The following is a 71,179-nucleotide window of genomic DNA, read 5'->3' on the forward strand; positions in this document are numbered from 1 at the left end:
AGGAATGGGGAAGGAAGAATAGAAGAAGATACCCTGCTCAAACCCTTATATGAGCATTAGGCCAATGTTTTTAAGCCCTCTACTCTTAAGGCTAGTAGTACTGCTAACGCCAACAATCAGCAACTGAGAGTCAGATCCCAGACTTACATCCCTATACCTGCTGAAGATGATTCTAGTGTTTAAAACATCACAGTTCACCTTTCCTTCACAATCAGGAGGGTGAAAATTTGAACATAATCAAACTAAGTCAGCACTTACAAAATTACGACTCCGTAGCACGGATTTAGAGGAGGAATAAACCTCTCCAGGTTCTTCATAGAAACAATATGGTAGAAAAACATGGTTCTTGAAAAGAGGACCTTGCTATGAAAACACACACATACAGAGTCACATCTGGAAATGCTTTGTTCCCTTTGCATGGGTATTCTGCAGCATGGTTGCGTTTGGTTTGGTTTGTTTTTAAACAGAATACTCCCTCATTATGATGGCTCTTTAAAAACCAGGCCACTTCCCATTAAAATGTTCCTAGGCATACCCCAGCAGAGAACAAAGGCTGGCACCCGGCAGTCAGTCAGACAGGTGGCAGGGCACTTGCATAAAAGCTTCCATTAGCATAAGCGCTCCTTTTGTGGTTCTGCTAGTGCTTTTTGCACTTAACTCTTTTCCATCCTCCTTTGAAAGGATGGCTGCATCAGGCCCCTAACCTGGGAGCGGAGCTGTCTGGGGGTGAGTCCGTGTTTGTACAGGTGATGCGAGAGAGATTGCAGGGTTTTGGTTACTGCAGATCACCATTTGAGAAGTGCACAATGTAACAAACTACTGAATCACTGTGTCAACAAAAGAAATAAATTAGTGAAGATACCATTTTGCAGTCCTTGTGGTGTTAATGAGGCACCAATGCATGCGGACACACAAAACTGACTGCAACCTAACTATGTTACACCGAGCTCTACTGCCAGGAAGGGACTTGAGGTTATTAACTCAGTCAAAGTTGTCTATGCTTTTGGAGTACTCTGTAAGGTCGTTCTTAACTATGCAGCGTTACTATCTTAGGGGAAGGTGGCCTACATTACATTCCTCTGGTGTCTTTACTATGCACTGTTATTTCTGCCAATGCGTATGTTCTGAGTTCCTGTCTGGCTCTTTGGGTTTCTCGTGGTCAGTAAGATACTAGAGATCCACACACAGGAAGCAGCAACTTCTTCATCTTTTGCACTTAGAGGACAACACAGAGTGCAGTTCCCTGTCTGAAAACGTTAAGCAGAATTTTCCACTGGCTTTTCGGATAATGTGAAGCAGGATGACCAGCACGGGAACTGGGATTTGTCTGAAGCCAACAGACAAATCTAGAACAACTCATCACGCCCCAAACTGAAAAGATTTACGACCATTACTCCCAGCATTTTGGCAGTCATTCCAGTGAATCAATGATCGTATTACGTGTTCCCGGGAAGGGAAGGGGCACAAACTGGGACACGTGAGAAGAAGTCCAGTTGCCTTTAAGGATTTGGGAATTCAAAAACCAAGCCCATTTTGACACGGGAAATGGCACTCTGAAAATATTTTGCCTGGCTCCAATCACACTTAATCACTGGTTGCCACAGAAATCTCGCTCAGGGGAACGCTGGAGTTGTCTGTGCCTGAAATCCTTTTGTTCCTCTCCTGCACTGCTCAACAGCACAAAGGCCATGTCAAATTTATTAATAAAGCAAGGCCTGCTTTGTTTGGATTTACCCACTGACCAAATTCAGACATCGCAGAAGCTGATGCGACTGGGCTGACTCATGCCGCCACCGAATCCTTGTCAAAGCCTATTACTATAAGGTAAAGCCTACATCCGTTTTATCTCCTTGAGCTCTTGCTATTGTGCAGCATCAACTGCCACTTTCCCATGATGGTTTAATGGGTGTAAGGAGCAGTGAATTTGGTAGCAGTGCACTCCATGCATATTCACGAATAGGTGAACTGCGGAGGTGATTTGTCATTCCGGAGTTGGCATGATACCAGTTTTCCAATTGAAAACCTTTCTTTGTGTTATCCTTTAAAATTTTATTGCTTGAATTGACCTTAAAAATAACTTTTCTTTGCCCTCATTACCACAGCTTTTCCCAGCCATCCTAGGAGGAGGGTTTTCAGGATATGGAACTGGAAGGTCAGGAAGGTTGCAGCCACCTTTAAGAGACAGCTGTGGTTTACAGGTGATGGAGGTGAGGTGTGCATCCCCTATTTCCACTGACACACTGATCCTTCACCCCTATTATCCTGTCAACATTACTGACGTCCACAGCACTTCCATCCTATTTTAGAGATGTAGAATTGAAAAAGCAAGTGATGAGTTCATGGCTGAGTTTTGGCAGATCGTGGACTAAAGGGTTAGATTGCCTGTAATCCTAGGTCAAAACTTCAGCTTCACTCTGTCTTTCATGCATATGCAGCTGGGATCAGAGTTTTAAAAGGTAGTCATGTACCACACAAAAAGCCCACTCGGGTACTCCTGAAAATCCAGTTGTAAAATGTGCCAGTGAGATCCACTGAGTATTTTGGGATAACTACCTTTTTTTTTCCCCCCCAAACAATAGGAGCTGAGCTCTGCTGAAAAACTGATGCAGTGTCTGCAGCTTCCAACAGTTGTATACACATTTTAAACAGCTGGTTTCTTTATATATACCTGCTTAAGTAGCCTGCTCATCCTTGTCTCAGTGCTTCCCGACTGCCATTAAAAACAGAACCTGGGAAAGGAAAACAGAAAACAGCAAACCAGTGGTGAATCCCATCGAGCCAGTCAGCAGGAAAATATTCAAACCCAAACCATCCCAATACCCCAGCGAAACAAAGCACCTACCATTCCCTCATGCACCTGGTCCTTACTAAAAACTTCAGGACTCCACTAACGTCAGGGTTTTTAACTCATCCTGAACCAGCACATAGCAAAGATGCTTTCTCAAGACATATTTTGATGATCGAGGAAAGAGTGAATTTCAGGTCCTTAAAGCATCTTTCCTTGTTACTGACTGACAAAACCCCTTAATTAATGCAGAGTTGGGATTTCCTGGCAGTGGCTGAGCCCATATAAAATACTGGCTTCAGCAAAATTCAGACTTTTGGAAGCCAGGAAATACAGTAGCAACATTCAGGCAACCTTTATTTTTCCCTTGGGAGAGCTGGCAGTAGGAAGAGGGAACTGCAGTTCTGAGTATTGTTCTGTCAAATGGTACAAGACTTCAGTAAACTATGACCGTAAGGAAGATGGGAGGCCATACCTCTCAGGTGGGACCTCAGCCCCACAGCCCCCAGTATAGATACATATATATTTTTGTATTCATATACCCTGAGATAGCTGCATACCTCTTTTCATCACTGCATTCTGTGCATTGAATCAGTGCTGGGAGACATGATTTAGCCACTGGCACTTGTGCAAAGTGAAGTAGGGAAAATATTCAGTGGTCTTAATAATATATCTATGACTAAATATTGGTGAGTAGTGGGAAAGATACTGTTTACTTATTATGGAATTGTTTCTAGGAAATTGGGTCAGAGTATGCATGTAAAGGAAGCATCACTGTAAATACAGCCCACTTTTCCACAGAGAATATGTGCCTGTGCTGTAGTGGTTCCATACTATGTTCTCTGAAAGACACTCACTGAAAAGGTGAATTATTTCCATTACAGACATACAGAGGCATTGCTATAAAGGTTGGAGTTAATATTGCTTCATTCTCCCCTGTATTTCCTGGTTTCTCAGTGGTTTGAATTATGCTGAGCTCAACTTTCAGGAAGCAAGTGAGCAATCTTAACCATATGTTAGCAAATCTTTTCAGCAAAGTAATGTTTTCAATAGGGATGTTTTTTTCTGTAGATCTTAGAAGTTCCTTAAGTGCTTGTAGTTACTACTGCAACAACAGCACTACTGAAATGAAGGGAGCCCTGTGACTCTGAAGCCCTGCATTCTCCATTGTTTTGTGGAAGGGGGTTGTCACCACTCACTGAAGCATTTGGAAGATGAAGTTATCAAGAGTGAGATGAGAGAATCCTCAGAAATTATGGTTCTATGTCAATTACAAGAAATGCCTGAGAACAAAATGATGGGTCTGTCCTCTTCTCCCTGCTCTTCACTTCCTATCAGGACATCCATAACCCTGCCTGAGAAAATGTCAAGCACACTCTTCTCTTCCAGCCCTGTGAAGCCATTAGCTTTTTAGAAGCTATTAGCACTTAAGGAGTTTCTCATGCTTCACAGCAAGCTGCTTACAGCCCATCCTCCCCTGCAGATGCTAGATTCCCCAGGTCTGGATTTCTGTCCTCAGGTCTGGTTTTGAATCCCTTCCAGCATTCCCCACATCCCGGATTTACAGACAATGTACTGAAGAGGACAGCCAAAGAAGGACTTACCCTTTTCTTCCTAGTGCAGGGTGGGTTCAGGTCCTACAGTGTGAGTGAGTGGTGTGTGTGTGTGTGTGTGTGCTGCAGGGCTCCCCACATTCACTTCTGTTCTCTGCTATCCACCTGCGTTTCCCAGTATCCCATCCATCACCATTCTTTCCCTCCCATAACACTAGACTTTACTTCACTAGGAAGCTGATTACTGACATGGGTTTAAAAATGGCTCTATTTCCCTGAGTGGAATGTCCTCAAATCAAGAAAGAAGTTTGTTTCAGCATTTGGCTTTACAAATGAATGAAGTTTAGGGGTTTCCTTCTCTCCATCAAGGAGATCAAGAATCAGCTTCAAAGAAGCTGATGAAAGAAGTCCAGACTACATGAAAATTCAAACCCAAATCCAGCCTTCATCAAAGGCAGTTTTCTCACTCTTCTGTCTCCTTCTATTTCGTGCAGCGTCCTTCTCCCTGCTTTGGCTTTCCCTTTCTTTTTTCCTTCCTGTCTCCCTAAGGAATCTTCTTTTCCAGCTGTAGTGCAATAGTGTTATATTTGATTTCTTCCTTACTTTCCGAAGAGGAGCTGCTAAATAGCATGCTCACGAATTCATCAGCAAATACTAGTTTGAGAGGTATTACAGGTGTCAGCATGAGATAGATAAACTGGAGAAATCAAGAGAAAGATTAGGTAAGATCTTAAGAGATGGATTTTGGGAAAACCAATCAAACTCACAGCTATTCCTTAGGGCAGAGAAACCTGCAAAGCACAGCATGTACCCATGGCTTGTATCAGCCTGATCCTGTCACTTTTAACCCTGACTTCACTCATTTGCTCTCCTTTGTAGTCATTCACAGGAGAGAAACTGTTTCGCACTCTGTAATTGAGCAGTTCCTATTCAATTCAAACAGTTAAGGACATGAGACTCCATTGTGATACACTAGAATAATTATTAATGATAGTGTGGCAATATAGCATCGTTGCAAAATCTGATGTATTCTAAATGAATCACAGCTCCCTGTTGAGCACTTGGTTATACTTGGGCCATGATGTTGGAAACTGGGCACTTCCTTAATGAAAACACTGTCAAAGAGATTTCAAGTTAAAAAAGGTACTCTGAGTAAGAAGGGAACATGCTCTCTGAATGCACTTGAGCATGCCATGAGCATGAGGGAGTGCATCAGCTGTGCAGAGGATAACACTTCACTTTCACGATCGTTTTAGGGATTTCTGATCAGGAATGCAACCTGAACACTTTGAAATTCCTTAAAAAAAATCAACTGGACAAAACAATTCTAACAGAAAAACAAAGTGAACTGAAATGTTTGAGGCTACCATCTTTTAGTTTATGTAACGCTGTACTCTAACATTAGGCGAACTTAAATCGAAACCAGAGAGATTTAGAAATAAAAATGTTTTACTCTAAAAATATAAAAAAACCTGGATGCTTGGAAGCTTCCAGAACTTTTGGGCTTTTTGCTTTTTTGAAAATATTTTCATGGAATTCACATGGATTCAAAAAGTAATCACCCCAAAGCAGCTGCCTTTTCAGAGCCAATGGGCCCACTGGTGTGTGACCATCTTTAACGCTCCTGCACTGCAGGTATTAAGAAGCAGCACCCAGAGGAGTGATTGTGACACTTCCCAGTGGCTAGTGCCAACCTTGTTTTAAAAACAGTGTCCCTCATTCTCAGCAACGGGCTCCAGTTTTGGTCCTGGGGCCACGGTTTTGCTTCGGCCAACAAAACACTCCCATCTCAAGTTACATCCATGTGAAAAGGAAGGAGATTGTTTAGGGTGGTTAATAGAGGGCCACAAGCTGTAATAGCATTAACAGAATAAGATGAGGCAGTTCAAGAGACCTGTGCAGGAGCTTCGTGTATAGCAGACCATACTAGGTTGCTCCCTGAAGAGAACAAGTGATGCTTCACCTGCTCACGACTTTCAGCCCCATTCCAAGAAAAGAACCACTACAGGTACAGTAATTGCTCTCGCAATCAGAAGACTACAGCAGATGACCTAAAATGGGTCATCCTGGTTTATTCTGATTTCATATACTGTTTGCCTTTGCTTGGAGACACCACTGTGCTCTTGAAACACATTATGGGGGAAGTAAGCAAGCAGCCAGAACCCTTTAAACGGGGAGGAAATTGGTACCAGTGCTCTTTTAAATGATTAAACAAAATCTGGGGATAGAGTAGAAACTGACAATCAGAAGGAATTGGATCCGCAGCTATTGAACTGCCTATCCATTTCTGGCACATTAGAAATGTGTGATTTGTTTCCTTTACGTTAGCTGGGATACAGAAACATTCTCTGCCTTACATAATCTCGGGCAGAGAAGCAAAACTGTAACCATCAGATTCCTTGGTTGTAAAAATGGTGTTCTCACCATTTGTGACAACAGTAAATCATTCTGACTGAAAGCAGGCTTCCATTGTGCCCATTCGAGTGCTACCTTCTGCTGCTTGGGGACAGCTCTGCTCTTGTACTCGCAAGAGATTGATTGGTCTGAAAGACAATATGCTGCAAACAGGGCATTCAGATGACATTGCCCTTCTCATTGACTTTCCTAAAGACTCAGTATGCCTCCCAAGTCTAAAAGTTGTTTCAGAAAATCATAAGCCATGGCTCCAATCTTCCACAAACACGGATGCCTAAAAAAGGAATCCTCTGATGGACTTTGTGGGACTAATTTGAGTGTCTTTCACTCATCACTTTGACCTTTGCCTGGGACATGGCATTTTTAGGGCTGTTTCTTCAAATATTGGCTATTGCCATGAAGCTATTTCACCCAACATGGGAAGATGTCCACCACTGTAGTTAGATGCATGGCCACTCTCTAGCAGTGCACATCAGTCCGGTGACAAAGTGACCAGCTTATTTGGTAGGGTGATCAAGAGGATTTGGAGAATGAAACACCGGAGTGTAGTCACAACACACAGCAGCACACCTGATGAAAATAACCACATTGTGTAAACTTAACCTCAGAGACATGTTAGTAACTGACATGGACAGATTTATCTTCTTCAAATGTGCTGAATTTAGATGATTAACAACACTTATTCCCTTGTTCCATAGACCAAACAGGTCTTTTGGTGCTTACTGAAGCCTGGCTCCATCATTTTCCCTTCTATTTTCCCATGGCTGGTAACTCAGATAAAGGACTTTGGGATTCTACTTCATGGTCCTGCTCTCACTTTCAGAAGCCTGTCTACCCCAGAAACTGCTTCCCAGAAATGTTTATCTTCTGTTGTCTAGCTGCATGGTCATCTGCGGGGTTTCACTACATTTGTGTCCTACTTGCGCCCACCATTCATTAGACATGCTTTGCTCCATTACTGACCTCAATTATCTGGAACAGAGCTTATTTCTAAGGGCAGTCCAGCTGCATTACTGTGAGTGCTGAGCCTCCTATCAGAGAACCATTGAACGGCTTGGGTTGGAAGGGACCTTAAATATCATCCAGTTCCAACCCCCTGCCATGGGTAGGGACATCTTCCACTAGAGCAGGTTGCTCCAAGCCCGGTCCGCAACCTCTTCCAGCGTCTCAGCACCCTCACAGGGAAGAACTTCCTAAGAAAAAAGGACTGTTTAGCACTCATATGTGATACTAAAGTCACTGTTCAGTGCATAAGCTAGAAATAGTCACAAACTGCTCTTAGGAATTAATTTTGTGTGTAAATTAGATTAAGCTGGTTTTCATTTTGTGACAACTTTATAGTAAGCAATGGGAACTAAAAATACATTTTAAACATCACTAAGCTGAAAAGTTTCCTTTTAACATTTCACACTGGTTTATTTTACTATAGAAGAAGTTAGAGAAAAATGGTTCAATTTAGTGTCTTTAATAAAGATAGTTACAATTATATTTGTCATAGGTAGGTAATTATTTTAACACTTTACATTTGCCCTGCCGACAAATGGAAGTGTATTACACAGAACAGCTTGTTCATCTACCTGAAAGATAGATGTGATTCCTGGTAAGGTATTCATTGTACCAAGATACAGCTGAGTTGATTTCCTCCGCTGAGCCATGTCAGTTGATGCCAGCAGAGCCTCTAACACATTTGTAGGGAGCTGCTGAAATGCAGAAGAGTTCAAGAGAAGAAATCAGTTTCCAGGACCACCCGGTGACCGTTTCACTCCTTACACCACTCCTTATCACACTGCTGGGGGTGCCTGCTGGAAAACAACATCTGCAAAGGGTGAAAACAGGCAGTGAGAAATACACTGTGGCTTAAGAGTGCTGAGCCCCTGTGGGTGATTCCATGGAGCTGTGGGGCTTTTGTGAGGTTCTACGAGGTCCCGCAGCTACGTGATTCCCTGTGGCTGTGCAATCAGCCAGGCGACTGTTTCAGTTTACCAGTTCCCCATCTTCATTCAGTCTAAATACTTACTGCAGACTAATTGGCCATCTATTGTCTGAGAGAAACTGGATGAGAAGCATTTGGCTGAGATTGTGCAAGTTCAAAATGATGATTACAGGATTGGAGAAGCAACGCTAGCAATTAAGCAAGCAGCAGACCGGAGGAAGTACTCCCCATTGACTGCGCAGGCGATGGCCTGGGACGCTGCTCTCCAGGGATGCAGGTGTTGGGTGCTCCTCAATGTGTAATTGGTGGGTTGCCAAAAAAATCTGTGGCTGCCCCGTCCCTGGCAGTGCTCAAAGCCAGGTTGGACAGGGCTTGGAGCAACTTGCTCTAGTGCAAGGTGCCCCTGCCCATGCTACGGGGTTGGAACTGGATGAGCTTGAAGGTCCCTTCCAACCCAAACCAGTCTGGGATTCTACGAAAGGTGAGTGGATAACCTGGGCCAGTGAACATATGCATGCTTTCAACTCCCACAGGGTACCTGGGAACTTCTAACCTCAGGTAGCATCAGTAAGGTTGCTGTAAAGCAATTCTCCTGTATCTAGTCCCAAACTCCCCTCCCTGAAATAGCTGCTCATGCAGCACAGACCTGCTCATGAGGAGAAGTTGCTCTCTGGGAGACCTGTGCACCAAGCCCTGTGCTGGCTGCCAGAAGATTTCTTGGTAAATCAGCTTTCTTCTAGAGCTGGTGCCTTCCAAAGGGCTGAGGAAAAATCTCCTGGGGCAGCCTCTGTCTGCTCATGAGTCTGGGTGGATGCTCTCAGGATGAATCAGTAGGAAATCACAGAACAGCCTTGGATGTCCCGCTTTCCCCCTCTGTGGTCTGAAGGCATGAAAGTTTGGTTGTCTAAAGCTGAAAAACAGGCAAAGTAATAACTTTTCTATTCTGTCCTGATTTGAAAACGTGTTTTATGGGATATTCGGGTAAGGTTTGTGCAGTGTAGGGTCTGCATTTACTTTCCCCCTCAATCATGTCAGGTCGAACAGAAACACAAACCACACAACAAAGAGGTCTCCTCGTGGCTCACGCTGCTGCGTGCTGCCTTTAGTCGTGATCTGTAGCCTAAACACACAAAAAATACAGGCTAGGAAAGGCAACTGTGTTCTGTCTGACAGGCTCCACACCATTTGACAATGTGAAGCTGGAAACCCCTGCACGGAATGGTGGGGGGTTTGCCACTGACATTAGTGGGAGCACGATGTCACCCCGTTTTCAGGCAGTACTCACGCTTTAGATCTCGTCCTCTGGTCCTTTTGCCTTTCAAATGAGTGCCGAAGACTCTTTAAACCATTTAAACATACGCCCCCTCCTGAATTTCAGACCCAGATACGATAAGCTGAGCTCAGAAAATGAAACATCCTTCATCTCCGCGCTGGCTGTTTCCATACTCACGGACACACCGCGGGGGTACCGCCGGAGGATGCGACCGAAGTTTCCTTTGTACGTACAGGGCGACGGTGGGCGGACAGGACGGGACGGGAGGGTAACGAGCCCGGAATCAACCCTCCTCCCGCTGCCTCGGCGGGGCAGGAGCTGCGCGCAGGGCACCCGCGGAGCGCTCCTGCTCCGTGCGTCTGCGGGCAGCGGGCTCAGCGCGCAGCGCGGCCCCGCCGCCAGCGCGCACAGAGCGCGGGGCCGCTCCCCGCCTCCGGCCGGCCCCGCTCTCCCTGCGCGGCCGGGGGGAAGGCGGCTCCCGCCGGGCCCAGCGCGGCGGCGGATGGCGGGGGGGCCGCGCCCGGCGGGGGCCGGCGGGGGCGCCCGCTGAGCGGCGGCGGCGGCGCCGATGCCGGGGGGCCCTGCGCGGCGGGGCGCGCCCGCGGGGCCATGAGGGCGGTGTCCGGCCATGGCCCATGGCAGCGCGGCGGTCATGCTCAAGTGCGTGGTGGTGGGGGACGGCGCCGTGGGCAAGACGTGCCTGCTGATGAGCTACGCCAACGACGCCTTCCCCGAGGAGTACGTGCCCACCGTCTTCGACCACTACGCAGGTGAGCGGCGGTGGGGGGGGGACCCGGCGGCTCTGCCGCCCTCTCTCCCTTCCTCCGTCTCCGGCCTTACCCTGCCGGGAGGCGACGCTGCGGCGGTGGGACTCGGCCGGGGTTTGCCCCCCTCACCCGCTGTGTTTCTCCCCCCTCGCAGTCAGCGTTACCGTCGGGGGCAAGCAGTACCTGCTGGGGCTGTACGACACCGCCGGACAGGTGAGTGCCGAGCGCTGCCGCGGACCCCCGGCCCCGCCGCCATCCCCCGCTGAAGTTACTCGCAGGGCTGCGGTCCGGGCTGGGTGATTCAGAGGCGGAGGTGCGGGCTTGGGGGCTGGGGTTGGCGTTTTATGCAAACCGGGTTTAGAACAAACCCATCGATCCAGCGCCGTGTTCCGAGGGCGGGCACCCGCCTTATTGTTAGCGGTGGGTGCCCGGCTCCGTGGGGGGGGTGCGGCCGGGGGCAGCGGCTGGCGCTAGGGGAGGCGACGCAACCGGCCCGGGACCGGCATCACCCCCGGCCTCGGTGCCGGCGTTCGGAGGAGGGAACTCGCTGTTCCAACGCGTCAGGCCGGGTAGAGCCCCGAGTGCTGCCGCTCGCCTTGCTGGCACTTCCCAGCTCTTCAATAGCCGAACAGAGTTGTTCAGTTTAGAGGTAGAAAATCATAACATGTAACTGTCAGCCACCGCCGTTGAGATAACCCCGGTTTCTTTTGCTGTGCCAGACAGTGGGAGTGATTCAGGTTGAGATCATTACAGCCTGTTTTGAAAGGTGCCGTGTCTGCATGTATCTTAAGTTACTTCAGTGACTGATCAGCTGCTTGGTGTTCGGGGGGTCGCCGGTGTAGCGGTTTCTAAAGGGCTCCGTTACTCAGCTTAACTTGCGCGGCACGGGGCCCCTGGGTTCAAGAATGAGAGCCCGGAGATGCCTCGTTGGAAACGAAATAGTTTGTGCCTGGGAGGTGCAGGGCTCGGGCAGAAACGCTGCGTGGGTTTGGGTAAAGTTGTGTATCCCTTGTGTTTAAACTTCTCCTTGCAGCGTGAGCATGTGTTCTGCTCTCACATGACCTCAGACGCGCTTCCTTCTTGTATAGAGCCACTGGTAACATGATGGCACCGGACTCGCATAGGCTGGGGCCATTTCTTTAAACCATGTTACTCCTGTGCTTAATTAAACAGCTGCTGCCTAAGTGAGTGAGGCCTTTTAGGTCTGCAAACAGCCTGGAGTAAGGGAAGAAGCATTTAACCAGCCCTTGATACCTTGGTTAGGCCTGAAATCAGCAACAAAGTTAATTCCATGAGAATTACAGCAAACAGCCCTATTTCCAGGCTGAGACTTCCCAAACAGTCTGGCTTCATGGTTGTCATCTCCCTGACATAAACACAAACTGGTCGAAGTTATGCCAAGTGCATTTCTTACTGTTGTCATAGCCCTGTTTGTCAGTAGTAACTGCTTCAAAACACAGCTTGTCAAACACTGCTTAAGTAGGTTACAGAATGAGGACTGAGTGCCCCGGCATAGAAAGCGTTTGGTTAATATGCAACTCTTTTAATCCCTTTTTTCATAAAGAGCATTGGAACATGTGAAAGCCACCCCAGCACTACTGCCACACGTGCATGGCTTGGTGGTGGGTGCCGTCTCAAACTGCTTGTGCTGGCTTGTTGCTGTTAACGGGAGTGTGTGTTGCTAGCGCTGTGTAACCATAAGTAAGGTGGCTTTGTGGTATCCCCCCACTTCCTGAGTGTGCTGAGGACAAAACCGAGTGACTTTTGGCCTCCTCAAAAGCCAGCAGGTTGAACTGGCCCGTTTACAACAAATGTCAAGTAAAGGTATTCCTGCCTGTTAGGCTAAGAAAGTTTTTTCAGTGTGAAATTGTATATCCAGACGTGTAAAAAGTTGGGCTGAGATTTTTCTTCCCTTTTTCTTTTTTTTTCTTTCCCCAAATTCCGAGAAGCTGGAATCTTTAAGTTTGAATCACGGAGCAGTTCCTGATGTGCCCAGGACCAGATCCTGCTGGCCTAATTCCGAGGAGCCTCAGCTCATGTCAGGTGTTTTAATGAGGCTACCGTTACAAATATACCTGGCCTTGGCAAAGCTCCTGTTTTGGTCAGACCCGTGGTACTGATAAAATCTCTACAGTTATCTCCATCCCACTCCAGCATGTTTGGTGCACTGGTGGACATCTGCCCACGGGAGCCCCATCCCAACATCCGGCACAACCAAGGCGGAAGTCTGTGTGAAGATGCCAGTCCAGCAATTCCATTCAGCTAAAAGCTGCTTTGTCAGGGAGCGTGTGATAACAGAAAGCTCTCTTTAAAGCTTCAATACGTGTAGTAAAGAGCAGAAGAGACTTGAGCTGATGGTGCCTTCTCTGTGTTGAGGAAACCGTGCTGCATTTGGTGCATGCCTGCTGCTTGCACAGACTGCCGTACGGCTCGGATTCAGAGTCGGGATTTCTGTGCCAGCACACATCAGTGCTTTCATCTCTAATTCTGTTCCTCCCCAAATAGTTGTACTGTGAAATACTGGCCTGATAGTATTGTTTTATCACAACTTGGCAGCGTGTGAGCACTGTGGTATCTAAGCAGTTCACAGTCTTCAGCGTGTTTATACTCCCAAAGCATAGGTACAATCTACAGATCTCATTTTGGGGGGCGAGGAGTTAGAGGGTAAATGGAGGGTAAGCAGTGACCTACTCCAAATCCGTGCAGGAAGCCCACAGCAGAGCAAGGATTAAAGACCTATTGGTCCATAGCTGGTGTACAGCAGGCTCATTGCCCTGAAACACTGACTTAATCAGCCTGTGGGTCTCTGTAACTTGGCGTGGTTATGTGTTTAGCAACTTGTGACAGACTTCTGTTTGGCAGAGGAGTTGCAAGCTTTCGGGTTCATAGCATCCAGTACTCATTTCTAGCTCGCTTCTTCACAACACACACAGCATCACATGTAGCAACTGATGACATAATGCATCATATCCTTGTGAGTTTAAAGTAGGTTGAGAATAAATCTATCAAGTCCTATTTTTCCCCCCAGGTTATATATAGCAGGAAAAATGCCAGTAGCAGGCCACAAACTTCAGTTTCTATGTAGACAGACCTTCCCCTTTTGGGGGTGTGTGTGTGAGCTCAGGCAGGCTTCCCTCTGGCTGCAAGTACTTCGGCCCTGGTTCAAACAGCCAGTACAGCTGCTGGGCAGGGGAGGCACCCGGAGCTCATTTGGGTGTGCAGCTGTGGAAGCAGCTCCTGCGCCAGGGAGACGGGTGGGAATCCGGTGCCTATGGTGTCCAAGAGGACATTCCTCCAGCAATTCCTCCCAGAGGTGGAGCCGGCAGCTCCTTTTGGCCTTGCTGCTGCACAGAGACTTGGGCTGAGACTGGCTGGGCTTGGAGTGCACCCTGGTTTCCACAGGAAGAACTATGTACATCACCTCGAGCTGGGAGCATCGATGCGCTGCAGTTAGAATGTGACGTGGTTGTGATACTGGTGCTTGGATGACTTTGGCTCTGCAGTAGCCTCTCTTGCTCTGAGAGTTAACTGCGTGTCACTGCTGCTCTGAGAGTTAACTGCGTGTCACTGCTGCTCTTCGTTGAGCAGGGGTATGGGGCAAAATCAGCCTGGGAAGAGAATGGTGCCTTCATCGGAGTCTGTTAACTGCACCGTGTTAGAGGGCTTCTGAGCTGGTGACAAGTGATGATCATTTTGATCTTCTGTAACACCCAAAGTAATGCTGCCAGCTCTCCCAATGGAGCAATGTCTGTAAGCACTAACGAAGAGGTGTGCTGCATGTCCCCTTGCCACGTCCCAAATGATAGGGGTAAGTGGGAGGGCCCACAGGAGTTACCTCTCGGGGATTTCACTCCATATTGAAGACTGCTGCTTAAAATGGCAGTTGGGGTCCATCCTCCTCTCAGTCTGCAGGGTTTCATTGATGGTGTCCCTTTCCTTCCATATGTGCCGACCACATGCACATGGAAGTCTTGCTCTGCTGCGTGTCTTTGCTGTGAAGAACTGTCAGGTAGGATGCAGGGGATGCAGGAACAGAGCCTGTGCTGCTTCAGCTGCCCTGGGAAGAGAGATGCTGAGGCATAGCGTGGCTGTTTGGTGCAGGTTTGGCACCAAACCAGTGTCTGAGTAGTGCAGAGCAGGGTACAGAAGGAGCAGAGTGAATCTTGCTATGGTGCAGTGCCTCATAATAACATTGGTATCCCTCAGCATCACTCAGTGTTGTGATACTGGCCTGGTCTGGTTGGACAATGCTGAGGTAAACTGTTCCTTGGCTTTCCACTTCTGTTTCTCTGCCTTAAACACCCTAATATGAGCAGGACAAGCTGTAGGTCTGGTACAATAAAGCTCACAGTGCCTTCTCAACCATCACCAAAACAGTAGCCACAGAACACGCTAAGCACAAGAGCCAGAATAAGCCTCTTCTTGGCTCCTCTCAGCTCAGATACCAATGGCTACTGTGGTTGCAGCAGCAGCCACTTAATTCAGATACGCTGATGTTTTGGTTGCAGTGGAGGCCCTGGTGTTGCAAGCAGTTTTGTATTCAAGTTGGTCAGGCTGCTGAGGTGCGTGAAGCTGACTCCAGCATTAGCAAGATCTGTGCCTGTGTTAAGGCAAGGTGTCAAATGGTTGTAACTGAATGTGCTAACAGGAAAGAGGTGGTGGAGGTGTGGTTATTAGAATGGATGGTCACCAGGCTTGCTGTGGTTGCTATAAATAAGGCATAGAGGGAATATTTGTGCTCCTTGCTGGCTGTTTGTCTCAGCTTTGGTTGGTAGCCCTGAACGAACAGGTACCACGTCTGTGTCCTGCACCAAAACCTCTAACGTGATCTTGGCAGACCTGAGAATGAAATGTTAGCAATTGACATCCCGTCCCCTTTCTGCCCCCGCCGTGCCTCCCTTCTCCCACATGCATTTTCCCTCACTCCCTGCATACTGTCCCAGCCGAGCTGGCACTGGGGAGCTGTGAGCTCATGAGTCTGCTGCAGTCCAGCTCCAGCTGCCGTGCTGGCCTATGAGAAGCTCAGCCTCTCTCTGCTTCAGGATGGTGCTGACCACGTAGGTTTAGCGCTCCTCAGCCACAAGTGGATGTGAGTAGATAAAACAAAGCCGTGCCTGTTTTCTCCCTCTGAAATTTAAGTTCTTCAGTGCAAAAGATGGAGGTGAAGTCCCTGAGCTTGCAATCTCTTATGCTGAGACAAGTGTGGTCTTGCATGGGCTTCCATTTGGCACCGCTTGCTCTAGACAAGCGTTGACGCAAAGATGGGCTTTCCCTTTATATGGAAAGGGACTCGCTCCTTCAGGTTTGCTTTTAAAAATGGCCTTCCAGCAACACTAACCCCAGTGCAAAGCTCCCATTCACACACCTCCCTTGCTGTGAGCTGTGACTCACACTCTGAAAGCATCACTGCTTTCCTAGAAAGGCAGGTGAGCATTGCTGTCACCAGGTGGGGAGCCTCGAGGTGGCAGGTGCTGCATCCATGAAATGCATGTTGGGAACTCAGGACAGTTGTGTTTCATTTTCAGTGTCAAAAGGCCCATAGCACCTCTGAATAGCATCACTGTGTTACGGTAAAACCAAATGCAAGGAATGTGTTTCAAACTGTAGATCCAGTGTGTCTTTATGGAATTATCAGTAAGTTAATGGCAGGCCAAAGTAAAGAACCCAAAGCTTGAGAGGTTCTCTGAAACTTCAGGTTTTGATATGTTAAAAGCACATTTTCATGAAGACTACTGACACAGACTCTTGCTAAACATTAGTTATGCATTGGTTACGCTAAACATTGGTATTATCATGGAATCATAGAATAGTTAGGATTGGAAAGGACCTTAAAATCATCAAGTTCCAACCCTCTTGCCATGGGAAGGGACACCTCACACTAAACCATATCACCCAAGGCCTCATCCAATGGTCCAATAAAAATCCCTTTTCCTGGATTAAGAGTCAGAAGATACCCTTTAGTTTGTGACCGAGTTTTCTCTGTATTTTACTATCATTTCTTCACAGTACAGTGACATCTTTCAATGCTATCCAAACAGCAGCAGCTAAAAAGGCAATACTCAATAAAAGCAATTAGCACAATGTTACTGCACATCCTCTTACTTTCTGACTTCATTTTAAGGCGGTGTGTGCACCTGCACTCATTCGAGTACCATGCAACCCACAGCTGTCCTGCTGGAGGCAAGAGTGATAGAATGGGATAGCCGGGTAAGGTGGCGTGAGCTCTACAGTTAGCTTCTGACAGAGAGCCTGTGAGACCCTGGGAATTCTTGGCAGGTCCACAGTCAGACTTCGTGACTGAAATCCACTTCCTTTGCAAAAAGCTCTTTATATGCTGGTAAATAAGAAAAGTATAAAAAACTGCATCTTTTCACGGATAGCCTAACTCTTGATTCAGCCTCCAAACTACCTCTTAAAGCAAACTAAATCACATTTAGAGTACTGCCTCCACAGCGCAGACCTGCGATCCAGAGGGCTTACAATGTGCGTTAGAGTCTGATCCAAAGCTCTGTGTTAGCAGGCACCCGATGGCTGATTTCAGTAAGCTTCATTCCAGTTCCTTGATTGAGAACACATGGACAAAGTAGACATAAAACTTGAGCAGTACTGAGGTGTTGCCAGTCCCTGGCTTTCATAGTGGTGAGTCAGCTTTTCCTATCCACAGACACCACTACCTAAGAACCTAAATGGTTTGAGCCTTTTTCTGGATGTGGGTTTTCTTTAAGCCTTTGTGCTTCATGTGTTCAAGTTTTGTGTGTATCTGCGGGGTACCAGAAATTTCTCTTTCATTTAAAGGCAAAAAGGATGTGATTTTTTTCTCCAGGAACCTGGGCTTTAGGAAGCAATATAAAGCACACTGATTCCAAATACTGCAGTTTTACTGTGAACTGTAAACTCCAACATTACTCCAACTGGGACAGAGCTTCACGACTTCCAAATTAGCCCCTTCTCTCATTAGAAACAACGCAAAATGAGGGCAGAGAGGAGGGGAATGGTATCTTTTTATTGCTCTGGTCTGTGCTTTCATAAGCAGTGCTTTGGTTTGGACCGGTGACTGGATGATTTGTGTTAAGACAAATGTGTCTAAAGGCCACATGACACTTCCAGCCGTGCTGAAGGAGTTGTGTGTCATTTGACACGTTAGTGGCCACTGTCCTCAGCCTCGTTTTATCGTGCTCTGTGCTGCATCCATGTTGTGGCACATGCAGCAAGCCTTTGTGATGGCTGGCACTCCTGGTGCGTGTATGAAAATGCAGGTGGCTGCATTATTATCCAGAGCAAAGGAACATCTGTCAGCATCCTAAGCGAGCGCATTGCCTTGGATGAATAAAACACAGGCTGAAAGTGCCTCAGGCAGTTCGTGCTCTAAATTAGGTATAGCCATGAATGCTAAAAGATCATCTGTAGGACTTAATGCTAGTTCCTTCTTGGTCTGATATCCGGTTGGGATGCAGTGGTGGAGTCAGTAAGGGATGGATGCCAGGTGTGATCTGGGATGCATCTGTAGTTATGACCAAGAGATAGCCCAGTGAGGGGAAGTGAGCTGGATTACATGTTCCTCACTTGAGGAACTAAAAACACAGGCAGTTTTTCAACTTTGCCGCAGTGAAATCATGGAGTGTTTTACCATGTTCTTGAATGGAAACTGTTACCCCTAACAAATCAGGACTTGACATAAAATGAGGTGCAGAAGACTCTTAGGAACTCCTTTAATTCCAGGAACTCTTTCACTGTGATGTGTTTATTCAGGGCACACGTGATGGCACTGGTGCTCTGGCACTTCGACTCCTGAGAAGCTGTGTGATGGGAATTAAGCCCTAGGAGTCAGGGTGAAGGCTTAGTCTTCTGTCTTACAAAGCTGCTGCTCAGCACTGCACTGAAGAGTGTGCTTTTGGGGCTTATTTGTAAAAAGTGAAAGTGAATGGGACACCTAACTGATCAGTCTTTCTTGTCTGGGCAGGATTTATATAGCTAGTAAATGAAAAGTCATGTATGATCTATGGGTAACTATATTCAACCATCTCTATTCCATAGTCTGTTTTCCCTGTGAGAACAGATTTATTGATGGCCATGTTCTTCTGTAAAAATAAAGTGAAAGAGCCCATCTTTCCGAAGAGCAGGATCTGCAGAGGGTCCGATCAGACGCCTGTGCCAGGATAAGTTTGATGTTTTTCCTTTCATTGCCCGTATCGGAAAGAATGAAAAAGCCTGGTTGTTCATGGCTGCAGACACCCAAACTAGGGTGAATCCATTTCCTGGAGAAAGTGGGAATCCTGTGTGGGAACAGTGCTGTTCGTAAGGCCACTGATGGTAAGAAAGGAACCAGTGCAGGAACGCTCCGTAGCCTTGTGATTCCTCATAAGTATGTCAAGGCTATGGAGGAGTGTCATAGGTAAGGAGTGAAAGGGTTTGTCCATGGCTATTACTCCAGGGGCTCCATAGTGGATGAACAACTGGTATAAAGTATTTATGTGAGCTGTGCTTGCTGATACTGCTTGCAGCTGGTTGAATCCATGTTCTGTTGTTGCAGACACTAAAAAGCCTTACAGAGGAAAGTCAGGGACTTCCACTTTCAGGAAAGCACGAGGAAGCCAGCAAGTTGAAGTTCCTGTGGTGAGGGAGAGAGGGAGCGTTCTGTTGAGGCTGCCTAGGAAAAGTTTAGCATCGCCGCATGGCACAATGTAGGATTTGGGAAGTATTTAATCCCACATTAAGGCAGGGATCAGTTCTGATCACTCAAAGGCAATTTTGTGTATAACTGAAGAGATACTCTGTCCTTCTCATCTCTAAAATCCATCTTACCAGGCTCCATCTTCCAGCTAGCTATTTCTCTCCATACAGAAAAGCTTGTCAGGAGTGTAAGCAGCTGCAGTCCTCAAGGATCCCAGAAGGAAAGTTTTGTCAAAAGAAAAGATAATTCATAAACCCTGGGCTTTTCCAATGTATAATTCATACCTCCTCTGAACAGCACTCCTCGCAGGGATTTAGAGGTGGATTTAGAACAGCTTACTTCATTTTTAGAATACAATGGACGAGCACTCACCCTGCATTCTTGCAGCCTTTTCTATAAAAGATAGATGCTGGGCCCAAATCAGCAGCTTTCTGTGCTCCCTGGGAAACCTGTGTGATTGAACCACAACAGGATAGTGCTGCTGCCTTCAGCAACACAAGCTGCATCCCCAGAAGCCTGTGAAGAGATGGAGGGTCTGTAGTGCACTTTACCCCAGGGAATAATCAGCACATCTTGGTTTGTGTTCAGAAGGTACAAACAGTAACAAATAGGGCTTGGGCTGCAGAACTGGACAAGCAGACGTTTTATGGCAATGCTGTGTCAGTCCGAATTGCAGCTTGCCAAATGGTCCTGGCATTAGTGGTGCCGTGTGAGAAGCAGCGCCAGGATGCTCCAACCTCCGTCCTTGCAAAGGGTTACAGTGTTACACAGACCAGACTGAAGCAATTTGGAGAGGTTTTTAGCCAGGGAAGCAATTTGTGCTTGGCATGGGTCAGGACAGACCACTTCCCTCTCTCTGCTCCTCCACCAAGCATCTCGTAGAATCAGAAACCACAGGGTGAGTCAGCAGGGTGAATGAAGGCTGCTTCATGGTGTGCTGCTGGAATGGGCTGTTGTGCTCAAAGGCTCTCCCTGGTGCTTATGGCAAAGCTGCACATGAGCCTTTAATGCCAAATAATCTGGGGCAGGCGGGAGGATGGGGCCACGGGGTAACTGGGAGCTGATAGTCCCTGGGGCAGGTGTCAGACACAGCAGTCATTATTACGGTTCACTTCTCACATTGTCCAGAATATTCCAGGGGCCTTCTGAAATGGAAATTCTTTTTCAGGGAGGAAAACTATGAAAAATGCAGTCATGAAGGATAGCTTTGAAATGCACTTCAAAAATGAAAGCATGGCAATTCATACTGAGAGAGGACTTTTGACTGTGGTTACCATGGCCTGCTCTGAAATGCGTTAAAACTTGGACTTACAGCTGGGGTTTTGCTCTGCAGAAACCAGCTAGTTGCACACGTGAGCCTCACTGAGACCCTCTGAGCAGCAGCAGGGATTACCCTTCACTGTGTGAAGGTTGGATTCCTCTAGCAACTCTGCCTGATGTCTATTTTTGGCTTCCCCTCTAAAAACAGATGGTTGGGAGTGAGAACCTCCTCTTACGATTGCTGTTGTAAGCTGTGAAAGCAACAGATGGTTGCTAACACAGAGATCACAAACCTGGAGTTGTTGAGCTCCAGTTTTCTTCCAGTGGGCCAAGCTTTGTACGCTGCCATCCACTTTGTAGCTTATCAGAACAGAAATAGGCTTCTCCTTTTGTTTATAAGAGTATGTCAGTATGATGTAACTGGAGGACTATCATCGAAATCCTGTTCCTAAGCTGCAAACCACATAAAATCATTAATTACTTTGTTCCATCAGAATGGAACATTATGTTATAATGTTATGTTACATTACGTTATAAATAATATATATTAAAAATACCTATAGATGAGCATGACACACCTTGCTCAGGGCCCCTGCACAACATTAATGACACACCAGCATTTGTTTTCTCCTATTTGCTTAAAGATGCAAGCCCTCATATTTACAAGAAAAGGAAAATGTAAAAGTATCAATTTCAATCCTGCTCTTTTCAAAGTGAAACCAAAAAATAACCCCAAGGAGTCCTTCCCAGTTTGTAGCTGAGAAGCTAAGCCAAGCCAGTAGCTCCTCCATCTCATCTCCTTGCCTATGTCTGTTCTGTATTGGCAGCTGTGCTGGGTTACCAGAGAGACACTAGGTGAATGATGCATGGTCCTGCCGCAGAGGAATCACAACTCTATATAGCATTAATTAAGCCAACATACTTGCATGCAGTCAGTTTAAAGTTATTACAGCTCTTGTATTTTCAGCATGTTTTTCTATCTGTATTCGTTTGCTTCAGCAAACGGTGAACAGTTCTGTTTTAAAGTCCACAGTATATTGGAGAATGAGCCATTTCCCCATTATAGCCTGGAGGTTTTGACACTTGTGATGCACATTTTGATCCTTCGTGGTCTTCTTGCCCATCTTGTTCACGTTCTTAAAATAGTCCAGTAAAATTCTTTAGATATCTTTAATGCCTACATATACAGGCAGTGCCTCCCCCAGTTAGGCTGGAAGTCTTAATTGCTGCACAGGGTGGTGTGTACAGGCACCCAAACTGGGATTTCTGTTCACTGGCTAGTATAATTAGGGTTTGCCACTGCATTTAGTTTGAGAATTAGCCACATTCATTTCCCTCATACTAGAGTCAGCAAATACAGTTGAAGCAGTCTGATTTTTCCAGGCTTCTCTAATATTCGGTCTAAATGCATTTGTTTCTTCAGTCTTCTACCCATGCAGCGGTTATTTAGGCCCAGTACATCACAGGAAGTTTTAGGTTTGATTGCTGTTTCTGAGGGGCTGTTGGGGAGCAGGAGGAGTCTTTAAGCACAGGTGGCCTGCTAGATGCTGGTAACAGTGAAGCCAGGCTTTTTCTTAAGCAGACCCAGGACCAGTCTGATGACGTGGTGGGAGGCTTTATTAGAATTACCTGCCATTATTAGCATCAATATGCACCTAATTTTCATAGCACAGACAAAGGTTTAAAGGCGAGCCTGGCAGCACTGGCTTGTTTCAAGCAGCAGGACTGGTGAGGACAGCCAAATTCTCTGTTAATTTAAGTAAGCGTGAAGTCACCGTAGTGAATACCACGTACTTCTTTGGCCGTGGCACATGATGTATCCAGTCACACTGTACTTGCCTGCAGTTGAACTTCTTAATTACAGGGGACAGACCCACAATTTGCCCAGTGCAGATGGGACAGGGTATAAATCAGAAGGCAGATATATAAATAGCTGCAAGGGCAGGAAAGGAGTTCAGCAATGCACGTGCCTTAAAAAGCAGTAACGCTGCTCACTCCCAGATGATTGCTGAGGAATATGTGGGCAGTAAGGAGCAGGACCAAGATGTGGCTAAATGGACGAGGATTTATATCCAATGGGATTAAAAAAGATAAATACAAAAGTTTTGAAGTAAACCATACAAACATAAAGTAAAATGAAGTAAACCAAGCTTTGAGATGAGGAACTGATTAGTATTTGCCATGAATAAAAAGTCCATCTGCAATTTCAAATGGATTAACTGAAGAGGTATTTTAAGGCCAATGGACTAAGAGTAATTTCTGGTGACAGTGAAGTGTCTTCTCCATTCCAGCATTTAATGCAGACAGTATTCTTGTTATTGTAGCCCAGATGTGAGGACTTTAGAAAATGTTGAATGTAGTAAAGGCAGCTCTTTAGTAGCAGGAATGAATTATGACTTTAAACTAGATCTTTTCTTTAAAGAAAACCTATTCAGTAATACCCCGTGTGTGATTTAGCAGAGCTGAATTCAAGAGCAGCTGACAGATCTGCCTCTGTGTTCTTGCATGCAGATTTTGTACTCCAGGGACCAGTGTAATTTGCAGTTGGGAAGCTGCTTTTAGGATTTCAATCTCCACCCAGAAAACAGAGTGGCAACCCTGATCAGTACCTAACTATATTCAGGAGTAGAAGTGAAACGTAAAATACATGCCTAAAAAGAGAACTGAACGCTGAATAGTTTCAAGTTGCTGTTGTGATGCTCTTAAAGTTATTTCTGCCTTTTATGATGAATTCCACAGATGCGGAAAAGACAAGGTTCCTGGGTTTTTTCTTTTGCATCAGGATAGGAGGCTGACACTAGCAGGAACAACTGATCTCCAGATAGGCCAGTCAAATGCTGTGGTTTCCCAGTAGTGTCAGTTACTGTGGTTGTGAAACTGGGAGCCCATGCTTACAGCCACGTATGCTCTAGCCTACTGACAAAACTGGAAAGCATCCAAGACTGGCAGGAGAGCGTATAACCACAATGGCACATGAGAATACTGATTCCAAATACGAGTTATCATGTAGATTGACACTAAAAGAGTACTGGCCAATGGTCACCCCCCTGCTAGTGCAGAATCTCCTCCAGTGCTTGTCATTCCTCCATTTCATGATGAGGATAACGGCCCTCTTCCCATAGCTGTTGACTCTCAAATGAAAAGATGGGCCTAGCAGAAACTGTTCTGAGGAAGTTTTCATGTGTCTTCTGAAATGCTAGTGACACCATCTTTAAAAACCTATCAGTCAATGAAGGGCTGTTTTGAGGGTGCCACTATAGGTTAATAACCTGGTAATGTGACTGTTGCCAAGGAAACGAAAATTTGATTTTCTGGCTTGATTCAACCATGGAGTTGAATTCTGTTTCTGTCTCTACCTTTAATGAACAAATTGTTCCAATATTTGTGAGATTTAATTAAGATGGGGAGCTTACATGGGTAGGAGGGAGGCTGCTGCAGCAGCCATAATAAATTGGTGTTTATGGTGGGAGAGATGGCATAAAACCAGCTCAGTCTTACTTATCTGTGTTAAAAACCAACCAGCCAAACAAAAAAGCCAAAGGTAGGAATTGTAAAGCATTGGTTGACTGGGAATTCACTTTCTTTCTTGCTAGAGAGAACTGGTTTACAATGGGACAATGCTCCTAGGTATTGTACTGTATGCCCTGGCTGTAGGACCGGTGGCTTTAGATGTTATGGCTCTAAATGACCCAAGTAAGAATCTTTTCACACTAACTTCCCCCCACCAAAGGGCATTAATATTCCCCTGATGGTGTTCTTGATCCTGAGTGTTCCCTAATAGTGTTCCTTCCCGCTTTTCGCTGGTCTTGCTTACAGAAAGCAGTCTGGATAAAAAAGGTCGCTCTGATCCTTACTTTGCCCAGTCACTAGCAACAGGACAGCAAAGTTTCTAAGAGACAGAAAGAAAATTCTTAAGAGGGCCTTAAATACCACCTCTACATACGATCCAAAGGAGAAGACTCAACTGCATTAATTAGCCTTAATCTAGTCTAGCTTTGTATTATCTGCATGGCTTTATAGCAGTCACATCTGCTAATTCCTCTTTGGTCAAAGAAGTGCTAACCTTTGAATATGTTTGAACCATAAGTCTTTTTTTTAACTTAAAACTTCTGAAGGGGTAGTCTTCTGTATATTCTGGTACAGAAGTAAGTTAATACTCACACTGCTTTTCAATATATTTATGTCATTTCCCTCTAACAACCACGCTGATTAACCTAGAAGAGTTGCAAGCATTCAGAAAGTTTGCCTCAACATTTCTGAAATACTGAACAGAGTTTCTATACCTAACTGTTAAAATTAACAAAATACCATTTAATATTGCAGATAACAGACTTTTTCTTTCCTAGGAAGACTATGATCGTCTGAGACCTTTATCTTATCCTATGACCGATGTCTTCCTTATCTGCTTCTCAGTGGTAAACCCTGCTTCATTTCAAAATGTGAAGGAAGAGTGGGTACCGGAGTTGAAGGAATATGCACCTAATGTTCCCTTTTTACTAGTAGGAACACAGGTATATCTGGTTCTGTTATACTTTATTTAAACAATTCAGATCATTGTATGGTGCCTTTTCTTTGGGCTGGAAATTCAGGGCCAACAGGCTTCTGGCTTTGGAAGAACAACCCTAGCAAGTGGCAGAAACCCTGGATTTGTGGTGTTCTCTAATGGGCTACCAGCATTTTGTTAAAAATACATTCAGTGTAAACAGAGTGGCAAAATTGGCTCCATCTCTCCTTGGGACTTTCTAGAAAGTCAGAGGATTTAAGGAATATTTATATATATGTCTATTTATACCCATGTACATGGGTCTACAGTTGTTGGTCATATACAATATTTGCTGAAGCAAAGGAGCAAAGGAAGAAGTGAGACAATTTCCTCCTGCTTCTTGTGACCAGTGGACAGGGCTTCAATTACACATGTTGATATTATCTTTGGGTTAAAGCCTTCTGCCACTGCTGGATGTACCTTCTGGCATTCCAAGATGATCACATCTTATCAAAGAGCTGAATTACAGAATATATATTTGTTCCGTCTGGATTAAAGGTGGTAGTTCACAGCTTAAACTTTCAGGACTTTTTGGATCAGGAAGGGTCCATGATCTGAATCATGCATGACTCCATCTGTATACATACAATACTCCATTAAATAAATGCTTTTGCTTCTAAAAGAGGGTATTATATAGCCTGCTGACTTTTGTTTAGGAAAAGTATCCCAACATGACTGCTACCTTCCTTGCTAGATTGATCTTCGTGATGACCCAAAAACTCTGGCAAGACTGAATGACATGAAAGAGAAGCCCATATCTGTGGAGCAAGGACAGAAGTTGGCTAAAGAGGTAAGCTCCTAGCTGAAAGCAGGTAGCAAAGAAGCAAAAAAACCCTATTACCAACTGCCTTTTTCTTTACTACTTCAATGTATGAAAACCTTCTGACAGGTTACCAGTTAACAATATTTACTTACACTGCTGAACACAGCTAACAAGCAGACCTGTGTAATAGCACTTCCCTGATAGTAGTGGTTCTATGTTTCTTTGTAGACACTTGTAAATACTACACAAGCATCGGTCAAGAGTGAATTAAAATCACAGAGTTGTTGAGGTTGGAAGGGACCTCTCCTCCTCTAGCAAAATGTTGAAATCATCTTAAAGCAATTATTTGAGCATGCTGTACTACCGTTTTAACACACTGTGTGGATAATGCACATAAAGATGCTTACTTACAGTCTTATTTTTGAAACATAAATTGGTCATAATTCTGTAATTCTTTTTTGCTGTTTAGTTATCGAAAAATACCTTAGGACTCCAGTGCCAGGCCAAAGAGCTTATTTAATACTCTTCCTTTGTAAACAAACCCAACATAAATGCATTCCAGATCTTTGACCAAAAGACAAATCTTTTCTTCTACAGGGGGATGCACATGCAGGTAGCTTTTCTAGATCACAGCCAAACATTGTGATGTCACTAGAGAAAAAGAGATACGCAGAAGTGCACACTTAAAACTGAACAGCTGAAATGTACTGTTGTTGAATTAACTTATTTTCTTGACAGATAGGAGCCTACTGCTATGTGGAGTGTTCAGCTTTAACGCAGAAAGGACTGAAGACCGTTTTTGATGAAGCTATTATAGCCATTCTAACTCCAAAGAAACACACAGTGAAGAAGAGAATAGGCTCAAGATGCATAAACTGCTGTTTGATCACGTGAACCACATTTGACAATGGCCAGGCTTACTGTGAAATTCTACTGAATTTAAACACAATGCATTAAGTACACGGCAAAGTTGTTACAGGTTTGAAAGCTAAAACGATGGTTCTGCCTTCTACAACTAGTGAAATCCAGAGGAATAAAATCAGACTCAACAAACTTGTAATAAGAAGCCACCGTATCTGTTACAAGTATTTTATTCAGACTGGAAGGTACAATCTCTCAGGGTTACATAGTCTAGAGGAAGCAAAAACTGCACCATGCTGAAATGGCGTCTATGTGATTTTATCGAGTGGAGATGCTTGGCCTGAAATACTCTAAATGAATTTGGACAGTCTTCTGCTTTGACTATACATAAATATATATATCTTATAAACACCACCCCCCCCCCCCCCCCCCCCAATTTTTGCACAGTCTGTATGGGATCTGCACAAAGAAATACCTTGTCTCTCTTTGCTCCAGTTATCTGCTTTTGTATGTAAGCTGCTTCCGGTTCCAGTGTATCCACAGAGGTGCAATAATCAGACCAGCGACATAGCCAAAGGTAGCTCCGAAGGAACAGGAAATGGGCCATACCTGAGGGGAGAACACAAGGTAAAAGCAGACAATGAGGAAAATGTCTGTGGTTCTTTTGTACTTGGTGAGCACAAAACCTAGGTACTGAAAGACAGTAGAGTCTTACTCTAAAGCTCGGCGTGCTTTCCTAAAAATGCCAAAAGGGTAACAATCATCTTCATGAACACTAAATGCTGTTGTACAGTTTTTAACCAATATGCATTAAAATGTAACCAGGCTTCTGGCTATTGCAGAGTTTAGTTCGATATTCCCAAAACTATGTGAAAAAATGTAGAAGTCTTTATATCCCCCCTGAAGCGTTCAGCTAACCCGACTTCCTGTTCTGCTGTGTACATCTGGAAACCCACAGATGTCTTGGCGATTTCTCCTTCCAATCTCTCATGGTGTTCTGAAACCTTTAGAGGTGTGTATGGATGAACTGCTATTCAAACAGGCCAGAGACTGAGATGGATAGAGGGGTTTTCTTTATGTTTTTTTGTCTTGAAGAGTAGGCAAAGGGCTGAATCTCCCCCTGGCTAGCAGCAGGGAGGGAACACAAATTTGGAAACTCACCATCTTGCACCCACTTCAGCAAACATGTAGTAAGCCACTTACGTTCTAGAGCTTAGAATTAAAACTCTCTTCTTCCTAGTGTAAGAACAGGGAGCTGTTCTTATACTTAATACAGCTGACTCAGTCTCACAAACCATCTAGTGCAAAGTAACGGGTTTTTTTTCCCCTACCCCCCCTTTTTTTAACTGGTATTGATTTGCAGGGAGGAGTGGCCAGAACAAGACTTACCCAGTCTGTCCTGAGATGTAGCTTATATTACCTGTCACCTACAGACTGCATTTGATGGAAATCTCAGCTAAGCAATTAAAGCAGTCGAATAAACTAAATTCCCACTCTCTTCAAAATTCCCCTTTGCATATTGTTTTTGCAAGGACAGTTTTGCACTTCCTGCTGTCCAGTGCATATTCCTGAAGCAAGCGCAGACTGCACTCCCCTATTTTAATTTTGACTAAAGGGTGGTTTCCACCTTCTGTAGTACTTGAGACTGAGACATGAAGTAGACATTAAAGAAAATATCCACGTCTTGGTGTCCGGCCAAGCCTGCAATTCATGAATATCAAATGAGTTTACTCTTAATGGTACTGGTTCCTCCATTCATTTTCCTAGCTCTGATTCTTCTCTTCACTATTGTGGGAAAATGCATTTATTCACATCCTCTGATCATGGCAATTTTAACTAGGAATAAGAGTAACTTATTTTGTCCTCAGCTGTTTCATCTTCACATTCCCTAGCATTTGCAATTTTATACGTTATTTGGAGGTCTTAAGGAGTGTAGCAAAGATGACTATAAACAAGGTGCCTTAGGTACTCTTTATTGACCTTGTTTCATTCTTATTTCTGGACATTCTGTCTGTGCTACTTGTTTTTGTTGCTGAGTATTTTGGCTGTTGCCTCTCAAACCAAAGACTTGCTTGTTTTCATTAACAGTGATATTGTAGATCTTCTATTAAAAGCCTTGAGATGCTTTGACATGGTAAGATATTATGTATATTTAAAACTCATGTGAGTTTGTGGCCTTGGCTAAACTTACATTTCAGGTGGATCTTTTCAACTTTTAAATGAAATGTAATTAAGTTATTTCTAGCGTTTTGCATATTACACACATCTAAAGGACAAAACAATAAAAGATGTCCATGCAACCCCAGCTGCTCACTCAGTACCATTCAGCTGGAACAGGAGTCGTACTTTTTTCTCTGCTGATGAAATCAAATACCAGTCAAACAGCCACAAAACTATAGACAGAGGCTTCATAACTCAGTGGTCTTTTGACATCAAAATCTCTGAGCGATCAATGATCCTGCATTAAATCTTACCTACATTAGGTGAAACTGTAGTTGCCTGTTTGCTTTTCAGAAGTATAGGTAGGCGTGGGACTCTGAATTTTTCATGCTCTCTTAACTAGAGTCAATATCCCTGATAACCTGTTGACCCTGTATGTTTTGCTATATTGTGTATAGTGGACGATTGTTGGTATGATTAAAAGGATCTCTGATGATTGTTGTAGCTTCTCTTACCTGACTGAACTGCAACACAAACACACTGGTTTTTCAATAGTTATGTAACTCTCAATACTAATTATGCCTCTGTCTTCCAAAACATTCACTTTTTGCTTTTGAAAAATCAATGTTACATTACAGAAGTTTCAGGCTGTTTCATTTAACACCTGAATCTCTGAACTCTGAAATCCAAACCTCAGCAATGGCAGCTGGCAAAGATAGATAGGGGGCAAAGGGAAGAAACCATAAACCACTCCATCTCGCTGTCTGTGAATGAGACATAAAAAATACACCATCTCATCACTTTTAGGGGTGCAGAACAGAAGCGTACTAGGCCAGGTACTCATTATGCTGGTCAGATGGCTTAAAGTAGTTCCAACAGCAGTTTGATGGGCCTTTTGAAAACTCCCTAAGCACAGGGGTTAAAAGCCGGGACTTCAGAACATTGCTATCCTAATGCTATGTTTGCTAACCCTTAAGGCAGGGCAAAAAACAACTAACACATAATGATCCTAGTTCTGCACCTCTTTCTTGACTGCTGGCCTTCAGGCTACATATAGCCAGGCGATATAAAGCTGCAAGTTGTCAAAGACACATTAAGATGTGGCTCTTAAGCACATCAGCTGCACTAAAGTAACAGCCCTTGGATATGCCTTTTGTCTATGAAAGCGGTTTGCTTTATTCTGCATTAGCTGCTGGCCTCATTTTTCTGAGACCAAATCACTTCCAGCTGGACCTTTTTAAATTAATTTGACTTGCTTGATTGGTCTGCTTTTGCCCTGCCTTTCATATTATCTCTTAAACTTGGTTTAGCTTCCCTGACTTGGAATGAACTGCTTCTAAGTGATAAAAACCTAATACGCATCTGCCTGTTCTAAGGGATTCCATTCTGCTTATTCAAAGTATGCAACTTGTAATACACCCCTTTCATCCCCTGAGAACTATTCAGCTCAGTTTCTCCTACTTTATGCTCCCTTCTGCCATGAGGAAGCTGACATACCCCATCCCAGTACTGATGTCATGTCTAGGCTGGGTCAGCAACAGGGGAATACAATGTTAGGCAACACTGCCTGACTGCACACTTTGAGGGGGGAGAAAGCAGGGAGGGAAGAAGATTGATCTGGAGAGAAGAGTGCGGGGAATGCAGGAGACACGACAGAACGTTCTTTAGGAAACTGTCGTGAAATGCTTTGTCTGTCCCAGCAGCTGGGAAGCATCAGCTCCCATCCTCACAGCCTAGTATGACTCAGTTTACATGTCAGATGCATGTGGAAAAGGGCAATTTTACCAACCTGCATATGATTACTAGGAGTCTGAACAGCAACTTGACAAAAACAAATCTCCATCTGTATGCTTACCAAGAACTAAACTTACATTTTAAGGGACAGAGCATGGGCCAGGGGTTTATGGAAGACGATCCTGACTTCTGCTATTTGTTTAGTTTTTGTTTGGTCATTTCATCTGGCAGCAGTACTAGAACTTAACAGAGGTTTCTTTAGGCTTGCTAAATAAGACAGTGCAGAACTGCAAGGTTTCTAGTGTCTATCAGAATTCATTTTAAGAATAAGGACTCAAAATACCAATTGCCAACCTTTCAGTACACATTTCCTCAGTGCTCTTTAGAACACCTGTGAACTGATGTGAGAATGCTTAACATACTGCATGGAAAGCAGAGCATGTTGCAGGATCCCAACAAGGTTATCTAGCTCTGCTGTACTATTCATGTAGCTAGTTAAATCAGAATTCTGACTGCATGACAGCGTTGTCATCTATTACAAGTCTGTAAATTGCATCCCATGCAGTGGGAATTACATAGACATTGATAAGAACATAAAGGCCAGATTCTTAGGGGCCAGAGCAGCAACACCCTAATGAAGTTTTAGATCACACAAAGTAAGCAGCTGACAGCTGGAACTTTAATGATACAAATGCAAATACTATATATTTTGTGAGTTTAGTAACCTGGTCCCATTCTTCAGATGAGTGTTCTTCTCATATTCCTAAATGCCATTCTTTTTTGTATGCTTACTATTTCAAAAGATCCATTTCTGACTGTCAACGAGAAAGCTACGTTGTATTTTCTGTTTCATTTTAAAACTGAATAAATGAGCACAATGACTTTCCCTCCCCGTTTCTAACATGCCTTAAATTCCCGGTTGTTTAGTCTGTACTGTCTTTAAAAAAATCAGTACATGCCTTCAATCTATTCTGGTTGCATGCACATGTTAACTAAAAATGTCTTATGGCATTGTGCAGAATGTGTGTTGACAAGCACATGCCGAGGAGAAGAAAGTGTGAGGGGGTTTTCTGCAGGCTGGCATTTGTAACTAGAAGGTGATTTTGTGGATTTGCGTTATAAAATTACAGCAAGTGTAACTGCCTTTTGATTTCACCCTTAAGGTTTACATCAAGGAAACATATCATTAAATAAACAATGATAACCACATGAAAGTGGGACAAGCTTCTACCTGTGTTAAAAAGGAACTGAAATCAAACACTGGATATTATCGCTTCTACTCGTATAGCAACTTCTTTTGCAACAAAAAATTCACAGTAGGTAGTAGCTCCAAAAGCAGATACGAGAAGGAAACTCTATGAGCTGTGTTAACAATAACACACTAATATGAAACTTTACAGTCCTGTTTCGGTAAGCACCAAGAACTGTACCCAAGATTCTCCAGATGATTTTTCAGGTTACAAATGTCCGAGAGGTATCTAGGCTAATACTTACATTCATATCAACTCAATTACGTGGCAGTCAATCTACTCATTTGAGTTATATCAGCACTACCTACTATGTTTCCAGTACAAAGAGGGCATAAATCAATTTCCCTTTCACCTAATGAATATAAAAACACTGTAGGCAGAATATTGCTTCAAAGTCACTTTTTATCAGATCAGGTACTACAGATCACAATTATGCTGCAAAAAGACAGATGGATGGGTGGGCAGGCACACAGTAAACCCAGGAACCTGGTTCTAAAGTTTGTTATCAAAACAGTCAATGAACCCAGAAACTTCACGGTTTCCAAAATTCAGCTGGCAGTAACAAATGGGATGTCTGGAATACACTGCATATAAAGTGTGCTGATAAGGTTTTGATCTTTAATTATACCACCTTGTTCTGCAACTAAATTACCTTGGGCTGAGCAGAGAAAGGATGTGTAATGACATGTCTAGAAACACCTAAATGATGCTGTTCTGTTTCAGTGGTGGTGTGCTTTAAGGTGCCACTTCTCAGATGACACATGAAGCCAGGATCCTAATCACATGTGGTTACTAAAAGAACACCATCAACTTGAAATAAGCAATCTGAAAAAACTGAGTAACTGTAACAAATGAAGTTATTTTCTGTTTCTTTATTAGAACTGTCCTGACTATAACCCTTACATAACCACTGTACATCAGAGGGCTAAAGGGAACTAGAGATGGATGTACAACTCTTAAACCTTTTGAACATCATCTAGAATAGCCTTAAGTGATCATAACTAAGTGTTGTAAACTATTTTGCTATCTAAAACAGTTCTAATCTCAAAACTTTGACAAAATTATCCTACCAGAAAACTGAAACCCATCTTGCACAGGGAGTCTTGAAAAGTTTGGGGTGTTCTTTTTTGTTTGCCCATAAGGCAACTATCTCTACCTTTCTCTGAGATAGGTGCAGACAAAGTTCTGCAGGTTATAGTTCTGCAGACCTATAACCAGGAGCAGCCATAGAGTAGGCCTGCCTGACCAACTGTTTTGCATAGGTACAAAATAAAATAGCAGAGGGGCAAGAGGCATGGCTGAATTGTGGTAAAAAGGTGCTTTAAGAACAACACTACTAATGAAAAAGAGGGAATCATTGGGATACCAGCTGACTTTCAGCAATATATTTTATGCTTTTAACAGAAATGCTCTATGTATTTTTCATTTCCATTCTGCAACATTACTCAGATACTTAATGTAATTTTATTCCAAAAAAGTATTCAGCTATTAATATTTACCTAGCATAAAAAGCTGTATGATAAAAAAAAATAAATGCATTTTACACTATTATCTTTAACTGCAGACAGGCCCACTTGGTGAATCTGAATATTCCCTGTACGCAGTATTTTTCAAACATAAATATGGAAAATAAAGTGAAGATTTTCTGAGACACCTGTATTTATCACAGTTTTGTTGCACGTCCCACGAGGTATGTGTAAAGAACCAGTATGTCCTCTGTGGTTTACGAGTAACTCAGAATGAAGCAGCATTTTGGTTTTAAGCCATCAGAACATGACTTGGAGCTCCTGATGGAGAACATCATACCAAGTTTACTCTGCAAGAGTCCGGAGTCATTTGAAGTAAAAACAAATTACAGTGGAAGATATACAAGACATGCTGACATCTGATTTTCTGATTAGATAAGATATAGGTAATGGTACTGCAGACTTCTCAGCTTACAAATATATCTCAACCATGATGTAAAGGGATCACTACAATATAATTTTTCAGTTCTTCTATTAAGACTGCAGGAAAAAATGCTGGTCCCAGTACACGCAGCTAAGGGCTGGGAGACAGATTAGGAAAAAATGAACTCAATGTTGCCCTCAATTGCTGCTTCTTTTACAGCCACAGAGCAGCAACCAAGTGACACCATAAGAACTGCCGTAGGTGACAATTCCTACTGCCAGCGTGGTGATTCAGACAACAGGTGCCTTACAGAAAAGTACAGGCAGCTTTATTCAATACTCTACTGGAACTCCAGCATCCTTGCTACTCTTTCTTTCCTTTAACCTCTTGTTTGCTTCAGGTGTGTGACTAGAGGCCATTTTAATTTGAAGCCATTTCTGTGAGCAAGACTGATCTCATCACAGAAGTGGCTTTACTCACTCCACCCTCTGAACTGGACTGCAGTAAATCTAAAAGTAGACTGTAGACACTCTGACATTGCCTGCAGTTCAAAAGGTAGACGCTAGATCTGCTGAAGTGCTACATCCTGATCAAGAAAAAAATACAAGACAGTGCTTAACTGTTCATGCAATAGGTTATAGTAGATTGTTCTAACAGAGTCTAATCACATTTTTCACTCTAAATTTAGGGCATTTTCGCATCTGCTGGATGTCACATGTTTTTGCCAACTTTTGACATTTCAGGGCTACCAACACAAGGGCAGCAGCAGCAGCAACCCTTTGGTTTGCTTTATCACACGGTATTTCTCCACTACTGTTGACCCAATTCTTGTAGGAGCAATTTTGCCTTGTCTACAACACTCCTTAAATAATGAATTGTCTGAAGCTAAAGGTAAAAATGCAGTTGTGTTTCCACAATACATGGTTGCACTACAAACACTAACCATAACCAACAGAAACATCACAACCAGATTTTGCAACAAGGGGGTGTAAAGGCCTTAACGCTGCTCTCTGGTATGATAATACCACTTTAGTCTTGCCCATATAAGATTTAAACCACATTTTCTGTTCTAGAGCAGAACCATTTCTACTACAGATTAAAGAAAAAAATAATAAAATCTGTGTACAACAGAAACTCTGAAATAAGAAAACAACCACGGATGAAACCTATCGCAAAAGCTGGTCCTGAATCCAAAGACTAACCTATTCCTTTTGAGTGCCTTTCTGTATCTGAGAAGGGTGGATCCAAACCTATAGGTTTGGATCAGCCTCAAGCTCTCTGCTTTCAGGCTAAAACGAGACACAGTTCATGTCAGAAGCATGACAGCTTAATACTTTATTCATGCAGATGCCTAGAAATAATTTGATTTTGACTAAGTTCTGATTACTTTTAAACCCACCTTGCTTGGGATTTAATCTGTAGGTGTTACTGTAAGCATATCAGATGGATTAGGTTCTATACAAAACACTGAACAACCATGTCTTCTGGGGGAATTTTTTAGATATATAAATGTATTTTTTTAATAGAGAACATCCTCCTGTATATGCATTACTTACAGGTATTTTTATCTTCAATACATCAGTCAGTAGATAGGCAATCTGCACTAAAGACTCCCTTCACAAACTAAGCAAATCTGTGACAAAAGCAGAATTCTTTGAGGGCTGTTCTTCTTTCCTGTCTTAGCCTGAAGACAACACAGAAAGCTCCTCTCCTCTTTCATTGCTACAGTCAAAGAATCTACTATGAGTTTCTAATCATTCCAAAAGGAATACTCTCATAAAAAAGGGTTGCACTGCTAATGCCCAGTGAACTTCTGAAGAACAGGAAGCTATTATGTGCAACTCAGTACCAGTGTTGTTGAATCCATACTACTCAATGGGGAGAGAAAGACAAAAGACTCACGTCATCTGTTGCAGTTTAGTGTTTCCAGAGAACCTTATTCATGTATCTCTCAGCTTGGCTGAACTGCAAAGCAGTGCATCCTGGGCATCTATTGAGAATGCATGACCAGGACATCTTTTTTAACTCCTTCCTCTGTGTCCTGTAACCAATATTTAAGAGATCACCTTCACAAAAATATTAAATTACCAACAGGTGATTGAAAACTTCAGACAGTTGTGAACAGGATCTCTAATAAGCTGCTTAACAAGAGGTTCACTTCTGCCTTGAAGATGTGCTCCCATTATGATGCTTCACTGTGTTGCTTTGCTGACATAATTTGACTTTAAAAACTACATCATGTTTTATCAAGAACTTCTTTCATTTCCCCTTATACAGCAGATCTTCAAAAATGCCGCTTTCAAAGACTGTTGAAGTGGTAGGCTGCAGGACTGAAACTTCTCTATGGCTGCTCTTGAACTGCCCATGTGATGATTAAAGTAATGATCAAGCAGTTCAGATCCAAAATGGAAAATCTGATTTCTTCCTGCACCCCACTGGTTTAAACCCTACAAGGTAAAAATCAGAGAAGTGGGGATGGGGAAAAATAAGAGGAACTTAATGGCAAGAACACAACAGCAAATGCTCTGGATGTAGGCAGAGGAAAATTGCTTTGATGCACAAACTGACAGAAACTCTCCTCTGCCAACTTTGGTATAGGAGTATGTCAGAAATGGGAGTGGAAATGATGAAGGGAAAGGGAAATGCAGACATACGGTTTCTGCTGCTGCCTGAACTCCTTAGGGAACATTCATGCCCAGAAACAGCAAGTGACAAGTTATGGTATCTGAGGTTTCTGCAGATGCTTTGCTGTTCTGAGGAGTCAGATAATCTCTTTTTAGGTGTCTAAATACAGATTATGGAGCTTAACTTTCATCAGTCGTGTCTGGCTTTTATTGACTTGGCAGAGTTTTCAAACAGAAACAGCTGCCAGGCCATTACCAGATTTGTGTCTCCTACTATGGGAGGATGGACAAATAAAGTAAAAACTTTACTTAAAAGTATCTGTCTTAATCTATTGGTGTCCTTGTTTTGTTAATCAGAGCCTAAAGACACAGTAATTCAGTTTTCCTTATATCATTGGTGCATAAAAGGTGAAATTTTTATACACAGCAGTAGTAGCAAGGCTTATTTTGGGAATAAAGTAAAACTGGCCAGATGTGATGTGCCCCTTTAAAATCCTAACTGAGCAAGGAAAAAGTGCTTGCCTCACTAGACCAGGAAAGTACGTAAGACTTCACAAGATATGAGACTGCACTTCAATGAATCCCTTGACTTTTGGGTTACATTCATGTCCATCAGCAATTAACTACTGTCAACACACACCTATGCCAGACTGATGGTGAAACATACAGATTTTACTCTTGTAAAACCAAGTGTTTTTAGGGAAGAAAACTTGATTATTTAAAGTATCAACCTAGTCTATTATTCTTTTAAATAAAATTTTACTATCTTACTACACTGTTACAAAGAAGGCTGATGGTATAAACGTTTGCTACTCATAGGAAACACGTTTCTGTTGCAGCTGTAAGCCACAATGTCTCTACAATACAGAGAGAAAAGCGTGTTGCCTGTTGTGTTGATTTCTTGAAGAATCTTTGAAACCATCTGCTTAAGGCCTGGTAGATGCTACTCAGCTGAGAGTGTAGGAGTCTGGTAACCTGAGGAATATCCTCTGAGGACGTTTAGGAAGAAGTGTTACTAGTGTCATCATTTTATGGCAACTGCAGACTTCAGTTACGTTTAATGGAATAATTTCTTCATGCCAACAAAAATATTAAGAACACAGACATTTGGATTTATAAAGAGAGGGTCTGCAATGCCAACTTCACATTTTTTTATTGCACAGCTACAAAGCTGATGTTTGCCTGCCTTTGAAATCAGAAGTGTTTAGTACAGCGCTTTGGCCCCACCATTTCCACAAATCAATCCAAATCCATTTAAAATGCATTCTGTTAAGTGCTTTGATGGAAGACAGAGTGGAACTAAAACACTAAGAAAGCATCTTTCCTTCTCTACCCATAAACGATAAAAGCTGCCAGACTGAAGGCAAACTTGGAGCCATCTTCATCATGTCACATTTCTCTTCCAGCTTGTCTAGTTTCTCCTTATCAAAATACTTACCAGCTTTATTTCATGCAAAAATTTGCATGCAACAGACACTCATAAATCTATAACAAAGAACCTATGAAAATGGAGGTACAAATTTTGCGTTTTACATCCTCACATCCTAACACTGCAAGCACAGATGCTTCCAACAACATAAAACATTTGGCACAACCCAGCTTATGAGCAAGTCCAACATACCTGTACAGTTTCAGAGCAATAGCGTGGCATGCATATCCAGAACATTAACATTGTTGTATTTATGATAAAGGTGTACATACTAACCTGCCAAGGCCGATCCCAATCAAGAGGAATAGGAAATGCTCCAAACCAAGCTCCAAGTATACTGCACACAGTAGTAATTTGCAAACTGCTTTCCCAGATGGACATAGCTCTGTAAAAACAGTGCGTTACAAGGTTTCAGCAGCAGCAGATCTGATTTCTCCCAAGATTTTTGAGACTACAGATATAAAAATGCATGTATTCCATAAATAGCATTCAGGTTCCTCCTAAAAGATACAAACTATACATACAATGTCAGTTGCATGTTTTAGCTATAAACACAATCTTTCTATACCACACATTACTGCACCCCAAAGAACTCTTGCACTGCCAATCATGACATGTATCGTAAGAGATGTTAGCGACTTCAGTTCTCAATACAGCCTACTACCACTACTGACTCCAAAAGTTTAGGAAAAGTCAGGTTTCTGTTTAATAGAGAAACACTTATTGCCTGTCATCAGTCTTCCAAGTGATTGCTCTGCTTTTCTCAAACCATGGACGTTTGAGTACTTGGTACCAATTAAGAAACAACAGCAGAAGTTGAGAACAAAATAGGGGACAGTTCTGAGACAGGAGAATTGGGTTGAAATCCCTGCTCCAAATCAGGAAGTTAAGAGACTGGAATCTTAAGTTTGCTACATCTCAGACTGTAAATGTAAATTTAGCTTTAGCTAACAGAAGTATAAAAACAGTAGTTTTGTGACTAGAAGAGCTGTTGGATAGTAAACTGAATTGCACATGTGCTGTTCAGGTTGTATGGCATGAAAGCTTTAACCCTACACCTTGTTTTGATGACTGTAAAACTTCTGACTGCTTCTGAGTACACCTACCTCATGGCTGCATTTGCTACTGACCAAAGGGCTCACAAGTGTGAAGCAAACATTTTTCATTGTTTGCAAAATAAAGGTCATACAGATTATAGTATTTATGGTGTAACATTGACATTTTGAGCAGAACTGTTTCTTCTACAATAACCTCATCCCTTTACTTAAACTACTCCATTTCAATTCACAATACGACCAGTTTGAGATTTTTCCCCCCTCCCAAAGGGAAAGGTCCTGATTTAACTCAAAACTGTTCAAGAATCTACACATTGAAACTTTTATAAATTATTTTCAGAAGCTGAATAACCAGGTCAAGAGAACATCCACTACAGCCTTAAAGCAGTGAAAGAGCCAGCAGAATATACTGAGGACTGACTGAGGTAGATTTACACCCCACAAGACATTTTATCTGGTAAACCTACACACATACTGCTGCACCATATGGAGATATATCAGACTGAGTCCAAAAGCAAAACAACAGAACATGCAAGGCACAGTGCCCAAGTGAAGAAGCCATTGGTAGTTTGGTAACTATTTGCACTGCTAATCCAACCACTCTGCAGCATGGAACTGGCTACTCAAATACAACTTGACTTGTCCTCCAACATTATCCCCAAGAACAACGTTTTGATTACTCTTTTCTTCATGTAATGTCACCTATTGGGATTTTTACAGGTAGTCTTTAACCCATTATTAACTCATCACATAAATGCCTCATTTGCATGAGGCTAATAACCGCAGCAACATTTACAAACTGAATGTTATAGCTTTATTTATTTAACTATGAATAAACTACAACTAAGACCATTCTGCAGGCAAAACTAGTAGTATTTACGGTAAGAAATGTTCACTAGCAACACAAAGGCCTTTTAAAGTCTAAAGTAATTATTTAACCCCTTTAAACAATACAATACATTAAGTACTGCTTAAATAATGTTTGAATTAAGAGGTTAGCTAAAAGAATTTATTAAAACAGCTCCTGAATAGAGAAGATCTGGAAATTTGGACTGCAGCAGGACTGAAATACTAAGGAGGACTTAGTATTTGATGCTGCCTAACTTTACAAAAGAGATTTCCAAGTATGAGTATGCAGTTCACAAACAAGTGACAGAATAGGTGAAATGACAACTAGATGGAGCCCTGAAGTTATGGGATTACACTATTTTCAGGCAAACTCCAAATAAAACCTACTTCCTACCCAGGTGACATCTTATAATTGCCATCATAAAATTCAATGCAATTACTCAGTGATTTGAAATAAACAGTCTTCAAAAGGAACAACAAAAATCAGCAATTGAAAGCTGATTTCATAAAAGGCTTTTACGCATGAGGCTATTTCAGCCAATAGTTACTGAAAAGCCATTTAAAGAATAGACACCTGCTTCCCTCAGTGCTGATAACCCTTTCTGTAGCTTCTATTTCCCTCTATCTGCTTACAGCAGCACATGACAGCGTATGATCAATATGATCAGCGTCATGACACTGGTCACAACACTAGACGCCAGAATACAGAGTCCAGAGAGAGGTGGCATGGGCCCACCCATCCCCAAACCCAGAATTAGTGGAGAGAGGCTTATTTACAGGCTACTTGGTATTGATACGATGTAGAATAAACAGACTAACTTTCCTCACACATTCTATGTGTACACAGACTATAAAGGTAAGAAAAATTGCTCAAAATCCATGAAGTAAAAATAAAGAAAACCCCAAAAGAAATACATTTGGTTCATCAAACTGATATTTCCAATTCAAAAGTGCACTCAGTTTGAAAATGTGGAGCATATGTGTTTTTCTGTCTGAGCTGCAATTGTGTTTCATGTATATGAAAAAAAACACCAAACCAACCAAACAATACCTCCCCGTCCACCTGCAAATAACCAAACCTTTATTATATAAACAGTTAAACCTGCAGTGTCACAGTTTACATGCTATCATTAGAAGGCACATATCGCCCATCTCATAGAGGCATGCACACTTAAAGACTCGTCTTGTAGTAAACTTAATAGAACTGATTTTACTAGCAGTGACTGCACTTCCACATGCTGCAAGCAGAAACAGAGAAAGCTAAGCATCTCTGCAGAAATAATAACCACTTTGCAAGTTTATGCCCACATATTTAAGTCCGACTGACTCAGTTGTACCACAGCTATTACAATGCAATAGACTACATGAAACTTACTGGAATGTAAATTTATGAATAGTCATATGACAAGACATTAGACACATCAGTATGTTCACACTAGATCATCTAAAACGTAACAGAAAGCAGAGCAATAGCTAGGGAATTAGCCTCTTTTACTTATTTATACTTGATCCATCAAGATAAAGACATCTAGAAAAAGCAAGTTTATCTTTCTGCAAAAGCAATTGCACAAGCAGGTTTTGAGCTGATAAATATTGCATAGGCAAATATAGATGACAGTGGTTAATTGTTTAAAGTGTATTCAGATTGTTTAAAACAAACTCCTTTTTCATACTAAGCTATATGCTTAATCAGATTTTCCAGCTTGCTGTTCCAGTGAAATTCAATTTGCTGAACTCTTTTTTCAAGGCAAACAGCGGTGTTGATATTACCTAACCATCCTTTTCCTCCATTCAACCAGTTCCACCTCATTCCACGTGGTTATATTAGACACTAAATGCAAGATATTCTAACTCATTCATAAGCTTAAATAAAAAACCACGCAGGATTATTTTTAAAAGAGCTAAAATCTTGCTAAAATCCATTAAAAAAAATCCCAAACCTGCTACAGTATTTCTTTGCAGTGTATTTTTATTCGAAGGATAGTCTAAATAAACATAATTGTTAAACAGACATTTTACTCAGATGTCACATAGCTCATTAGTAAGAGGTATGTACAAACTGTCACAACAAAAACATTAAATCAAGACTACTGTTTCCTATGCAATAACTGTGCTGAAATAAGATGGAGATCTAGGCTAGGAAAGACAAAAATCATCAGGCATTCAAAAAACTAACCTGGTACAAAGACAGACTGCTGTCACACATCTGTTACTTCAATTCAACTATTATTTCCAACCGCAAAACCTCCAAAGATGGCTAAGTGAATCAGCAATGATTTGTTTTGGCTAAACAACTCCATGCTTTTATTAAAGTCTATTCAACCCTTCCACTGGAAAATAAAAAAAAAACAAGCATAAATGACTTGAATAAGGATTCAAGATCTTTTTCAGCAAGATGAGAACTGACATAAACCAAAAGTTACTACCTGAAACTACTACAAAATATCTACTTGTATCCTCCTCTACAGAAGTTGAAACCAAAGGTAACTCCAGAGGTCAGCAGCATTATACAACTCTTCACTTTCTTTTGAGATAAGAGGTCATCCTTACAAACTATTAAAAGTGAACAAATGCTAACATCTTATTATTAAACCTCAAAGCATGTGTGGGGCTTTTTTATGCTTCAGCATCCCAGTCTTTCAACAATCCTGGTATGTAGCTAGTGCAGAAAAGGTAGAAGAGACAAAATACATCTGAAAAATACATTATCCAGGATACATGCTAATGTCATGGGCATCACTGAGGTGAAAGTGAGGTAAAAAGGCTCATTTTACTCTAAACATACTCTTGAAAAAAATTAATGCTTGGAACCTCCGACACTGAAACAGCTTTCTTAGAAATCTGAAGACGAGCATGGGTAAAGATTACATACTGAAGACCACAGTAAATTATATATTATTTTCACTCTTACAGTCACATTTAAAATACCATTAAAATAGTTTGCTTTGGCTTGTTATTCCTACTTCAAAAGTTGTATTTACAAAGGTACTATTGGATCATCTGCAAGATTCTCCCTGTACAGCTCAGTCTCAGGTCTCCACTTTAATTGAGAACCATCATACTGGACTCCAGAATGGTTTTATACCAGCAAAACATGTGTTTGGAACTTTACTTTCTTCAAACACATACAGAAACCTAGAACGGTTTGGGTTGGAAGGGACCTTAAAGATCACTCAGTTCCAACCCCCCTGCCCTTCTCTTTGTCAGAAAAGCTTTCGTAAGCCTGTAATTACAAATATAAGAACCACTCATAAATTCAGGAGTTTTCCTTTCTTTAAAAAACATAAATTCTGTGATCTATTGTTTACCTCAATTCTGTCCATTTTTTTTTTGGGGGGGTAAGATGAGAAACTTTAGAATAGAACTTACCCATTTTTACTAAATACCCGTATCCATGCTTGGATGTTTGGTCCCAGCATACACAAGCATTGTAAAGTCGTAAAGGTAGAGAGGAGAACTGAAAACAAAAACGTCTCAGTCACTGACCTACAAAGAAGGAATATTACAAAATTAAGTGAGGCAGTTACTGATATTCTGAGAATTCCAAAGTAAAGGGGTGGCTTTTGTTTTTCCCTAAAAGTCAATTTGTGAAAGTATGCATGATTTCTTAAGCCTCATGTAGAAGAATAAAGGATTTTCTTATTACTCTGTAGAACAGTAAAGAAAGATGGAAAAAATTCTGGTATCCATTTGTTATCTCAACCAAGACTGAGATGCAGTAATTATTTTAAATACCTAAAAATCCCATGGGTGTACCTCATGCAAAACATTAGTTCTGAAGTATACATGGATATTTACTTCATTATTCCATTTGTTTTTCTCGTTTCACATTGCAGAAGCAGCCATGAAACCAAACTATGTGATGCCATTGTTAGTCAGTAACTTAGCATCTCCTTCAGAATAAAACACTAATACCAAAGGATGAAAGATATGCAAGATGAGTGTTTTAGAGTCTTCTGGGGAAAATGACTAAATGAAACTTGGAAAAATGGCTGCACCTGTATGCTTAATGGGTAATATTAAAGTAAAAGCAGTTGCATGTAACTGCCTTGAACAACACATCTCCAAATACACAGAAATTGTAAAAGTCAGCTTCTATAAATAAAAAACCCAACAAAAAAAACCAACAAACAAAACCAAAACCCAAACAAAACCCAACCCCCAAAAGACACCCAACCAGCAACCCCCCCTCCAAACCAAACCAGCTACCCTTCTTCCCCCAGCCAGGAGCTGATCCTTTAACCTCCAACGTACCAGGAACTATAAAAGTACTGCTACCAATATCTGCAAGGAGAACTGACTCTTAAAAAGCTTAGAGAAAAATAGGGTTTTCTGACTTACCCTAGGAGAGGTGCTCCATAGAGAACAATAATGGCATGAAATACTATGCAAGACATGAAAAAGTACATACAGCATTTTAGAAATCTGGATATCTAAAAAAGAGCAATAAGATATCAGAATAATGTTGCAAAAGAAAAGAGAACATAAGTAATCTACATGGTCTACATCTTATCAACAGCATTGTACTCTACCCACTTCTTTAACTTCAGCCACAGTGAAGCATGATAATAGCATGGCCTGTGTTGAAACAGTTTTCCCAATGTCTGATACTTCAAATAATCAATTAGAAATGATTACACTCCATTTAAATTTTTTTTTGACGTACCCTATTATTATAAACATAAAAAAGTGTAACTAGAAATGACAAGATAAACAGAGATAGTTTTATTGGGTATTTTTACACTTGTTTTACATCTGAGTGTTAACTCCATTCATTCAAAGACATCTTTCGCAGAAAGTAAAAACAATATTTAAAAGAAAGAAAATATGTAACATTAAAAAGAAACAGCCACATTCAGAATCAAAAGTAATACTTAAAATTTACACCAAATAAAAACTACATTTTGAACTTGGTTTCTTAAATTCTAAATCCATTTGAGAAACGTCCACAATTTTCTATAAATCTGCAAAACACATTTAATTTTCGATGAATTTAAACCATAGTTTCTGGGTACTCACTATACCATCTAGAAGCATACTCACTTGGCAAACAGTTCTGGTTAGATCTGTTCTGATCAGGTCATCAGTGGAAACCTATGATTTTCCTTAAACACTTTTTAACAAATATTTATTCCTTATGCTAGGCTGGGGTGAAAGCTCACCTAGAACACAAAACCTGCTTCCTTCGTAAATCACAGATGGTTAAAATACTTATTTTCCATGGTGATTTTGTGTATTTCACATCACCCCTCAGTCAGCCAAACAGAGGCTCTGCCTACAAAGATGCTGTTTTCAGGGGTGTTTGCTTAAATGTTGAAGACTCACCCTCTCGGAGCACGATTCAGAAAGTTGGGAGTGCAAGGCTGTCCTGATTACAAAATGCAGGTGTATTCCCCGACTCCTGAACAAGTTGTGTGCTGCTGCTGCAAATTCACTCTGATCAAACCTATTTCATCAGGATTCATATGTCTAATGCCCCCATTACAAACTGTAACTAGAAGAGTTTATCCCAGATTTAGATTCTGCATGCAAGTTTCATCATGCCAGGAAATGCAGCCATTTTAATAGTTTTCCACATAGCTTTTAAAAATGTACCGACTTTGTTTAAATTGCAATAAGCCGGTCTCTTTTTTGGGTCTCAAATTCTAAAAACTACTTCTCTCCCTGTAAAATTATTACAAACTTAAAAGTATACATGAGAAATGCATTCCTTCATCAGGCTGAAGGTCAGGCCTAGGCTCTGAAACGAGTTCTGCACCCATTCAATTACGCCAGGTTGTGCCACCATATAAACTGTTGTAAGATCAATGGCTGGAATTACGGACAATATATTAGCAAGGAAAAGGAAAGGCACAGAATCGCTTGCCTGAACAGGTAGAGAAAGTATAACATCATGAAAACATTGGAGAACTCATTTCAAAGGGTGCTACGCTCAGCTCATTCATGGAAAACAAGAATTCACCTGCAAAAATTGACCTTTCTTTCTGATTTGATTATTACAGTGACAGCATTTGCTTCCCCTCCATACCATCTGGTAGGAATTTAACATGAAAAATCTTACCTTGTGAGCAAGCGAACTTCTCTTAGGAGAACGATTTGTCTTAAGGACTAAGTGCAAGATTACATTAACGGTACCGACGCAAAGAGAACAAATACACAGCCACGCGAGGTGTGTTCCCAAGACCGTGAATCCGTCCCAGAGGAAAGCCGGAACAACCGCTGTCAGAATAACCGAGAACACGCAGAGGAGGTTGGCAGCAAAGAGCCTCCTTATTTCTACTTCTTTCATCGTGATACCGGTTAGCCGGCCCCCTGCAAGACAGCAAGCGCGTCCTGGTACTCAAACGCAGCACAGGCACCACACGGTAAGGTTTTGCCTTGTCGCCATAGACAAGGCAGAGCTCTCAGCTTAATTTGGGGATCAAAGTGATTACTTTAGGGCAGAAGAGTGTTACGGGTTTACCACACGGAACAGGCGGCCTGCCCCGGCACCCGCCACCCCCGTGCCCCACGCAAGGGAAACCGCCTCAGCGCCCGGGCCGGGCCGCTCCCTCTTCCGGCAGGAGGCGGCGGTGCTGCCCGCTGACAAGCCCCGCTCAGCAGCACCTGCTCCGGGACAGCGAGGGGCAAAAGAGCGGATGTACCGGCCCGCCTCTTACCACAGCACTGCCGCCGCGGGGCCGCCCGGCGCCGGAAACCGGCGCTATAGAAACGTCAGTTCCGGGGAAGACCCGGAAGCGGGGTTGTGGTGTTGCCGTTGTTGTTGTGGTGGTGGTGGGGAGGCCGCCATGGTGTGTGAGAAGTGTGAGTGCGGCGGGCGGGCCGTCAGTGGGGGTCTGCTGAGCCCGAGGTGGGCTCGGGTTCGGCTGGGCAACCATGGGTCCCGGGCTGTACAGGGTGGGCTTTAGGTGGCGGTTCTAGGGGTGTCGGGAGCTGTCGTTCTCCTGTAGGCAGCGATTGGTGTGGGTGTTAATGCCGTATAGGTATATTGTTTTCCTTTGTAATCCTTCCCTGGGTAGGTGAGAAGAAGCTCGGTACTGTAATTACTCCCGATACGTGGAAAGATGGTGCGAGAAACACGACAGGTAACTTTGAGGGGGGGTGGTGGGGTGTTTAACGCTTGTTTTTCCGGTATCTTAAAGTTAGTTGGGCATCTTGAGTTGTCTTATGATCGTAAGGGTAAAATACGAAGTAATTGGGTTAATTTCTAACTTCCGTAGTTTTCCTTCCGTTCTGATTTAGTCCCTGCCCAAAGCAGAGGGCTGGAACTGGGTGATCCTTAAGGTTCCCTCCAACCCAAACAATTCTGTGTTCTGTTCGTTGGGAACTTATTTATTCTGAGCTCTTCAGTATTGAATTTGTGTGTGTTTTTTTCCTGTGTGGAATGATGATATGCAGGTACGATGTAAACTGTTTTGTTGTCCTGTGCTTTAATGCTGTGCTGGATGCTTTATCTCTTCTCCTGACTTTATTTGTAGAGATGTAAAAGCTGTAAACTGTATGCTTGGAACAGGGGAATTTACTGTTTTATGGCTTTATTCTGTCTGTAGAAAGCGGTGGCCGCAAGTTAAATGAAAACAAGGCACTGACATCAAAAAAGGCAAGGTTAGTATTTAATACTATGCTTGGCTAAAAGACAGTTTTCTGTAACTGAGGCCTGTACCCTGCATTTTTTGGCAACTGCTCAAAACTTGTCCAAAATCCACTTTTTTTTTTTAAAAAAAAGGAAAAATGTAGGGATTGTGACATTTGATCACTTGGCAAAAGTATGCCCATGTGTATTTCATGAGTACTTTCTGCTGAATCATAGAGCATGGAGAACTGTTTTGCTGCAGTTCTTCCTGACATTGCTATGGTTTGATGCTTTTGTTAGCAGAGGAGCCAGAAAGACTTATTTTCTGTGCTAAGGTGGCTGGTGCAACCTCTTGAGCATTTTCTTGATGTCTGGAGGGTGTTTTGTTATGTAAGGGGGCAAGGTGCTTGAAGATGTTTAAGTTCAAAATAGTATCTTAATTGAAAGGCACATTGGAAGTAATCCTTGTTGGAGTTTCTGTCTGTGCCCTCTGGCTTAGGATTTTGAGGATGAGGAGGAAGAAATACTTTATTTCAAGGTGTATATATAAACTACTTGTCCTTTTCCCCAGGTTTGATCCTTACGGAAAGAACAAATTTGCAATCTGTCGGATTTGTAAGAGTTCTGTGCATCAGCCAGGGTCTCACTATTGTCAAGGATGTGCCTATAAAAAAGGTGAGTTTCACAGAGTACCAAATTACCCCAGTTTGATTTGAAATTAGGGAGCTGTTGGAAAACTCTTGAGTTGGTTTTGCCTCGCAAAGAGAAAGCTGAGATTCAGTTGCTATCTTCAACTACTAATAGGAAGGCTTAGAGAAGGTGGACTCAGACTCTTCTGAGGTGTGCAGTAATAGTGTAAGAGACAGCGTACACAGGTTAGAATGTGGAAAATCCTTATTAATTATAAGGAAAGCAGTTTTCACTGGGATTGTGGTCAAATATTGTAATCCCAGTGACCCTCATAGCTTGTGGAATCTCTACATGAGATACGTAGAGCTTGACTTGAAAAGCCCTGAGCCAGCCTTATCCAAGCTGGCTGTATTTTGGGTGAGGCAAGGGCAGGAGTAGAGACTGCTGGAGATCTTTTCCAGCCTAAGTCATTCTATGGTTCTGTTTCTTTTAGAATGTTTCTGGTATCTAAATCAGTAGAATGAGAAGAATAAGTGTAAGCTTAATCTTGGCAATTACATAGAAAACTGTTATCTAGCAAGTTAGATTCTCCTTAGTTTAAAAAAAATAGATTATGTAAAACTCAATTACTTAATTACTTGTTACTGTCCCTTTTCTGCTCTCTTTTTCCCCTCTCTCATTTTTACAATAGCTGTATTTAAACCTCTAAATAGTGGTCTCCTAAAACAAACCAAAAATTCCTCAGCCAAACACCCCAGATCCACACCCCCCCCCAAAAATCCCAAACTGCAAACCAATCACAAAGCCAATTTCTGATATTGGTAAAGCAGTAGGCTATCTTAAGTAGAATACCTAGGGAATAAAAGGCAAAGATAAATAATAAGTTAAAAAAGCAGTTAAGAAAGTGTCTCTGAAGGCAAATCATGCTCATGGGTTTGTGTCTGCGTGTTGTATTGCACGTTCAGTGGCTTAACATAGGCCATTGAAAGGCTCATTTCTCTAAAAGGAGTCTGGTCTATGGTCCAGTTGTGAATGTGCTTGATGCATTGTAAGTCAAGCTTGGCTTAAGGTGAAACTGAAAAATCAAGAGTAATAATACTCATGATTCCTATAAACCAAGACATTGAGCCCTGCAGTACATAATATATAATTTTTTTCTGTACATATGAGTTATGTGTGAATGACTTCCCTGAAATTCTGCTTATACTTGGAAGCTTTCTGACTCCCATATTAATTATAAATCTTCAGTATTGTTAAAAAACTTAAAAACTCCTGAGGGAAAAAAAAAATCAATTACAAGCCAATTTGATGGAGAGCCTTAAGGACATAGAACTTCCACAAGTTTTGTGATTTTTGAGAAGGTAAAGGAAAGGACTCAACCTTGTAATTTCTGGTGGGGAGGGGGGGGGGGGGAAGCAACATGAACTCAGTCACATTATTAATACCAAGGAATCTACACAGCACACTGGCAGGGGATGAACCAGTTGTTAAATGTAGAGCTACAGCTTACTAGTAGTAGGTTTTATTTATGAGATTAATTGTTCAATAAATGTGTACTGTGTCACTATGTCAGTGGTTTAGCAGCCTGCTGTAGGAGGGTTGCCTTTTCTAGCTGCTAGCTGCTCATCAGATGGCTGCTTGAATCCCATGTGGTAGAACCTTGTTATGTTTCTTAAACTTACGTCTGGTTTCAGTGGGCTTCAGCATTTTGTCTTTGCTTGTGTATCCTTCCAGCTTGAATCTGGTTTCTTCATAAAATTCAGAGCTCCCAAGTGCTTGAGGCTCTAGTCATGACCATCAATGACGTGGTTATGGCATGGTTTTTGGAGCAAACGCAGTCATATGGCTTAATGCGTCAACTGTTGCATCTCTGAAATTGAGAGGCAATCTAAACTTAATTACTTCTCAATTTAGAACTGAACAGCCTGTGGGCTAGATTTTGCTCTCTGAAGTAAATCCCAGGGCATGTTCCCTGTTCTCTTTCCTAATGGGCTCTTAGTGAGACACATGATGTCAATATATGAAAACATACGATTTGGAGAAAGTTAACACTTGACATTTTTTTTTTTGTCTGCTGATGAATGGTCTTGTAAAATGAGAAGTGACCCTACAAGGGAAAAGATTTAGCACCTTTCTTTAGGTGCTTCAGAAGAAGAGGCAACCCACCCCTCTGCCTCTGCTGAACTAGTGTACTTTTTGCTGCTTTATTCTTCTGAGTTGCCACTCTTTGAGTTTAGGTCAAAGCCATCTGAGATATCGGCACCTTCACTTCAGCTCTTGAGTGTTCTTAGTGTCCATTGTCACTTTTGCTACTTTAAAAATAGCTTAATTTTATGAAACTCTTTTCTTCTCAACTTTCTCAATTGTCTGAAGCTCCCCACCTCTTAATCTTGAATTTAGCAGTCAGTATGGTGGTAACTGTATTTTCATAGGCTCGCTACTTTCTGGCTGTCTCAGGCCTCAGTTTGACTCCAGGACTTCCAAAGTTAAATAATGGACTATTTTTACTTGTTTACCAGATGGGAGCCTTTCCTGGCTGTCTCCCAGTATTCCAGCAAATTGCAGAGTCTTTGGGGCAGTTTTGTGAATCATAATGCTCTCAAAATAGAGCTGCTTTTTTTTAAGTGATGGTATTATGCGTATGCTGTAAATGTTAATTTGTATGAAAAGTCATATCATTACTTCTGAATTAGCAATATCTGGTGAGAAAACACAGATACTGACAATGGGATCTCATATATAAATAAGATTTTAAAGCATCTTTACAAAAACACGGCAACTGTAGTTCTGAAGGAAAACTTGAATGATTTTGAAGGAAAACTTGAATGATTTTAAAGTAATTTACACCCCTTTTGTGTGCTTGTAGGCATCTGCTCAATGTGTGGCAAGAAGGTCTTGGATACAAAGAACTACAAGCAAACTTCTGTTTAATTGTTTTGACTAGTCTTTTTATAGACTTCAACTTCTGTGTCTTTGTACAGTATTTTTTCTCTGAAATCATTTGTGACTATTACTTGCTGGAAGGTAATGCAGTTACTTGGAATGAGATGAGAAGTAAGCACAGTCTGGTGGCCTAGAAATGTACATAATATTTGGGTTTTTTTTCTTGTTCTAGCACTAATGTTAACTGATGTTTAAAGGTAATGGTTTTCAGCAACTGATACAGTTCAAACTGAAGGAGAAGATCCTTGTGGATAGGTTGAAGCTGTCATGACACAGATCTTGGAAGTTTTACAGTTTGATTCTTTGGATGTATCTTGAGTCTTTGCTTGTCTAATAGTAATATTTTATAGATGTATATAAAATACAAGCTTGTATCACCTCATTAAAGTAGTATCTTCATTTACTTCTATGCTTACAGGTATTTATAATTCCTCTCATCCCAAACTATTGCATCCTCCCCTTTAAATAAATGCAGTCGTCCCGTTGATTTTTTCCTTTTTTTCCAGCCTCCAGTAAGGCTGGTTAGATCACAAATTGTTAAACTACTGAAATCTAGTGTGTTACTCTGCCAGTTCTTACTTTGGCAGTAAGACTGATTAGCTGTTCCCTTGTTAGCCTCTAAGGAGGCTTTACGTACAGCATCTGTTGGGCCAAGGCAATAAAATAATGAGCATCAATTTCTAATGCCAGCTTTCAGTCTTATCATTTCCTAGGTTCGTCCAGCTTTTAAGTATTTGGTTTGATACTGGCTCTTGAATTCTGTGATGTAATTGCCTATGCGCATGTCAAATCTGAAAGGTCAAGATCTCTTCAGCATTGGTTTGATGTAAGATTTGAAGCGAGCTTCTGAGCATGAGGGATTCATTGTGACTCTGCATTTCTTTTATCCTTCGGTTAGTTTCTGCATAAGAAAGCAGTTTCTGTTATGCAGAGTAATAAGTGTTGACTGTGCATGCATTTTAAGGGAAAAGAATGGTACTCATAATTCATAGACCTATTTAAGTGTGTCTCCTCCCAGCAATCTCCTCTTGGCAATCTCCTGTGCTTCTGCAACTTCCTTTCAACTGTAACAAAAAACCTATTAATGGGAATTTCCCTGTTAATAGATACTCTGGTTTAGGTTTTCTTTTATTCTCAAATCAGCTACTGAGAGAACTGCATGACTAATGGAGTCTGAAAAATCACTGTTCTTTCTGTAAGTGGAAGAAAATAAAGAATGCTGAGCATATAGTTACTCTCTTAGCTCCTGCCATGCTGTGATTATGCTGTAAGTAGCCCTCTAAAGGGTTGCCTGACATTTCCTGTCACCCTTAACTATCCATTATTGAGCATTTGTCACCAAAGTTTCTTGTGCTGAACGTGCTGACATCTTGACATCCTGCAGTTGCTAAAATGGTAATTCTTTCCAGCACTTGATATTTACTAAGAAGCTGTGTCAGGGTAATGGAGTGAGCTGGGTCCCCAAGAAGAGAGGAATGCTGCTGCTTTTTATTTTAAAGGCTTCACGTACCTTAACATTTGGAGGTATGTGGATTAGCTAGCTGGTAGCCTACAATGTTACTTCCATATGATGCTGGCCACTCGTTTCCAAACACATTAAGGAATTCTACTATTAGTGTACATCTCTGTGGCACATCCTTTGTATGGATGAGAAGAAAATGTCTGTAATTGACTTGAAGTTTTGCAGCAATATGTCAGCAGTGTCAGGTGGCAGATACTCCCATGTTCTCTGAATTCTTCACCCTTTTGTGGGTGTGTTCTATAAGATTGATTTTTGCTGTTCTCTGAATGAAACTTCTTGTCTTCATAAAACTTGCCAGTATCTGTATTTCAGCTGCATGACTTTGTAACCTTGAATATGTGGCACGAATTGAATGTTTAATGCGCTCTGTAAATACTGGCACTGAACGAACTCTTACCTCATTTTGGAAATGATTTAGGAACAACAGGGATTTAAATAATACAGTCCTTTGTTCAAAAATGTTTTGTGACTGGAGCTTGTATGTACCTGTATCCTGTTACTGGGCAGCTGCTCTTGCATGTTAGAATGTATTTCTATTGGAAAAGGAGGGCACTTTGGGGGTTTGTTCTGTTTAATAGTGCATACAAACAGTGGTTTGTTGAGTGGTTTGTATGTGCTTGGGAGCTTCCATCTGTAGCTCTCAAACCTTCTTAGCTTTACGAGAGTTTCAGTTCCCAAAATCTGTAAAATTTGCTGATGCAACAGTCACATTTCAGAAAAGCCTGTTTCCCAAGCATTGCTTTGGAGACTCACTGCTTTAGATTTGGATCACAAGCCCTCTCTTGCTCCTCTGAGATGCACCACAGTTCAAGGCAATGTTGGTAAAGAAGCACTTAAAGTAAGCTTTTAAACTTGGATACTCCTTCAGTATATTGAATTGTCATATAAAGTCATTTTTGTTGATAACTAAAATTGTTTTGCTTGCATGGGATGCCTTTCCTGAGACATTGTGCAGTGAAAAACAAACTCTGCTGCAATGGAAAGTTGCCGGTTTTGTTTAATGTACTGAAAAGAACACGTTAATGTTCCCAGATGAGACAGATGATCAGACTGTCCTCTAAATCGCAGGTTACATAAGACATTTGTGCTGCCAAATTTAATAGAATTAGAATTTTCCTCAGTAGTGCTGAGTTCCTATACTGTACTTGCTGTTTCTGCATGTTCACTGGCCAGAGCTATTACTGAGCTAAGTATAAGCAACATTTTGATGCAGATTATAAAGAGAAAAGAACAGATTAACTATAAAAATGTTACTCTGTCTGTAGCAGCTTATCATACGAAACTTGAACAGGGGCTATTGAAGGGTCCTTGTGTCAGGGTGTTCTCATATTCATGTTGTTGTTTTTGTTTTGTTAGGTGTTTTTTATTTGGTTGGTTTTGGTTGGTTGGTTTTTTTTTGTTAAACCTTGTGCTGGAAGCTGGAGGAAGGACCATTCGGGACAGTCATACAGCAATACTCTTCCAAGGCATTAGGACTACTTTGATTGTTCACGTGTAGAAATAGGGCAGGATTTTTCCCCTCTTAGGTTTACTCTGTTCGTTATCAGAAGGATAGCAAGAAAGACTTTGTCATACACAGGGATGTCACTGACCACTTTGCATTCAGTTTTTCTTGAGAATGTCCCAGACTTGCACCAAAATATTTAGCAAAAGAAAAGAACTAGAGGTTTCAGATGGTAAGTCTGTCGCACCTACATGCTTGTTCTGGCATCAGTCCTATCATCAGCTCATCTCTCCACAGTGCCTCAGATTGCACAGATTTTCCAGTTCTGAACATTGCTCTACCCAGAGACACTTACTTAGACCTCTGCAAATCTGCTTGACAAATTCTGGGCAAGAATGACTTTGTGCCTTTGTGTTGTCAGTGGACATAAGAGCTATGTGCAAAACATGAGAAAACAACAGACTGAAGTAAAGGGCTGCTTGAAGTGGTGCAATGAACCATGTTGATATATTTTTCTAATACAGAGCTGGAAGTTTCCCAGCTGCAGGAAGAATCCCCAGCATGAGAGATTCATTATTCACTGAAAGGCAGTAAGCCAAGAGCTGGAGCTATGGCTCTTTACATCTGCTATGGCAAAACTTAGTGACAGGGCCTCTGCAGTGAGAGTAAGATTCTGGGGCTAATAAAGTCTTTAAAAACCCTTCAGACAAGAAATTGTTTTCCCTGGATTGAAGCTGGGCTTCCTGGTCTCCTGTAAGTATATGTGGCCTAAAGATGGGGCCCTCTATCATTTGCTTTGGATGCTGGAGAATCCATGAGTGTTTCTGGCAGCGTTGCTGCCCAGTCTCTGCCTTACCAGTTGCTTGACTATCTGCTCAGCAAGCACTGCTTCAGTGTGGGATCATGCAGGTATCACTTTTGCTTACAGTATTTTACCAGATCAAGGTGCAAAATGGAATACTGGTGATAGGAAATCTCTCCCTGAATATCATGAGAGAATGAATACATTGCTGCATCACAGCTGAGGTTTGCTATTCAGCAAAAATGTTTGTTCTCCGAGTCAGGAGATTACTAATGACAAAGCCAAATGTTTCTTCTAGTGAGGACTGTAAATGTGCCTCATGTGAAGACCAGTTGGTTTTGAGTGGCTTGTCTTCCTCCCACACTTGTGCTTTTATGGCAGAAGTTATCATTCTTTATCATCTGAAATTAATCAGAAACTGATTTTTCATCAACTTGGGGCGGGGGGGTGGGTGGGTATAGTTCACTTTGCAGGACTTGCATGAGGTATGCATGTGTTCATCATGTCTGACTAGTGCCTGCAGAAAACATGAGCTCTCTGTTGACAAGGAGCCCACTAAGGGCAACAGGAGCAGATATGTTGAAGGAACCTGGAAGAACTTGTTTGAAATCTTGCCAAGAAGCTGAAAGAAGAGCAGAGTGGAGTGTTCTGCATGGGGGTATTGCTGGTAAAGATTCCTTTCTTAATGGTTCACAAAGACGCTTCTGTTCCTTACTGTCTTTTTTTTTTTTGCCTTGCTGCCATTCGTTTGTGATAAATTGCAGGTATATTTTTCAGGCACCACAGAATTGATGGCCTAAAGAAATGACTGTTTCTTCCTTTCTGTGTCTGCACTGAAAGATGCAGACTGAACTTTGCAATGTGAGTGATTCATTAAGCACAAGCACTTCCAGCAAATGCGCTTACTATATGCTTGTTTGCCAAATGGTGCTGAGAAAACAAATACTGAGGTTTTATTTTGTTATTTTTTTTCTGCCTCATCATGGTTCTGATGCTTAAATATCAGTATTGTTCACTGTTTCAGATCACACACAAACATACAGAACTCACAGTTGCCATTTTCTACTGGCTAATGAACCTCATCCCAGGCATCTTAAATGTATCACTATCACTCTAGCCTTCAGGAAACATTCCTTGTTAATTTTCTGTTACTTCTTTTGCTGCCACAGAAGGTAAAGGCTTTAAGTTTATACAGCTCCCAGGTAGTGCTATGACCATTTACTGTTCGAGGCCCTCAGTGACATGGGTTAGTGGTAGGCCTTGGCAGTGCTGGGGAATGGTTGGACTTGATGATCTTAAAGGTCCTTTCCAACTTGTTTGATTCTATGACTCTGTGATATTTTTACTGCTGTTCAGTAACACGTTAGTGCGACTGAGACTCTGTTGAAAGGCATGGGCTCTCAGGGAGCTGGCATCTAGCCCAGTCCAGCTGTCATCTTTTATTGATTAAAATATTTAAATGCTAATTGGATTAAGCAAAGACTTTACTCTGACATCTTAAATCTCTGCCTTTCTGTTGAAGGCTTTTGAAGGAGTGATGACATGACATTTCAGTGATGAATAGCTTCCTTCTATGGCTTCCAAAATCAGTGTTTCCTAAAGGATGGGAAGTAAGCAAAAGTGATTTAAGGGAGGAGTTACTCTGCTGATTTCCAGATTTGATATTTTGTTTGTTTTCAGGTAATCCCTAATGATTAGGATTTCACAGAAATCTGTCAAAGCTCAGGCATTTTGTGTATCCAGTCATGTCAGCCTGCATATGAAGAGAACCTGAAGCAGTGAACTGCGAGATTAGTTGCTTTAAGCTTAAAATAGATCCTTGTTTGGATAACGAGATACTAGTAACATCGATTGCGGCCCCTCTCATCAGAACACGTGAAATCTAAATTCAGAAACTCATGGAACCAGCACGTTTCTGAGCCTAGATTAGGGATCGTGGACAGCTAAGTAGATCAGTATGGGTTTACATAGGTTTGGTAGGGCTGCAGTGAAGAGGAAGAAGGGGGCATTGTGCACTAACTCCATGTAGCATCCTGCAGTACTGTTGTGGAGGCTCTAAACAGAGAGGCTCCGTATGCTTATCTTGACAGTAGCTAAGAAAATAAGTGTCTGCTAGTGAGGGAGCAGAATTCATGCTTTAAGAGTCAAAGTTTTCCAATTTAACGTCTGCCACAGGTTCCAAACTATTACAAATAGTGACCTGTGCAAGGAAAATCCTATAAAGAACACTGAAAGTAAATAATTTCTGAAGATTTTGCTGATAATACCCCCATTTCTTTGTTTTATCTACTTTTCTTCTTACAACTACCCCTCTGCACCTGGCTGACATAGAAGCATATGTTGTTGCTGTATGTTGAGTAAGTGCAGCACTGAGATAAAAATAGGCAACTAGGTATTATGGTATATGAAGGAAAAAACCCAACAGTTTTTAAAGACTCGCATATGTTCACTATAAAAGATGAAACTTTTAAAGTTGTTTACCTTAGCTAAATTAAAAACAAATGCTCATGCAGATACTAAGGATTTAACCCAGTTTGCAATCACCATGTCTTCTTACTCTATAAAAGATTTCTGAAGGTTGGATTTGGTTTGGGTTTGTTGTTTCAGAAGCAGCTGGGGACCAGGGACAAGTTTTTAAAAGCTGAATTTATTGAAGTAAATAAAGTTTCAAGTCCTTTCAACATAAGACTCTATGGCAAGGTCATGAAGATTTTGGAGGTGAATATATGGGTTAGCCAGATTTTGACAAGTGCATCTGTCACATGCTAGCTGTGAAATGCAATTTTATAAAGGCTGCTCCACCGTTAAGTGCCACATGCTCTGGCTCTATTCCTGCCTTTATATTTGTAATGAAAAATCAGTGCTTAGACCAAGGGAGGAAATTGTAGTACTAGCAACAGTAAAAGTGTGTGGAGCACAAGCACACACTTGTGTCATTGAGCATTCAGCATTAATTTTCCTTCACTGTGCCACCCAAAGTAGATAAATAACCATTCAGCTGAGCTGTCCAAGGCTGCTGAGGAAATGGTCTCAGGTTGGAGTTGGCATAGATAGATTGCTAGGAGATGTCTTGTCTATGTGTGTCTGTTGTCTGTGTGATACTTCTGATGCTTGTATTACCATTGCAGACTAGGACAAGGGTTTGTCACAAAAAAACCCTTAATGAATTATTCCCTTTAAGGAATTAGTCTGGAAAACAATTAGAGCATAGTTTTCATATGGGATTTTTTCCGTTTGAGGTCCATTCAGTTTTCCATTAACATTTTACGTCTGTGCCTGTGTGTGTATATAAGCTTCCCAATCAGTACTTAATACTCTGAGCCGTACAGCTGTTTTATTTATGTAAACACTTTCTCTGGATCATTGTTCATCTTTCAGTGTTGATTTAAGTTAGGCAGGAAATGTAATATTTATTGAACATTTCGTACATAAACTGTCAGTTTGACTTGTTCTCATTTGGACACCTGTGGGTTACGATATTACCCCAGTTCTGCTACAGATTAAGGCATATCCATCTTCTCAAGAAGTTGGATCAACAGGATTGCAGTGCATGGAGGAACACACAACTATATCTCAAACTACATTTGCATGTGAAAAATGTAATATTTATAAAACTGGTAAAAGCAAGAATGCTGAAGAAAGAGCAGGCATTAAATCAATAATCTGTTAGAAAAACATATATACAGAAGAGAAACTTAATTCAAATTCAGGTTTACAGTCAGATTTTGCCACTCTTCTTGGTGTAGAATAGCATCTTCAAGTGTTGCTCCTAGTTTGGTTCAGAGGTGCAAATATTTAAAGGCAGTTGGGGACCTAGTTCTTATAGAATCAATTTCATCGAGAATGGGTGTTCAAGTTGTGGAGTAAGGTACTGCACAGTATGAATAAGGTACAAATTGTGGCATATTAGAACAAGTGGCAATTTTTATATACCATCACTATCTGCTTTACTGTTATTTCCAATAAAGCTTTAATAAAAACTCAGCTTGCCACTAGCAGGTAAACAGCAATACAATAGCAGCTGGTCTTTTCCCTGTGCATAAAGGTCTAGACAGATTGTTTGATCCCACAGAGCTTAAGAAACCTTGTTGTTCTGCATTACCTTGTTAGTTCTGTATTCAGAAAACCAGCAATCAGGGCTTCTGAGCTGAGATTTCCAACCAGTGATAAATAAACTGCCTTCAGGAGGAGTGGGGCAGCCTGTTCAGTGACGATTGATCATTTTCCGTATATTGAAGCAGGTTCATAATGCAGTACTGACTTACTGTTATATATATACATGGCTCAGTTTATCATTGCATGGTACTGTGTATCATTCAACCCTTGCCCAGTCTGTTGTAGGAAATTGTTTGAGATTAAAAGGATTAAAAATACTTTTTGAGGGCTAAACAACTACAGCTTTGTCCTCTTCTTTGAATCTTGCAGAAGGCCCCTTAACATTTCTGTGTATTTAAGAGTCTTGATTTCATGATGTAGAAGCATCTGTGCAGAGGCAAAAGGCATTTCTGGATGAGAATGGCTCTCTGCAGCCATGTATCCGTATTTCATTGTAGTCCACTTAACCACTTTCTGCTAGTGACTTTTAGGAATGGGCACGTAATTGCCTTGCTGTTTCCAGTGGGCTATGAATTCCAAAGGACGGATTACTGGACAGCAGATCCTAAAGCACTGTGGCATGCTTGTCTTGCATGCCAGCCAGGAATTTTAGCTGATACCCTACTTCTGACAGACAGAAAGGATAGAGGACAGTGTATTAGATTACACCAATCTTGGCTCTTGTGGCTGTTCATAGGGGCAGTGCTGGCTGGGGAGACATGTTTTTCTGGTGGGATTGTTTGCTGGGGTTTTCTTTTTTGGATTTGCTGATGAAGGCATCTTTTGGAAAATAACCCACAGGATCCTTTGAAATGGGACAGAATCCTCAGGATCAAGGATTAGGGGTCTGGATCCTCAAGGGTGTCTGTTCATTCTGCTCTTACTGAGATCCGAGTAATGCTTGAGTGTCTTTGGAAATATATAGTTAGGTTTGTCTTCTCTAAGCTTTGTTAATAGTTGGAACAAATTGGTTTGGTTTGGATTTCTTGTGTGGGGATAAGTAGTTCATTGTAGGTTCCAGCCCAGGGAAGCTGTGAATGCTCCATCCCTGGCGGTGTTCAAGGCCAGGTTGGACAGAGCCTTGGATGACACTGTTTAGTGTGAGGTGTCCTTGCCCGTGGCAGAGGGGTTGGAACTGGATGATCTTAAGGTCCTTTCCAACCCTAACTATTCAGTGATTCTCTGGTTCTATTTTATAGTGCCATTATTGCTACAGTGAGAGAACATCTTGTCTGTTTTTTGTTAGGTAGCTATGAATTAAATACTATTACCCTTAAGTAAGAATTTGAAGAGACTGCACGGTGCTAATGAGAAGTGAGAACGAAGCTGTGAAACAGCTGTTCCTCTTGTAGAGATTCTGGAAGCATAACACAAACATACCACATATGGTAATCAGTGTCTGGTGATTGTTTTTGCTGTTAGTGCTGGCAAAATGTGATTTGGGATCCATTTCCGTTTAATTCCTGATCAGCATGAGAAAGTTCTTCCTTGGATTTTGGATCTTCTTGCAAGACTGCAGAATTGATGCTGGTGACTGTCCTGCTGTTTGTCAACACGAGCAATACCATGCTCATTATGTGTCCACAAAGTGAATTGTTCGATGTTCAAACTTGGTTTAATATTCTGAAGTATTTTAAGTCTGGATAAAAGTTCACGTGAGTATCTTTCCTAACTTAGAATCATAGTTAAGTCTTTTATCTCTAAAATGGAGCTCATGGTGAAAGGCTGACTGAAGACATGTCCTTCTTCATCTTGGGAATCTGATACCTAGCAACCTTTAAGCGTTAAGACTTTAACACAGCTTGAATAGCTTCTCACTGAGATTATTCCAGTTTTAAAGATCTCATCCTTTAGCTCTCAACAGCACACAGGCTTTTGTGCAGGAAAGCTGCAGTGCCCATCTCAAGGCTGAAGATCCCGTTGCATGTGAGTTGGCCTGACAATGAAGAGTGATGTCCCTTTTGAGCTAGCTACAAATGACTTTACCAAGGTCGTGGCATCTGGGTCATTACAAAATGAGCTTTGGGAGCTGTTCAAAATCGCCCCTAAAATCTCCCCGATGACAGTGATAAATGGGGGACTGTGTAGCTTTCCCTGAGTTTTTAATAGGCGGCACTATGATTAAACACCAGGAATTCTTTTCCTTCTAGAACTGTGGGCACCCCAGCAAGTTTCAGACCTTCAGTGGCTGTAAGAGCAATCTGTTCCGTAAACTGCTCTTAAACTAGAGAAGGAAAAGCGGGATCTTGCAAACCCTGCTGTTACTGCCAGTACTTGTGAAGTAACATTGAGATAGTCCTACTGTGCTCCAGGTACAGCCATCAGATTCTAACACCCAGTAAGTAAGGGAGCTCTTGTGCTAGAGGTGTTTCTTGAATGCTTTGGAAAGCCAGTATGTGTAGTGCTAATGAGGAGTACTGGGCTGGCAGCATTAAAACTCTGAGTATGTAAAAAGCTTTTATCCTGACTATTAGCGAATATAAATAATTGTACACCACCACATGTAGTCCGATTAAAATATTAGACAGACATCCAGGCCTACATACAGTATCTTAATACTAGTTACCATTACAGTATTACCTGTGTAGAATTCTCTCTGCTACTGCAGTGTAAATTGTGTGGCTGCTATGGCAGTTCTTGGGGGCATTCAGAGAAGGCATTGAGGTCTCCCAACCATACTAGCATAAGCCAGTGAAGCACATGCCTCACATTCTGTGGTTCAGCCATTTGTTGATGGTGAACTCATTTATTCCAGTCTTTGTCAGGACAGAGTAACACCAGCACCCACTTATTTTCATCCATGTAGTTTATAAATGTAGTTACAACCTCCTAAGGTCAGTGTAAGAAAAACTCTGCTTTTTCTGTGAGATATCTGTCAGCCAAGACAAAGAGATTGTATTTTACCAGCGTGATCTATTCCCAGTGCATTGTTAGCCTTGCTATCACAATTAGAATGAATCTTGCAATATCACAGTACATTCGTTGCAGTTCAAAGTACAGTAGGAATATAGAAGGGTCACTGGCAAACATTTATACTATTTTTGGCTCTTTGGTATGCGGACCATTTTCTCGAGTGTAGGAGTGCCTATTGTTTGATAGCCTCAGCGAGAGCTCCTCGCTTGTGAGAAATCTCTTTTTCTATCCAGAAAGAGGCACCAGTCTGAAAGTTACAGGTATCCCTGTTTTCCTTACAAAACTAATCTGGCAAACCTAGCAAATGACCAGCAGGACCACCAGCAGCTGCCAGTAAAATGCGTACACTTGGTGGTTGGATCTTAACTAAACAGATAGCAGAATCTACCCTTCATACAGACCTTAGTGCCTTGTCAAGTCCCTCCCTCCCCACAGAGAAGCCTGGGCAATAGGAAAATACTTGCAGCATGCCCATGAGGCTATTTCAGTTCAGGGGGAGGTGCCAATTCCTCAATTAAGTACCTCTCACAGCGAACACACTCTTGCCAATCTCTTTCTGCTTGTAGATGATGGCAAATGTTTAGTGTGCAAGCTTTCAAGAAGTGTGATTGGGAAATGCTGTCAGAAACAGCATTTCTGTGGCATGAAACAGTCCTGCCAGGAAAAAGCAGCACTATAAAACGGCTATATAAAAACTATAATAGCTGCAACTGTATATATAATATATATAAACTGTATATATATTATATATAATAAAATCATACTATGTAAACCCTAATTTCCTCAAAAAAAAATATTACTTTGAGATCAATGTCATAATGTTTGTTACTGGTATAAACAAACCACAGCCAGTCTATCATTGGCACTGTTCCTGTTGTCTGTAGAAGACTCTTGCTTCCTATGAGAAGGGAAGATATTCCCAGAACTTGGGATGGAGGTGGAGCTTCACCTCTGTACCTTGCAGCTGCTCCCTTGAGGTCTTTACACTTCTTCAGGTTGGGAGACACTGCAGAGCCATCTGCCAGTTTTTTCATGGCTCAAAGGAGGCACAACCACAGTATCAGTGCTTCAGTCTTAGCTGTGACTCTGGCCCTTTGCGTGGTTCACTACCACACAGTGTCAGCTCTGAAAATGAGACTTTCGTCTTGCACCTTAGCTAACTGTAGTATTCCACAGTTTGGTTGTCTGTATACATCCAGTTACCTTGCAAACCTGTGTGGTGTAACCACTTTCTTCCTAAGTACTTGTGCATACCTGCAAAAAGAAGGGGTGCAAGTACTGAATGACTTGTGGGACTGATCCGAGAAGGAAAGGTGAAGTCTAAACAAAGTAAGGACTGAAGTGGATTTCTGTGCCAAGTCTATGGGACTGCCCATGGTCACGGCAGTATAAACGCAAATAGGAAATCATAAACACTGAGCTTTTGAGCTGTGGTCTTCAAGCTTGCATGTCTTCCCATTAATGCCAATAGGAAATTCACTGCTGTATCTGCAAGTCTGAAAAGGTCATCAGTAAGTCAGACACACAATGCATGGTGGTTGTAGAGGTAACCAATGCACCTCTACAGGTGCTTTACAGCTGAGCAGCTCAGTTTCCACCAGTTTCAGAATAAAATTGCCTTTAACATTGTGCAGGATGGAATGCCCAGGAATAACCATTCAGTTCATGACAGTTTAAATGGAAATTTTGTTTTCAAAAGCCTTTTCATTCCTCTAGCTAGGAATTAACCTGATTTTTTTCAGCTAGTAAAACACTACTTTAATGCTCTGAGTGTTTATATTATATTCGAGCTTCAATTTGCACCTAAACATAGCTTAACACTAATCAGGAATCAGAAAGAAATCAACTCTAAGTAATATCAGCTATCTTTTTCTAGCATCATAGAATATAAACATTAGAAATCTGAATAAATACATGTCATATTAAATAAGCACTTGGGTACACAGAGAACGTGTCTTACTGATTAGGAAAAAGAAGCAGCAATTTAATGTAGAGGGTATGTTCTGTTGCGAATGAGCACTAGATTACTAATCAGTGAGAATCAAACTTTTTGGGAAGTGACAAAAACACTGGAATGGAAAATGACAAGCTGTTCAAGTCAGCACTATCCATTTGCCAAATTAAATCACGATTAAACCAGTAGTGATTCAAATTATTAAGCACTCGTCTTTGAGGCACAGTTTACGCGTGCCTGGATCGCAAGCAGGATTTTTTGGTAAAGAGGAAAAGAGGCAGGTATGTTTTGCACATTCCAAGCGATTCAAGCTGCCAAGAATTCACGTGGAGTAAGTAGTGGGGCCGGAAACAGAAACAGCTTTAGATAAGCAGCATGTTCATTAGCTAAGCGTATGACAAAGTGTATGGCTCAGGGAAACAAAAGGAAGTTCTACTGGAGAGAATTAAAAATCACCGGGTTTGTTTAAATGTCATAGTAGTAAATACATGAAGTTGTGGAAGGATCTCAAGATAAAGCCAGTGCATGTAAAATTTGGATTAAGAATGTCTGACTTTGCATACAAATACTTCCTTGGTGTAGCTTGCATAGTGTTCCATGATCAATACTCCTGCTACAGTTACTCACTTCAGTGAGAATTAGGAATGCCTAAAGTTAAGCAGCAGCTTTACCCTTTACTAGGCTATCAGCTAGCTACAGAAGTAAATGTAACTCTATCACTTTTGGTGAGTATCTAGAATGATCAGCTCTGGACTGCTTTATGCCACGTATACAACTACTTTCACATTGCTTGCTTCTCAGACTACCTTCTTAAAAAGCTACTGGTTTACATATTCCTTTGGAAATGAGTATTTGCTGTTCTGGGCATTAAGAACTCACAGCATTTTTTCCTCCTTTATTTCTCTTTACTATAGTCTCCTGTTTCATTCCATCTTTTTCAACACAACATCCAAGACTGAAAAGCAGGTCTTCTCCATGAAACAGCTGGAGAATCACTAGCTTAGAAAAATAGTAAGTGGTGCATATAAAGGGAAAACCTGTCAATATCCATGGTGTTCATTATTACATCATGACTCATCAAGACAGCATCACTGAGTGTGCTTAAAAGAACAGAGATGAGCTTTTACTGGAAAGGAAATACCTGACTTTACAGCAGAAAACTCTGCTCTGAAGGGCTTTGTGGTTGTAATGCAGCAAATGAGCTGTACAGCCCAAAGAGCCAAAGAGAAATTTGCCAAATGGGAAATGCAGGTTTACATTCCAACCCTTGAAAAATGGCTTTAATGAAGGAAGCTGTATTAACCTGTGGGGTTACTCTGAAGTAGTTCTAAGGGGAAGTGGGGTTTGCATCCAGACCTGCCCTTTCCTTTTTCCATCCATTCAAGAAAGTGAGGATTCTGCTCTAGGTTCGTATCCATGACTCAGGTGTATTTCCAGTCTTGAACTGTTCACCTAGGTCTGAATGTTGCTGAGATTTCACTGAGGTCTGAGTTCTGACCAATTTCAGTCCCAGTCCCAGCAGGATGTGTTTCTAGGATTTAGCTAGATTTGTTTAACTGTGTGTTTGACTGATTGCTGTGGTGGGTTGACCAGTTGCTCACTGGACACCAAGTGCTCACCAAAGCTGCTCTATCACTGCCCCTCCTCAGCCGGACAGGGAATATAATGCAAAAGCTCAGGGGACAAGGACAGGGAGGGATCACTCACCAGTTACCGTCACGGGCAAAACAGGCTCAGCTTGGGGAAATGAGTTTAATTTATTACCAATCAGAGTAGGGTAGTGAGGAATCAAACCAAATCTTAAGAACACCTTCCCTCCACCCCTCTCTTCTTCCTGGACTCCACTTTACTTCCAGTTTCCTCTCCTTTAGCGGCACAGGGGGATGGGGAATGGGGGCTGTGGTCAGTGCATCAGATGTTGCCTCTGCTGCTCCTTCCTCCTCAGGAGAGGACTCCTCACACTCTTCCCCTGCTCCACTGTGGGGTCCCTCCCACAAGAGACAGTCCTCCATAAACCTTTCCAGTGTGGGACCTTTCCATAGGCTGCAGTTCTTCATAGACTGCTCCAGCGTGGGTCCCCCATGGGGTCACAGCTCCTGCCAGCAAACCCACTCAAGCATGGGCTTCCTATGGGGTCCAGCCTCCTTTGGGCATCCCCCTGTTCAGTGAACACTTTGGCATCAGCATCACTTTAATCATGTCAGTGCAGGCAGGTTCCAGGTGAGCAGAGTTAATATATGCATGTAAACACTCTCAAGATCTGGCCTTTGGGTTTAGTATCAAATTATCATGCTTAATTGCAGGGGAAGCGTATTAAAAGGTTGGTCTGGAATAGATTCTCATAAGGGAAGATAAAATTGTGTATGTTGGTGTTTGTTCTTATTTTCATTCAATTTATGACAAATACCTTTGTACCTACCTGCTGATTTTTCTCTTTGCATGAAGATAGCTGTTTTAATAGGTCTTTAAATACTGACTCGTGAAAGGTCCCCACTAAAAGGCTGATCCTTGACGTACCTTCAATAGAAGGACTTTCTAACCTACTGCTATGTGAATGTCCAGAACTTAAACCAAAAAATAACAATAGCAATAGCAGAACTCATGTGTGCAGTAGATTTCCAAAGGAAAATAAACATTTTTAAAGCATACAAATGTAATCTGTGGGAGTAAAGTTCAGATTGTTTCTCATCCATGTTATTAACACAGGAGGAAGGGAAATAAAACCCTCAGGCAGTTAGAAAAAGAAGCATCTTTTTTTCCATCAGAAACATTCTTTATGCGTCTGACATGTCAGACCCCTGAGTTCAAACAGGCCTTTATAGCAAGAGGGTATCTCATTAAGTAAAAATGATTTCCCAAGAAGTAGGAATACAGTGCTGTTCAGGAAAGAGGAAACCAGCCAGCCTCTGGCTGCATCCTTTGTGTCAGGAACTGGCCTTGGGAGGCATGTGCTAAGATCTTACAGCTCAGACCTGTAGGGCACATTTCACGAGCTGTGGGAGGCAGGTCCTGAAGAGGTTCATAGCTAGGAAATGACAATGACTGCCTAGGGGCCTTCCTGCTCCATTACACGATGGGGCTATAGCTGGTCTGAATGTCTTGCTGAGCGCTAGAGGATCACCAAGGTGATGGCAGCAGCAGCCCCAGATGGCTAAGTCCAATTTGCATCTGACAGTAAAACCAACTCAGGAGCTGTCTCTGAGAACCCTCCTCTGCAGCCCTGCTAGAACAGGATGTCCTTAAGTTTAGGACCTTCTCACAGGGAAAAAGACCCCTCTTTACAGCAGTTTGACCAGCAAGGGAGCTCTCTCAAAACTTCATTAGATGGTGCAGACCTGACTGAGTGAAACCTGGCTCTATTTATCTGCAGCAGTTTCAGACAGGAGAATCCAAACACTCTCAGCAACTAATTTCCCATTACGGGTAGCACTTTCTTCTAATACTGTCTAGGATGGAGAAATTAGGAAGAGGGAACTCTAGAGGAGGAATGCTCAGTCACCAATGGGAGAGCAAAAAGCAGTGGAGGTAAGAACACATGGTGCCAGCTGGACAGGCTCGCCAGCTGCTGAGGAAGGGTGATGCTACCCCATAGATGCCTTTGCATGAAGCACAGTTTAACATTCCTGGGATATCCCTGCCTCTCCCAGGCATCCCCCAGCTGTCAACCCCATATAGCATAGAAGGAGCCAGCATGCCATGATCTGTCACAGCTGGGTATGGCCTCTCCTGGTACAGGACATGCCAGCGCAGCATCACATGGCACAGTCCAGTATGGCATGAGCAGGGGCATTGTGGCCCAGTGCAGCTCAGCATGGCGTGGCACAGCACAGCAGCCTGCCTCTCGCCTTGGCTGCACATTGCCTGGCACCCACAGGCCCCATGCTTCCCTGGTCCAGTCACCTCTGCATCCCACACCCACCTGAGGCTGCCTTTGAGCAATGATAAAAAGCCTGTTTTTCCCACGTCTTGATTCATGTATCTTGCCACTCCAACCATCCACATTGTCACCTCCCTAATGCCAATTTGCATTTTAACCCGTGCTATCACAAAATCAATCTTGTGCTCCCAGTAGCATCATGAGCTGTGCTCACAGCAGCAAGCACAAGGCAGGCTTCCCCGCTTGGTGTGCAGGGAAGCGGGTTCCACGTCTGTGTATGGGCCAAGTCAGAACAAGATAAAATCTGTTCATAGCTGTTAACTTGAGACAACTTTTTTAGGTGTAGCAGTGGCTCTGGATCACGCAGTACATAATTGGCAGTTGCTGTCTGATAGTGACATCCATCTGAAATGTGGCATTATTGATTTTCCTTTTACTTGAGCAATTAGTGGAAATGAACCTCTGAACCATTGGCAATCATCCTGTAGGTATCTACAAAGTCCGGAAAATAGAAGTGGTCTGCATTCAGCTCCGATGTGAAGTCAGAAATTACAGGCTCATCAGCCTGGAGAGGTTTGGCATAAAACACCAAAGAATGAGTATGTAAAAGCTGAGATAAGGCACTGATACATGTCTACCCACCCAATCTGTCATTAGATGAACAAGTGTAATTTTCCTCTTTAAGAGGACAACTATCCTAGCAAGGAATGGAGACACTGTAGATGTATATAAAGAAAATAAACACCTATGTAGCAGTACAGCAGGAAAGCATGTTGGAACAGAAATATTTTACAAACTACAGATGAGTCAACTAAACAGCGTCATTCAGGGATGAATAAGTAGGACTGTCGTATTTTAAACAAGGGAAGTAATTATCCTGCTCTACTTGATCCTTTCAAAGACTCAGTTGGAAAACTTTATCCTGATGGCAGATTTCAGAAAGCACAGTTTAAAGCAAAGCTTAGGGAATTTGTTCACATGAAAAAAGACAAGGTTATAGGTAGATATTTTAGCAATTTTCCAGTGCATGAATGGATGTTATGTAGTGCTCAGCTGTTCTTCATCCTTACAACAGTAACATATTTCATACTTTAAACATATATCTTCCTTGCAGCAAATTAGGCTCATTTGTTTTCAGCATTTGGTTGTATGGAGTGCTAAAATAAGTAGTATAGGGATGCTTCACTGCCTTCACTGCAGCTTTTCAAGAAAATAGACCAGTACCTTTGTGGTTTTTATCTGAACAGACTTCAGCTGGCTTTAGTGCATGGCATTGGATGATAGTATGTCCTGAACTCCTGTAGTCTTACGTTTCAGTAATTCTAGTACATCTTTTAGACAGAAAACTCTTTGAGGCAGGGTACGTCACCGTTGTGTTTGTGCAGTGTCTGAAATAACAATGTCCTACATAATATATCTGTCTGCATCATTGTCTAGAGAGCAGTCAAAAATCAGTGCTGCAGATCATTAATATCATGACAAGTAATACACCAGAAAAGATACGGTAAATATACCTAGGATTGTTATCTCAGTAAGAGTTGTATTTATGTTTACTTGCATATGTTTTCTTGTATGAATGGATGTAGATATGCTCTTTGCTATATCTTAATCTCCATACCTTTTTATTCTTTGGCACGTGATGCTTTATCATTTACTCAATATAATCCTTTTAACAATGGTTTCTCAAAGCTCTTGTTTTAATTGGTTGGCATACTATGGAAAACAAAACTGTTCTCGTTCTCCCAAAGTTCCCCTCCAGCCCTGGATCCACCCACACAGGATTAAAGCTGGGTACAAAGAATTTTCCTATCTCATAAAACTTAGAAAACAGGAATAGTGTTACTACTCCACAGTGGGGAAGTTCCACCAGCTCCATAAAAAGCAACCCCAAAACTCTAACCAAGTAACCATAAGCACATTCAGTCCTACAGGAGGACCCCTTCCTAACACCCAAACAGCTTCCTGCTTCACCTTATGAAGAAGAACATAAGAAAGTGCTTAGAGCAGAGCAGTTCGAAAGACAGATGTGGAGGACCTACCAACCCACAAGGGGAAGAGCAATCCATCCTGACTCATGTCTAGCTGTTCTTGGGGTTTCAGTGGAACATTCAGACTGAACTTTTATATGCCCTCTGTGAATTTAGCTCACGTTCCGTTCTCATTCCCTGCTTAGCTTGAGAAATAAAACCAGATGCCTTTTAGAGTATAGATGGTAGGGAGAGATGTGCAGAAAATGAAAGTAAGTAATGGATGGATATTTAGATAGTACTGCCATACTTTGTCCATGTGTCATCATGTCAGCCAGTGAAACCAGCTGGAGTGGATTTCTAACATGTTGACTGTTACTTCTTCTGAACTTCTGAGCTGAAAATACTAATGAAAATCCCCTTATCACAAAACAGGCTACATGCCATAAGCAAAAGTTCATGTTCTTACTAGTGTTGTATCGAGGTTTTCCAGCAAAGATGAACCTAAAGTACTGTATTATGACTTGTAGATTGGGTGTTAATCAGACAGATACAGAATAATAAGTAACACACAAGAAGTTCCTTGAAATTTCATCTGTATTCTGCTGATTTGGTGGGAGAGTCTGCATGCCCCTTATGGATCAGAGTGCATGGGGAAATTCACAGGTGATAACACAAATCCATTCCTGTTAAGGCAGCAAACAGTGTGTTTATGAACAGCAGAGTAGCATAAGATAACTAGGTATGCAGAGCCGGTAAAGCACTTAGACATTTTATGAGCGGTATGTTATGTAGTTGCTTTTGCAATAGTTTCTGTCTTGAAGAAATTTGAATACAGTGGATGAGCAGCAGAGTTAGGTGGTGCTGTCAGTAATCATTTTTGTACCAGTAACAGAGCCTTGGAATTTCATATAGCTGTTCATATATGTATAGTCATTTGCATAGATAAATGTTTGGCAGATATATTGTATTCTGTATATGACACAGGTTTCCCTCTAGTTAAAAAATAACCTGATGGATTAGATATTTTTGCAGGTCTTCTAAATCCCTTCCAGTTTGATTTTATACAAGGATCATGGCAGGCTGTGGTGTTCTAGTTTAAGCAGCATGTTTTAATCCATTTGCCTGTTAGCTTATGGTAAAATCACTTTTGCTGACATGCTACATGACTTGTCCCCTTTTTAAATCCTGGCTTTTGGGACAGCCTCTGGCATGATGGAGTGCTGACTCTGTTGGGAGTCTTTGGGAAATGTCACGGCACAGGGAGTGATTATCCATCACAGTGAGACAGAGACATTAACAATACCAAGCATTTCAAAGTGAATCAGGATTTCAAACTATGAAGCTGATTTAAAAATCATAGCGTTTTACCACAAATCATTCTGGGAAGAAGGACTTGGCCTTCCTATTATTGAGCTCTTAAGATTTATGGTTTTTCACTTTTCTCTGCAGTCTTAAGAGCATTTAACTTCTTTCTTTTTGTTCTTTTTTTAAGATGCAAGCTGAGAGTTTCACAGAACTCTGGAAACTTAAATCAATGGATTGCATTTCATGAAGTTCATGCAGTTGTGAACAGCAGTGGTATATTACCCTGTCTCCAACTCAATACCCAGAAAGGGCAAAACCATATGGTTTTAACATTAG

The 71,179-nt window shown here is 42.0% G+C and overlaps 3 protein-coding genes across 7 annotated transcripts; 2 read left to right on the top strand and 1 right to left on the bottom strand.

Annotated features, from left to right (window-relative positions):
* The first annotated feature begins 10,564 nt into the window (after positions 1 to 10,564).
* Positions 10,565 to 27,029, top strand: RHOQ (ras homolog family member Q). Of its 3 annotated transcripts, none has more exons than XM_057396988.1 (5): positions 10,565 to 10,729; positions 10,881 to 10,939; positions 25,004 to 25,168; positions 25,895 to 25,990; positions 26,702 to 27,029. In XM_057396988.1, exons 1-5 carry the CDS (start codon positions 10,588 to 10,590, stop codon positions 26,855 to 26,857), a joined length of 618 nt encoding a protein of 205 aa, XP_057252971.1. In that variant the 5' UTR covers positions 10,565 to 10,587; the 3' UTR covers positions 26,858 to 27,029. The 3 variants fall into 3 exon arrangements, with proteins under 3 accessions (XP_057252971.1, XP_057252972.1, XP_057252970.1); XM_057396989.1 differs by having other exon boundaries at positions 26,706 to 27,029; XM_057396987.1 differs by having other exon boundaries at positions 25,008 to 25,168.
* Positions 25,593 to 46,485, bottom strand: PIGF (phosphatidylinositol glycan anchor biosynthesis class F). Of its 3 annotated transcripts, none has more exons than XM_057396984.1 (7): positions 46,475 to 46,485; positions 45,877 to 46,127; positions 44,157 to 44,248; positions 43,185 to 43,301; positions 38,188 to 38,296; positions 27,300 to 27,433; positions 25,593 to 25,958 (listed from the first exon to the last, which is right to left on the bottom strand). In XM_057396984.1, the coding sequence occupies exons 2-6, from the start codon at positions 46,102 to 46,104 to the stop codon at positions 27,320 to 27,322; spliced, it is 660 nt and encodes a 219-aa protein (XP_057252967.1). In that variant the 5' UTR covers positions 46,105 to 46,127; positions 46,475 to 46,485; the 3' UTR covers positions 25,593 to 25,958; positions 27,300 to 27,319. The 3 variants fall into 3 exon arrangements, with proteins under 3 accessions (XP_057252967.1, XP_057252968.1, XP_057252966.1); XM_057396985.1 differs by lacking the exon at positions 25,593 to 25,958 and adding an exon at positions 26,460 to 26,614; XM_057396983.1 differs by lacking the exon at positions 25,593 to 25,958 and having other exon boundaries at positions 27,039 to 27,433.
* Positions 46,486 to 46,574: 89 nt separating this feature from the next.
* On the top strand, positions 46,575 to 52,195 carry CRIPT (CXXC repeat containing interactor of PDZ3 domain). Its single transcript, XM_057396991.1, has 5 exons — positions 46,575 to 46,619; positions 46,835 to 46,900; positions 47,366 to 47,420; positions 47,960 to 48,063; positions 50,885 to 52,195. The coding sequence occupies exons 1-5, from the start codon at positions 46,604 to 46,606 to the stop codon at positions 50,947 to 50,949; spliced, it is 306 nt and encodes a 101-aa protein (XP_057252974.1). The 5' UTR covers positions 46,575 to 46,603; the 3' UTR covers positions 50,950 to 52,195.
* The last annotated feature ends 18,984 nt before the right edge of the window (positions 52,196 to 71,179 follow it).

The sequence above is a fragment of the Pezoporus wallicus genome, unplaced genomic scaffold (assembly GCF_028554395.1).
Source record: "Pezoporus wallicus isolate ANWC-B61680 ecotype Strahan unplaced genomic scaffold, APGP_CSIRO_Pwel_v1 contig_8791, whole genome shotgun sequence".
Lineage (NCBI taxonomy): Eukaryota > Metazoa > Chordata > Aves > Psittaciformes > Psittacidae > Pezoporus > Pezoporus wallicus.

Coding starts and splice junctions, on each gene's coding strand:
- RHOQ (XM_057396987.1), top strand. CDS start 10,569: ATGAGGGCGGTGTCCGGCCATGGCCCATGGCAGCGCGGCGGTCATGCT. Junction 10,940..25,007: donor TGTACGACACCGCCGGACAG/GTGAGTGCCGAG, acceptor TTTCCTAGGAAG/ACTATGATCGTCTGAGACCT. Junction 25,169..25,894: donor TTTTACTAGTAGGAACACAG/GTATATCTGGTT, acceptor CTTCCTTGCTAG/ATTGATCTTCGTGATGACCC.
- CRIPT (XM_057396991.1), top strand. Junction 47,421..47,959: donor CTGACATCAAAAAAGGCAAG/GTTAGTATTTAA, acceptor CCTTTTCCCCAG/GTTTGATCCTTACGGAAAGA. Junction 48,064..50,884: donor AGGATGTGCCTATAAAAAAG/GTGAGTTTCACA, acceptor GTGTGCTTGTAG/GCATCTGCTCAATGTGTGGC.
- PIGF (XM_057396984.1), bottom strand. CDS start 46,104: ATGAAAGAAGTAGAAATAAGGAGGCTCTTTGCTGCCAACCTCCTCTGC. Junction 43,302..44,156: donor TATGGAGCACCTCTCCTAGG/GTAAGTCAGAAA, acceptor CCTTCTTTGTAG/GTCAGTGACTGAGACGTTTT. Junction 27,434..38,187: donor ATTGGGATCGGCCTTGGCAG/GTTAGTATGTAC, acceptor TTCTCCCCTCAG/GTATGGCCCATTTCCTGTTC.